Source organism: Thalia democratica, chromosome 1 (assembly GCF_965202585.1).
Source record: "Thalia democratica chromosome 1, ktThaDemo2.hap1.1, whole genome shotgun sequence".
Lineage (NCBI taxonomy): Eukaryota > Metazoa > Chordata > Thaliacea > Salpida > Salpidae > Thalia > Thalia democratica.
Genome location: NC_139165.1, coordinates 110,700,368 through 110,772,456, shown reverse-complemented (window position 1 = coordinate 110,772,456; position 72,089 = coordinate 110,700,368). Strand labels below are relative to the sequence as shown.

General features: G+C 22.8%; 1 protein-coding gene across 1 annotated transcript; it reads right to left on the bottom strand.

The window, feature by feature from the left end:
* Nucleotides 1–14,265: 14,265 nt before the first annotated feature.
* LOC145842289 (protein lin-9 homolog) lies at nt 14,266–41,691 on the bottom strand. The gene is made up of 11 exons (XM_082949715.1): nt 41,460–41,691; nt 37,748–37,938; nt 35,022–35,162; nt 29,033–29,189; nt 28,282–28,471; nt 27,798–27,975; nt 27,495–27,636; nt 27,008–27,167; nt 26,112–26,203; nt 19,852–20,012; nt 14,266–14,281 (listed from the first exon to the last, which is right to left on the bottom strand). The coding sequence occupies exons 1-11, from the start codon at nt 41,676–41,678 to the stop codon at nt 14,266–14,268; spliced, it is 1,647 nt and encodes a 548-aa protein (XP_082805841.1). The 5' UTR covers nt 41,679–41,691.
* Between the last annotated feature and the right edge of the window lie 30,398 nt (nt 41,692–72,089).

Here is a 72,089-nt window from a genome sequence, read left to right as displayed (position 1 = left end):
TTTCTATTTAGTTTAACCAAACATTAATAAAATACATTAAGCAGTTTTTTCCGTTTTTTATAATAGTTTTGTCATTAGTTCGAATAATTAATGTCTTGAGAAAGTTTGCAATTATTACAGACAAAATTGTTACAAATATGTTGTGGTTGATATGTTTGTTCAAAATTATTTTATTGAGCAATATTTTCTAATAAAACTTTTTAAATAATTTCAAAACATATTTTATTAGTGCAGTAAATACTTGTCTGGCAGATTGTGGTTATTATTATGTGAGGAAAATATACGATCTTTTATAGCTTAAAATAAATTTATAATTTCCTCACTTTATTGTGTTTAAATGAAGCTTTAAGGCAAACATGTTTTATTTTTATTATTAGCATTTTCAACATAATCTGCTATAAAACCTATAATTCAGTGACCGGAGATTGAACATCAATTCTAAGTAATTTCAGGAACTTTGTATAAAAATTAGTTCAATTAATTGAAAACTAAAACTTTTAATAACTTTTAAATATAAAAATTAACTTAAGTTTTATCTAAAAATTATACATTCAGATCGTAAAGATAACTATTGAGTTGAGTATCTTAAATTTTCTAAGAATACTTTTAATGCAATGAATCCCAAATAATTTCTTTTTAATAAACGAACGTAAATATAACTGCTGACGTTTTGTAGGCTAATAACAACTTATTTAGTAAGTTTCAACTTATATATTTTTAATACAAAATTACAATAGTCTAGCTTTTAGTTTTTTATATTTGTACAGCTATTTTAGTTAGCTGAGAAAAAATATACTACTTTAAGAAATTAAAGAAACATGTTTTACAAATATAATAAAAAAATATTAGGAATATAATGTTTTTGTCAAAATAGGTAGATTAATTTTAAATTAATAAAAGCTATAATATAACTAAATTCCTAGAAAAAAAGTTTAGGTTAAAACAAGTTAAAATGAAATGAATTTAAAATGAGATTACAAATCTTGATAAAGATTTATAATCTTTTCTTATTAGTTAATCCTTGTAATGTAGAAGTACACTTAGAAAATATCTAAAAAACGATTATACTTCTATGACTTAATTTTAATGGAATCAATAATAAAAAATCAAATTTCAAAAAAAAAGTTGAAATAGAGGCCTATACTATTTTAAATAATTTTGCCCTTATAAAAGAATTCTCTGAAACAAGTTTTTTAAGCAAAGAATGACCTTTTTTTGTGACGTCATTTTTTAAACGTTTTGAAAACAATCAGAAACTGATTTATAAGTTACAAAACTTAATTAAGATTCTTATATATTTTTTTAACAGTTAATCTTCATTATGACAAATACAATAAAGAAATTTTATGTAAATCGAGAATCAAAAGAAAAAGTTTCAAGAATATAAATTTTTAAGAAGATGCCCATACTATTTTAGATCTTCAATTTTGTATTTTTATAAGAGTGTTCTCAAAAAAAAAGTTTTTTAAAGTAAAAATGACATTTTTTGCGACGTCTTTTTTGAACAAGATATGTCAAAAATTGAAAATCAAAGACTGAATTGCAAAACTACTGACTTTGAGAAACACTCCCATACTTTTTTTTAAGACTTAATACGACTCTTTATGAGATAATTCTTCAAAACAAAGTTGTTTTAGGATATCAAATATAGAAAAAAGTACTACTATTATGACGTTATTCAAGGGAAGTAAAAATTAAATACTTAAAAACAAAAACTGTTTCTTGAATCTTCAGACCTTCTAGAACAAGAAGGTACTTTTTTTACTCACTTAACTTATATATAATAAATAATCTTTTGAAAAAACCTTCAAATACTTGGCAAATACTACACTAAATGCTGCAACTCAATTATTTATCCATAATATTTACAAATTAGTTCATAAACTATCAATTGTTAATTTCATCAGTTTTCAAATTAGTGCTTAATTCAAGTTTTGTTAATTAGTATAACTGTTCATATAGTTAAGTAAAGGAAACAGTACAGATGAACTATTAATTTTCACTTTATTATCACTGTAAAATAAATTAAACTTTTTTTCAGTGCATTTAATTTTTTTTTAATAGATCATCTGCACAAATAACTTCATACAAATATAATAAAAAACTAAAGCTAATTACTAAAATGAACAATTTAAATTCAGTTTTATCGTAACATTAAATTAAAAATGAATTAGTTATTAAATATCTTTATTGATACTACAAACCTACACTTTTTAATAAAATGTGTACTGTCAAATTCACAGCGAGATTGTTTACCACTCATGATGGCTTTAAATTACAGATGTCTAAAATTACTTAAAACTACTTTTGAAAAACTATTATAATAAGTTTAATTTTAATTTTTAATCTAAAATTTGTTGTAAATAGTTATGACGTCGGTAAAAACATTTACACTTTGTTATACGCTTTCGAACTAATAAATTATAAGTGTTAACATTTACATTGTAAACTAAATGTCATTGAAAAGCAAAGAAAAAAAAAAATTTCAAAGAGAAGTTTGTAAAGAGTGATGATGAAATAATTTTATACTTATATACAGGGTTGGCACTCTTTTTTCAAATTTCTTTTTAAGGTTTTCAAAACATCCTCCTGGTTTGTATACGTGCACATTTTAAGTATAAAGTTAAGTTTAAGATAAAAAACTGTGTTAAATAGTAAAAAAACACATTGCTAAGATACTTTAAAGCTACTTCAAATGTGTTTTTAAATAAAAAATATTGATAATGACAAAAGTTTATAATCTATATAGTAGATTTCTTGTGTCAAGTCAAAATGTTTCTGCTTAATATGAAAAAATTGTTTAAAAATCAAGGTTTTTCCAGGTTTTTTATTGCATTAGTTGTCAAGTTAAAGGTTTTTCCAGGTTTCTAGGTGAGAAGCAACCCTGTGTAAAATGTACTTTCACCTTCCTTTCACAAATGAAAACTTAAATTAAATATTATTCATAGAGTAGTAAAAATTTACCTACTAAAAAAGCATTATTAAGTAATAAAATATAAAATTTTCATTATAAACATTGAACTATTAAAACTGCAAAAACATTATACCAGTAAACTGTACCTAAGTAAATTTATATTTGATACATACAAAAGCATTATCAAGTAATAAAATATTAAATCTTCATTATAAACATTAAATTAATAAAACTGCAAAAACATTATACCAGTAAACTGTACCTAAGTAAATTTATACTTGATACATACAAATAAAAAGAAGTATAACTGCAGTAAGCTATAATTCAGTACACAAAACTGCTTTATAATTTTTAATATGTTTACTAATGAAGCACAAACTAGATTACAGTATCTTAATTGAGACTTTTCATTTGTGCTTATTTTTCCCAAACATTTTGCAAGTTTAGGATAACAGGTTAAATAACAGTATCAATTATGTATTAATTTAAAAGTCAACATTCGGAACCATTGGGCAAAAGTTAAATCAAATTCAAAAAATTGTTATTAATGTTTGACTAAACCTGATGTTTTGTACGAACTAAAATAAAATTTAAACATTAATCTAAAACGAAAATTTATAAATTATTAAACTAGTTTAGAGCAAGTAAAAATTTACAAAGTATTATCTTTCTCTGTTTAAAACTGTGGAAATAAATTTGTTTTGAATTGATAATTTTAAGCTTGTAGCTATTTGCTATGATAATATCAATAACTTATAAATATTACTGCTGCACTATATTTATTATAAGTTGTTAGCTGTTTGTCTTTTAAATGGTACAAGTTACTATTTTTGCAAAAATATTATATTAACCATGTTAAGTGGCTTTAATTTAGAGTGTCAGGACGTGAACATAACAAGTTTAACATAACAACATAACAAGTTTTGTTAAAAATTAAAAGGTAATAAAACATAAAAATCTCAAATATCCACTTCTCGTAACTACTACTATTAAAAAACTACTGACTGTGACAAAAATTGAACTGAGAAGTATTTCAGAACAAATACCTGAAATTTGTATTATGAGTAGACGAAAACAAACAAATAGCAATCATATAAGAAAATAAAATCTAAAATGTTAATACAACTAACACATAGTTAAACAATTTTACATTTTTCATAACAGCAGGTCGGTAGCATTTTATTAGCAACGTGTCAAATTTTCTATAAAAAGTCCTATGCAGACCAAAGTAATTTATCAAAGTCATAAAACATATCTTAAAATAATTGCTTGACAGCAAAAACAAAGAGTACTTAACTATGCACAAATAGGAAGTTTAACGTTAAATAGATTGTTAAAATAAGCATTTAAGTACAAAATAATTAGAGTTGTTATTCAAGGAGTTTTGGATTGAAAAGAATAAAATCAAATTAAGTATTTATAAGCGCATTCACAAATATACGTATCTCAGTTGAGTCAAAAGATGACTATTAACCAATTAACTTAGTTTTAAAATCAGGGTGAGAAGTTATTTTTTTAAATAATTTTCACATAATTTAACTAACGACTTTTGATTAATAGTAAATAAAAATGTGGTCTTAAAAGTTATAACTACAGATAATGTTTTGAAAATTGTAAAAAACTCAGATATCAAAAGAAATACTTGGACCGTTATCATGAGAGATATACAGTACTAACTATTAGTTGATTATATTAGATAATTTATAGTAACTTACTATCAATGCTCCACTTAATTTTTATAAGGTTTCATGATTAAGTATATTGTTTACATAACTAAGTATAAATAACATAAAAATTAGAAATTTAAATTTCATTTTATCATAAATAAAACACTACATTTTTTTTTTTTTTTGAAAATAAATGAATGGCGCAAAATAAAAGTATATTTTAAACATAATTTCAATTTTTACAATAAAGACATTACTGAGCTGAGACTATTTTAAAAATATCACTTAAAACATCGGCGAAAATCAGCAAAGCAGAAGCCGGACTTTCTTATTCCGTTAGACAAGTTTAATTTTACATATAGTTTGTGCATATATAAACCGTTTGTAGATTTAAGACTGCAAGTTTTTCGGTTCTGACTGACTAAAAAGTCCTAATCAGGACGAAACCGGTCTCAGTCAAGTAAGCAGAGTAAAAACCGTGAGATAAGTCTCAGTGTACCAAAAGCTTACTCTGATGATCGAATTGATATGACCAACCCTAATTTTTAATTATTTTAAAACTGTGCAAAATAATGAAAATGCACTATTTCAATCGATACTAATAACTTATATGGATAATAATTACACACTTTAAGTAAGAAGAGTTTTTTAAGCAATTTACTTTTAATTGACTATCTAAAATGGTTTATTTTTCTCAAAACATTTGAATTGACTATTAATTAAAAAGAAATATATAAAAACAGATGTAGTTTAACATTTGGTGTGAAAAGATTATGTCGTCAGTTGAGAATTTTAACGATAAAATAATATGTCACTAAACTTTAACTGTTTTTTTTTATTAATAAATCTTATTTAGGCAAACAAGTTAATGTACAATTGTTGTATTAGTTTATTGAACAATGTTAAACTGCTGTATAATTTAGAGCAGCTGTTCTTAACCGTTATTTCATTACTATTGAAAGACTATCACGAAATTTAATTTTTAGCAAATTAATCTTAATACTATTTAGTGTTAGGTTATACAAAATAGTCTTAAGCTTTGTAGAAAAAATCCTAGATTTTTTTAACTTTAACCTTATTGTATACAAAAAAAATAATAATTCAAAGAGTTTATATAACTTGAAGAATTGCAGTTAAATACTAACTTATAAGTTTTAATGACAATTGATAAATATTAATTCACATAACTTGTTATTTTGAAAATTTACCCTCTAAAACAAGGGAACTTAAACCCAGGGGTTAAGAATTGCTGATTTAGAGTAAAAATAGAGGACCGTATTAAGGATAATTTCTACAAAAAATTTACTAACAAAAAAAACTGAGTATGGTGTTTAACTAATCAAAAGCATTAATTTTTGGTACATTGAAGTTTGTTTAAAACTGCATATTGTTTTTATATTTGTGACAAACCAACTTGTATCTTTCAGTTCTTGATAAAAGTATAATTTACATTATCATTAATAAAAATATAGTACCAAATTAAGCATTTAAATTAGAAAAATTAGAAATTAGCAGTTTTTTTTTAACTTAAAAGCTCTCTCTCTAAATTTAGATTTATAATTTATGATTTCTTTAAACATATTCAGTCTAATTTATAAACTAAAAATACCCATTTTATATTTTTTATCCATCTCATACATTGAAATTAATTATTTTTATTTAACAAAATTAAACTTTTTATACTGTCCAGCAAATAAAAAATACTTTAACTCTTTATTTGTTAAAAAACAGCTCTTCTTCTTGAGACCGTGTTAGAAGTTAGCCTTCAATGATTTTCTTAAATGAATATTTTTTACGTAGTATATATTTAATTTGTTAATTACTGTGACGTATAACTTATAACAAAACAAATGTTATAATAAAGTTCTTGCAAATATATTTGTTATCTATTTATCAATATTATTAAAGTGGATATCAAATTTATACAGCTATTTTTTTAGCTGAATTAAACAAATATTTAAGCATATTGTAGTTGAATTTCAGTTTCACTTGATATTTCATTTAGTTGAATATTGAACAAAATCATTCAACCAAAACGTTGTCTGTTTTAATGTTAGTACGTTATTTATTATTTTTATTTTATTTATTTGTTTTATATTATTAGACATAGTTGGTATTGAACCGTGCTAGAAGTTAAGTTTGACATTCTTTACGAACTTCATGTATATTTATTCTTGTATGTTTTTTATCGAAGTTTTAAGACTTTGTTTAAGTAATATATGATTTGTTGTATGTCTTTTTAAATAGGATTTAATATTTCATAGTTCTAAAATTAGTAAAAGATTTCAAATTATTTCCTATTTAAACTTAATTTATTATTAAATTTATTTTATCTTAAAGTGGTTTATAAAAGTCAGTTGTGTTTTTCAGATCTAATACTTATAATGTTCTATAATGGTCGATTTTTGTAACAGATTAAATGCTATAACTTTGAAGTATGGTTAGCTTTAAGTAGCACACACCTTTTAAAAAATCAAGTTACAAGTTATAATTTAAAAAACTAGTATTAAGTTGTAAGTACGATAAATAACTTAAAAATACCAAAATTCTCAGATACAACATTAATATTATTAGTAATTTCTTTGAGTAGAAATTAAATATGTACCCTAAAAGCTTTTTATATAATTCAAAGTCCGACAATCTAATAAACAAGTTTAAAGATCCAAGCAAAAAATAACAAAACCATTTTAAATTTAATTGATTTACATAAACAAACCACTCGGAACTATTCTGACTAATTAAGATTTTAATGACTAATAAAGATCTTCACTGAGTAAAGATTCTTTACTTTTATAAAAGCATATAGATTTACATGTATTTTTGTTTTAAGTTACATTTTGTTTAATAGTTTTATATTTTTAGTTGTTTAATCTCAAAACACTTCTGAATACATTCTAAAGATGATATATTTAACAACTTATATATCTCTATCATTTATAATGTCAGGTTAATTCATCACAATCGTTTGAGCTGAGCTCTAATGAATTAATTACAATTTAGGTTTAGCGTTCGCGTCTGCGTTGTTAAAGTTTGTACAGCTACCGATTTAGCTGATTTATAATAATAAATATTTAAAGAAAAATCTTAATCATCGTAACGGAATATTAAATTAAAAACATATTAGGCACACAAGTTGTTTTTTTCTAAACTTAATAAACAATTTTCGTTTACAAATTAAGTTAAAATTACAAGAACAAAAAAAATACAACTTATTAACTGTTTATGATGTACTAAATTTTATAATGGTATAAATTAAAACTTTTTATTTAAATAAAAAACTTTGTGAGTTATGATTAACTACACAAAAAACCTATATACGGTATTAATAACATAAACTAAATATTTCATTACTTTATTAATTCTTTAAAGAATCGATCATTAACTTACTGATAACTTTTGTTTATATTTTGAATGATAAATAACTTTTTTTTTTACATTATTGGCAAAGTTATAAAATGGAGAAATGTATCTAAAAAACATTTGTAGAGTTAATTTATATTTTTGTAAGTCACCTTTTTGTAAAAGCGTTAAGTAATAAAAGAATTGTTTATGAATTTTATCAAAATTAGAATGTCAGTGGTTTTTACTATGTTACGCTAACTAATTACTTGATATAATTTTAATGTCATATTTGTAATTAAAGCATGGTTGTTAACTACTAATTGTTTAAAATGTACTCATGTATAAACCGATAATTTTAAAAGCATTTTGTTTATAGCCGAGTATAAAGACTAAATAAGTTTTAATTTTAACTTAACCTAAGTTTTTTAATAATTCGTTTTAGCAAATATAGAAATCAGATCTGCATTTATTTTTAAAGACAAATCTGGAATTAAAAAGAGAAGTTAAAACTTTACTTGTTTTATCAGTATACGAAGATAAATACTCTAACAATTGAATTTTAATTTAGTTACAAAATGTATTAACATTATGATTTAACTATTAGCTAACTAAAATAGCTATACAAAATCATCCGACAAATTTTCAGAAACGAAGAAAAAGTATTAAAGCTATATGAAAAAATATTTTCTATTACGTAATGTAATATTTATCAATACGTCAGGTATATATATATATTTACATTTTATTTCGTAAGAAAAAAATATTTAGATATACTAATTTAAATCTTATAGTTAATTTACAATTATGTTTTTATTTTTTATATATTAGAAAGACATATTAAAATTTGTTGTTTGTTCTAACCTTAACAAATTTCGAAGAAAAAAATAACTAATCTTCTATAAAAACTTCTAAGAAATATCAAAAGCCAAGTTGTATAACTTTATATTTATTGATGGTATCCAATATCTTCAGCACTTGTTTAAAATACCACAGTACTGTTTTTAAACTATTTAATACAAATTTTATATGATAAATAATTTATCTTCAATTCTTCCTTTTTACTTTGTGCAGCTATTCTATTTAGCTGCTGAATAGTCTATGCAAAAATTGTGCACTTATAAGGTTTTCTTTTATTTTAAATGGCTTTATATTATACTTATTTAAAATGTATTGTAATCATATTGAGATAAACACTGTACTCAACTTTAAACTAACCTAGCTTATAATTTTAAAGGTTTTTAATTACTTTTGTTTTATTATATTTTCTTAAAATAGTTCTAAGCCTAAAGTTATAAAGTAACCGAAGTGGAATTATAAATTTTTTAATAGACAAATTAAATATATATTTACTAAAACTTTTTTATTAGTACGACGATATATATTACATCCCACAAACTTTAAATTGAAATATTTTTATATATTTCATTTTATTAGAATTAAATGGCGTAGTACACAAATTCAGTTTTTACAGCTCTTCAGTTTAGCTTATAACAAGAAATTTAAACCAATAATTTTTTATAAACAATTTTTATCTTAAATTAAAAAATAGTTAAAGTTTTAAAGTTTCATAAAATAGTTAGATTAATATTATCATTTTTGTCATTAAAAAAACAAAACTAAAAATTTGCGAAAAAATGTAGCTCATTTTTACTAATTACAAACTTAGTATGTATGCATTCTTATTTTTTAAACTTTTGAAATGTAAGTATATACCAAACATCAAGGAACATTATTAATACATAAACAAATACAAACTTAAAGCTTAAATTGTATTATATAAAGTATAAAAACGAAATAAAGATGTTCAATTTATGCTTATCAAATGACTTTTCAGTTAGTTTAGCATACTAGTTAAATAAAAAATATTTAGAACAATTTTAAAAGTCTAACCTTATCGTATATGATTTTTAAAGATATATTACTACAAAAAAACAATTATTAATAAACATAGGAGCAACAATCGAATGAAAAACATTTTAGTTATTGTTACGTTTCATATTTTATTACGACTTTCCTAAAAAGATCAAGACAAAAGTCTTTGAAAATATTTGAATAAAAAATACTCTACATGAATACTTAGCTACAAATTTATTTATTAAACTTAAGTTTGTACTGTACCAATTAACAAAATGAAGTTTGTTAGTATCCCGTATTATACATCATTTTGCAAATTTTTCTTCATTGTTTAGATAATATTTGTAAAATTATGCAATAAAACTATAACAATATTTAAGTTTATTTAAAGATTATTGTAAAAATATTAATTATTCACTTAGGTAGATTAACAAACTAAGCTGAACTTTATATATTTAAATTAATCAAATGAAACTAATCAAGCTAACATATGAAATGTCAACAAGGATGTTTGTGGTAATTTGAAATATATGAAAAAAAAAATAAAATTAGAAGCTTTATAACTTTTACTACTTTTTCTAATAATGTTTTGTGCCAAAGTATTCAAGTTAACATAAGTATCTGAAAGCAAATATTTGAATTCAGTATAGTATTACCAGCTAACTAGCATAGCAGTTCAAGCTTCAGGAATTTTTACAACATAGAACAATAGTTTTGTTTTTATTTATATTCGTCGTTCATATTAGCGATTATGGGTGCACAAAGTTAGCTCAATAGCAGTCTATAAATGCCTATTATTGACGTTTATTTTGCAATTGATAACAATTTTAAAAATTATTAAACAGCTTTATAATAACATTAATTAATACCTTATAAATTTCAAAACGAGTTTTTCACAATAGTTCGGTATGGTAAAACAGAACATAAGCTACACAGAATATTTTTCTTGTTAAGACAAATTTTAATTTCTTGTTAATTTATTTTTTAAGTGTCTTAGTGTACCTCTTTGTAGAAATGAAGACGAACGTTCGGTAACAATGAATGAATAAATACACATCTTTTTTTGTTTAAGTATTAGTATTTGAAATTTTTTGCTATGAGCTTACAAATTGTTTAAAACTTTAGTGTACATTAATATTTAATTTAATATGACACTTTAGCGTTTAAGTTTAATAAAAATTTATCATTTAAAATATAAAAAAAAAGATGGCATTTAACAACTGTTTTATTTTTAGATTATAATAAGGTTTCCTTTGTAAACATAAGACATAAAATAATAAATCACACCGTAAATCTAAATGCTTACAACCAAGACTATTATATTTTAGCTACTTTATTAAAATGTTATTCGTCATAATAATAATTACGTGTTAACACTAGCTGTTGAAATTAGTTAAATTAACTATATGAGTATATATTGTAGCTTTACAGTACACATTCTCGCTGTACAGCTAAAAATTACATTTAATAAAAATTTAAATAATTTCAAATTTCATTTTAAACACATGTGACTGTACTTACGGACTAATTGTTGTCTTTAGATAAATTTTTTGACTTACTTTTTTACGAAAATTTACATCACAAAACTAAAACTAAATGTTATATGAAATTATATTTATAATAATGTTTTTCTAATAAATAACCTAATTAATTTATATACAAAAGTAGATTACTATTTTAAAAAATTTGTTGATGATGTGACATTAAATTTTCAATAAATATTATTGTTAAATTTCAAATTAAAAATGAGATAAATTTATACCAATTGTTGGATAATTGATCTTCAGTTTTTGTAGCTAAAATTTAGCTGATAGTTGAACTTGTTTAACATAATTTTGTAGATTTATAACAATTTAAAACCGATATAAGTACTTATTTTAATTAGTTATTATAATCCCTAACTAAAAATTTTTTTAATCATAGTTTTAGTTTTTTATATACACTTAAGTTTTATAAATTCATAAAAACATAATTTAATTTGTGGTTTTAGTTTAATTTAAAAGTGGTATACTAAACATATTACAAATTTAAAAAAATAACTTCTATTTTTTTTTAGATATTGAATGTTTTAAATTATTAAAACCTAAGTAAAGGATTTATTAATGCTAGTTTATTTTAAGAAAAGGTATTATTTTAACATTTTTGTTAATACTGAAAGAGAAAAAAAAAGTTAATTGAGTCTTATAAGTCCTAAAGAACTAAGTTTTTTAAAAAGAGCTTAGTGAGGATGCCATTTATATAAAGCCTTAACCACTATCATAAATTGAAAAATTAAATTATGAAATGCATATGCAAACGTTTTATTTAAACAAAACTAAATTTGAAAAACTAATAAGTACTTACTTAAAATCGTCCGTTAGTTCCTCACATTGTAGTTAAATATTTTTTTTACGTTTTTCTTATTCTAGTATTCTTTTGTTAAACTAACTTTTACTTATTTCTTAAGTATGTTTATTTATTCTTAAGCTTGAACTTTACTTGAGTTTAAAATCTTAATTTAAAGTTGTTGAAATTTCTGAAAACTCAGATGATCAAGAATTGTAACTTAATTAAAGTTGTAAAATTATTAACTTAATTCAGTGCGAAATTCAGTAATAAAAAAATAAAGATGTTAATACTATAGAAAAAACGTTAATTAACCAAAATAACTTTACTTTTATTATATGAGTAACTATTCATATAACTATTTTATTTTTGTTATACAAGTTTAAATGAAAGTTTGAATTTGTTGATTGAATATTGAATACATTTGACTCTATTATGCTGATATTTTATACTATTATTATGTTTGAGCTTCTTATTTTTGAGCCTTAGTAAAAAGAAATTATAGATTAAAGCAAAATTAAGCATATTTAAAAAATAAAGTGATGTAATGTTATTGTGTTAATGAAATATGATAAATCTATTTTTAACTTTTTTATTCAAGTTTTCTAATATAAAATACACTATGTAGTTGTTAAAATTTGTAGCCTGAAAAACTGAATTTTAAGATATTTTAAATATAAATTGTTCTAAGATCTAGTTTTACAATTATAAAAGGATATAATACATACATTTAATATAGTTATTTATGAAAAAAATTTAAATTTTAGTAGGACTAACAAGTTTTACTAACGTAAAGAATTAAAATGTTCTATTAACAATTTTTTTTTCAGTATTTTAGTATTATATTTTTCTGTTTTGACTACTTGATAGTATTATGTATAATGTTATTAAACATTAGATAATAAATTGCTAAAAACAATTGATAAGTATTGATGAAGTCCATTTTTATTTTTATTTTATTGTATGCATCTAAATGAATTTGTAACAAGTAATATAAAAGACTTTTTTTCAAACTGAAATTGTGTGTCTTAATAGGCATATAAAAAACTTTAAGTACATGTAATTTACTAGAAAATTAAAGAATCAATAAACGTCTATTCCAGCAAAAGTTATGTTAATTTATCAGATAAATTAGACATCTGTACAAATTTAGGTAGCAATGTGTAAGTTTATATCATAATATTTATTAATCACAATATTAGTGGTTCTTTTAACCATATGTTACTAGTTTCGTGATTACATTTTGCTGAACTTAAAACGTCCAGTTTAAACTGAAAAAAATTTAATTTAACTTTATGAGCTATTGGCCGTCGTTGCTTTTGAATGACTTTCACAGAGCGGACTTTTTTTTTTGTATGTTGGTGTTTATTTTATGTTGTTAGTTTTGTTAAAACCAACTAAATTCTTTTGACACAATGCTTTATGGTTTAATTAAGTTTTTTTATAGTCTAAATTTAATCATTATTAACATTCTATACTTTTTTATTACTTCTAATTTATAAGCTTAAAGCTATTAAAAACCTATAAAATAATAAAAAAGTAGCGTTTTTCTGTACTTTAGTTCAAATTTCATAATTAGATTTCTAATAATCAAAGTATATTACATTTCTTGTATAAACTTAAAATTTACAGTAGTTTTACTTTTTTTAAATAAAACACATACTAAACTACTTTATCCTTATTTTTGTCTTGCAGTATACATTTCTTATACAAAACTCTGTGGAAATGTATTAACCCATTTTACACACAGAAAACTATAACCTATATTTTTAATTGTTGGTCTGTAGTTTTATTATATATATATATATTTATTTTAACTCAATTTTTATTTCATGCAAAAATAACGAGCTAAGTATCTTTATGTATAAAGAAATTAAAAATATTCTTTTTTAAAAACTAGCTTAGACTATATACTCTGGACTTTATGATGAAAAGAAAAAAAAGTCTAAGGTTTTTTTAATAGTAATTTATAAACTTACATCCATTATCGATTTTATGATAAAGCGCAAAAAAAAGAAAAGTAGTTTTTATAGTAATTTTGTTGAAGTTTTACAATTTCTATTAAGATCTTTTGAAAATAAGTTTTTAAAACCCTGCTGTTAACAAACAACTTAAGATAACAAAGATTAATAATTAAAAAAAAAATAATTAAAAAAAAAAAAATTAAAGCACTGCAGTCCTATAAATATTGTATTGTTATAACAGAAACATAGTATACAAAAGTAGTCTATATACTTTTAAATTATAGTATATAGGTATAACATAATATTATTGTAAATTTTTAGGCATAAGTAATTTTATCTTTTAAATATTAATACTGATCTCTAAGTTTGTAGTTAAGGTCCTACCAAAAAATAAAAAAAAACTCATGATAATGGTTTTACTAAAACTTATTAGCTGAACTATTAGTTCAACGTAGTCCTGAACAAGACGTTGCAAGATATCCAAAAATTTTTTTTTTTTATACCAAACTTTGTTAGCTTTTTATTTTTCATAAGTAAAAGCTTCAAAAGCATGAGGTGTACGACTCGATAACCGAAAGGTTTTTTTGTACACCAGGTCATTTGACCAAACTTTTAAGCTTTCAACGCTTTTTTCTGTCTTCAAATAAACTATACTTATACTTAATAAATTTAAACTAATTATTTTTATTTTTTTTATTTTAGAACTGTTTTCAACTTATCAACTAAATACTTTCGGGTTGGTATATATATAGTTACTTAAAATGTAAACCTTTAGGAATATTAACTATCTCTTAGTTTATAGACATAAATATTTTATATTTTGACAAGTAAAATTTAAAGTTCAAATAAACTAATTTAGAATATCTTTATTAAATTAACCACAAACACTGCTTACGAACATTGCAATATAATTTAAATCATATAAAATTTTCACTGTGGTCCACCCTTTCTCTTGTATAGCTTCCTAGTTAGCTGATTATATGTTTATGATAATGATTTTTGTACTATAAACAGTTATTTTAAAAGGCATTTTTTGATGTTATATAGAATCTTTTATTTTATTTGAAACATAATGTACTTAAATAAATATTTTTTTAAAGAATCAGCAATAAATATTTTTTTTGTTTATAACTTTATAAAACTTTGTGAAAAAATTACTAATTTTAAAATCTTTTTTCATCAAAATAGTTATATTTATGTATTTGATTAAAATAATAGTACGTAATTAATTTAGTTCTAAGTGTGTGTTTTGTAAACAAGTTGAAATAATATTACTGAAACTAGTGACCTTACGAGTTCTAAAGTTCGGATTAAGATCCAGCCGAATTTTAATTTCAAAATCAGATTCGGATCCGAATCCGGATCCGACTAAATCCTTTTTTATTGCTCTTTTTGGTATATCATCAAAGCTTCTTTAAAAGTTTTAAATTGTTAGTTAAAAATTAAATGAAATGCAATACAGTTAGAAGAATATTGAACTAAAATTAATTAGGATATAGAAGGTACAAAGGTTTTAAAAAGGGCTACTATCATTTATGTTGTAGATAATGATTTATTTAGAATACATATGAAAAACCATGCATAATACATTCCTTTTATTAATAAGTTTTATAGCGGTCAGATATCTTTAAGTTTTTCGTTAAGTTTTCCTCTTTTTATTTTAAGAGAAAATAGTACTCGTTTTTAATATAACTGCAGTTGTCTTATAAGCTTATAACAAATTGTTTTGTTACATTCAAACATTAGAATTTTGCAAAATATAGTTTAATGTCTGGATTAAGTAATTCAGCATACAAAACAATACATTTATATGTCGAGTATTTTTTAAAAATACGTTTTATAACTTAATGTTGGAAAGGCCATTAAATAAAATAATTATTAAACTATACATTTAATGCATTTTTAAGAAGTAAACTAAAATCTTATTTAGGGTTGAAATATAAATACTTAAATTGTTGTTTAACTGTGAACAACTATTGAGCTATTTAACTTTTAAAAACATAAATTTAAAAAAAAAAATCTAAGTTTTACTTTACTTTAGTAATAAAGCTATTTCAAATATGTAACATATACAACTATAAAAACCAATAAAGTTTAATTGTCGTTTTTGCTGATGTTTTATAAGCTCATCACAAACTGTTTTATTTAATTATTGCTTAAATTGTTAAAATTTATTTTAAAAGTCTCATTGATGCATTTTTATTTTTTTTTATATATTCGCTTAAAAATGTTGATAAATTGTTAAAGTAAAAAATATTAAAAAAATAATAAAAAATTACTAGAAATATCAGCTAATCTGAATAGCTGGACAAACTCTATTGTAATGCAAATCATCAGAATAATTGTTTCTTTGTTGTTTATATATCTAAATATATAACATAAGTTTATGTGGTTATCAATACTACGCCACTTTTGTTTAAAATATAATCTATAAAACATTAATGTTAAAAATTTATTATTTATATCTTTTCATAATATTAAAAAAAACTTTATTTAATTTTTCACTATTATATGATAATAAAAACTTAAAATAAAGGTGGTATTGATCTTTTTGACTTTGACTTAGTTTTATTTTGTTATTCTAGTTCACAAGTTTACAAGTAAACTAGTTACTAGTTTACAAGTAAAACTTGTTAAACATAAAGTTTTATAAGTAAGAACACATAGTTTTAAATTTACTAATGAAAATTGGTTAGAAAAAAATATAAGCCTCATGAAAGCAACAATTTAAACATTTAGTAAGACTTGTGAAACTATTATGATTATACAGTGTAAAGCGTTTTGATTCAAATCGCTTTCAATTTGAAACCATTAAAATACATTAAATAATATCATAGAAAAAATATTTTCTATTTTTTTAATTTAGTGCATTTTAAATTGTTTGTACATTTTTGTATTCAGAGAGTATTTTGTATAAACTTCTTTTACACTCTCCTGAAACTGTGCAATATTATATGAATGTTTTTTTCTTTATTTAATTAGCATTTATTTTGATAATTAAAAAATTTTTATCTATTACCAAATAAGTTGGTACTTTCTAAAGTTAACCAAAAAGTCAATCAATTGACCACATTACGTGGTTTTAAACTAAGAGTAATTCTAGGAGTGCTAATGAACAATTATCTTGTAATGATTTAACCAAAAGCTTGTCAGTCAAAGAATTGTTTAAAAAGTTATGACGTCAGTAATAGATTTAAATGACATAAATTTAACATGATTATAAATTTAAAAAAAAGTTTGTGCACGGAAAAACTATTATGAACACTAAAAGCAGGCAAATTGTAAGAAATACTTAAAATGAACTATACTTTAATGTTTAAATCATTAGTTATGTAATAAGATATAATAAAAGTTGCTAATCATTTAAAATGAAAAACTCGTCAAGAACTCATTTAAATAACAAGTACTAAGTGCTACAAAACAATTAACTTCACCAAGAAATATATTACCAAAGAATAATAAATATTTTATAAAGTAGACCGGAAAATCGGAAACCGTAACTAAATAGAATAATAAACATTTTGTTGCTCAAAGGAAGTTTGATTTTGTACTCAGTACAAGTTATTAATTATTGTTCAGCTATTTTTATGCACCTAGTAGAACTTATTGTATTACAGAGATACACATTGTCTAAACAGCAGCTGGTAATTGTAGTTTTATTTTTATTTGTTTCATTATTGTTTTTCAAGGACTTTAGCAGCTTATAAAAGATTTCATTGATTGTAGATAACTTAGGTAAGGTAATTATAAGGTACAAAATGATATCATGTAATGGAATACTATTAAAACATCGTTTTTACTTAACTTTACAATTAACGACCTAAAACTAACCAAGCTGCTTGAATTGTGCATTAAATTTTTTTTTTATAATAAATACAAACTAGCTCATCAAATATTAATAAAAAACTTCATCAGTTTCCCGACTAATATTTAACTCGTGTCTGTTCAATGTTTTCTTAACCAATAATAATAAGTTTGATAATTTTAAATTTTTGAATTTTACAACTACCAACTACAACTTTTAATACCACATATTATTATATATAAATGTGGAATTTTGTACTTTCTGGAAAAATTTATGACGTCAGTAAAGTTTTTTAATAGTATTTTGTTATGTCTAAATACAACACAAATTAAGTGTTAACGCAAATACTATATATTGTAAATCATTTTAAAGCTTATCAATTACCAATCAAAGTACTTAAATATATAAAAATTATCGAAATTTTTTAACCAAAACTTTTTAAAGTAATAATGAAATATTCTGATAAAAATAAATATTGATTTTTTCCTTTTTGAATCACAAATAAATACTAAATTATTGTAAACGTTGTCTAATATTATTTACATAAAATGCTTTAACAAACAATAAAACATTTGAATTTTAGGATTGAAATGAACTTCAAATTAATAACAATGAAACTATTTTTACACGAGTAGTTTTTTTTTATACAATAATACTTATGCAAAAAAAAAAACAAAGTTTATTTTAACAACTTTAAAGTAAAAAAGTTTTTTAAGCTTTAAAACTTTATATTTATAAAATATAAACTGAATAAGTGTGTATTTATTAAAACTTTGTGTTCGAGCTTTTTTTCGCTGAAAGTTTGTCAGTTTTTATATATAACATATAATATCTTATCTAGCATATGAAAATTTTGTGCTTTACTTTTAAGTAAATTTAATACCATAAGTTAAAAGTTTATTTAATGCAGCATTATGACGATTGGTAAATTTAGAAAAAAACATTTATTCAAACATTTACATAGATTAAAACAGTATAACATAAATATTTATTTTAAAACATTAGACATATAAAATTCCGTGTAAATAAAGACAAATAAGTAAATTTTCAACAAATGTTAATTTATTTAAAACTGTGCAAAATTTTTTCATATAAATTTTGACAATTTGAAACTTTTAGCTATTTCCACTTTATTACGTACAATTTACTATTTTCAAATATAGTTTTTCCATATTAGATGATTTTAAAAAAGCATGTTGAGTTGAAAATTTCATGGCCACTATCTGAAAGTTATTTAAACAAACTAATAAAAGTTTAAAATGTGTTGAAATAACTATGACGTCAGTAGAAACTTTAAAATTAACAATGAAAAAATTTCAAGCTTAACCATTAAAAAATAACTTCAACATCAAATTACTAAAAGTATTTTACACTGTAAACTACCTAAATACTATATTCAACGTATAAACAATTCAAAGGTAATAAATTCAAAGACAAAATCTCAAATATCAATGTGTAACTACTGTAATCAAAAACTCTGGCAAAAAAAACTTGAAAGTATTAAAGAAAAAACACCTAAAATGTGTATTATTCGTAGATCAAACTAATTAAATATAAATCATATAACAAAACATATCAAAAATATTAATACAGTTAACACATAGGTTCTTTTTTTTTTTTCATAACAGCGGGTCGGAAGCCTTTTATTAGCAACGGGTCAAATTTTATAAAAAAAAGTTCTTTGCAGACAAAAGTAACTTATCAAAGTCATATTTTTTTTAAAAGACTTTTTTTAGCAAAAACAAAGAGTTCTTTACTATGCATATAAAAAACGTTTATCATTATACGGATTATTAAAAATCATTTAACAGAAACCATTAACACACAATACACTATAAGTTATTTTGCTGCATGAAAAACTTAACTTCACTCTTATAACTTAACTTCAATTTTTAAAAAATAAAACATTGTTTAAAACTATTGATATTAATAAAGCAGTGGCTTCGCGTGGTATTTTTCTTAGGTGGAGCAGAAAAAAACGGTCCGAGTTGCTTTTGCTCGAGTTGCTTCTGCTTGAATCGCCTCTGCTTGTGTTGCTTCTGCTCGAGTTGCTTTTGCTCAAATCGCCTCTGCTTGTGTTGCTTCTGCTTAAATTGCCTGTTCTCGAGTTGCTTCTGCTGAGTCGCCCCTGCTCTGCTTAGCTGTATTTTCATTGTTTGTTTACGATAGCTTTTGGAATGATAATTAAGCTTGTTCTGTTTTAGGAAATTTTGAACTTAGCTAATTAACCGCAAGATATTGATTTTGCAGTAATTCTTGAAGAAATTTTGCTTTTTTGAGTGGTCGTAAACTAAGAGTTTGTGGCAGTGTAGTGAGTAAAATGGTCGTTTTCAAAATTAAAGTTTTAAAAGAGAATTTTTTCTAAAAAATAACTAAAGCGTTATAGATACTTGATTATTTTCTGACAAAATTTTAAGGGGGTGCAATTGCGGCATTGCAACACCTCACGCGACGCATTTACAATAAAGTAAACTTTTTTACTTGATACTTTGCCAGTATGTTGAGATAATTAAATATTTTCATTAACTTAATTATTAAATGATAAGGAACGTGAAATGTTTTAATCTTTTTTTAAAGTTTAAACTTCGAAAAGACAAATAATGGATAAATTAATAAGAAAAAAGATAAATATATATAAAAATATAAAATTTAATACTTGCTGTAAAAAATAATGACGTCAGTAGAAAATTTAGACGACAATTCTTTAATATGAGTTTTAAATAAAATGTATAAGTTTTGTGAACAAACAAACTAAACATTATATTCGATTTTATTTAAGTTTGAAACATATGAAAATACGTTAAACTTAAATAACATAAGATTTTATTAAAAATTTAAAGCGCAACTTGTAGAGAGTAGTAACACAATCAGAGAAATATGTAAAATATTTTGATTTTTTGTTTAATCCAAATTAAGCTTTTCAAATTCTTCAACTAATATTGAGAATTATTTGTTTATCAAATACTTGTAAAAACAATTAACTTTATTACAATAGATAATAAACTATCAGTACCACTAAGTTATGGGTCTACTAGCATATTAAAAGTATAGATTAGACTTCAAGGATATTTAACACAAAATGATTACAAACAAAAAAGTTTAAAATGAAGTTGAACTAATTAAAAGCTTTAAGTTGGCTACACTATGCTTTGTTTAGTTTCTATTTATAACTGTGGCAAAAAAACTTGTACCCATTAGATTTTTAAAAAGTATAATTTAGATTATCTTTAACAAAAATGTAGCCCCAAATTAACCATTGAAATCTGGAAAACGGAATTAACTAGTTTTTTATACAAAAGCTCGTAACTTTTTGATAAAAGTGGTGCGAAGAATCCTGTACATTACTACTACGATCGCACTTATAAACTATTTTATTAGAAATTAACTGTTTATTAGAAACCATTGGTGTGGTTTAAAATTAGTAGGAATAACGATTTCAGTATTATTTTAATAACTTGTTTGATTAACACTATGATTGTTACAATTATTAGTTTATTTTATTATTACTCAATCAAACTCCCTTTAATAAAAATTCAAATACGTTTAAAGAATAATTTATAACTATTAATATAATATTTGATCAAACAAAAAAAAGTATGTTTCTTAAAATTACTAATTATTAGGTTAATTATAGATCAACTAGTTAAGTATTAAAATATCATCTACAAAACTCAACTTAATACTCAAATCATGTAAGTTGTATTAACTGATAATATAAGTTTATAACCGTTTAAAAATAGAACAACGTCTACACATTACTATTGTTAAATATTAATCATTAATATAGTACTTGATAAAAAAATTGTTTTAATACTTTTACTATATTAACAAAACATTGAACTGTTAACTAAAACAAAAAATTAGTACACGGGAAAACCAAATCAAAACTTATATAATTTTAAAACATGAAAAATTTGCGCTATATTATTTTAGTTTGCAAGTGAAAATTACATTTTACTTTATAACTATTTCATATTTTTGTTACAAACTATTTTGATATTAATAAAGCATTTTATATGTGCAACAACTATCATTTTTATTAGTATTTCTGTGTATTTACAAATACTATTTCTAAGCTTGAACTACTTTCTATGATTAAAAGAGATTTCAATGTTAATAATTAATATAAATACTGTAGAGTAAATTCTGTACATGGTATCTTTAGTTAATACTTTATTTTAATGAATCATTACACTGTCGTTTGTTCAAAACTGCATAAGCAATGAATTTAAAATAAACTACTTCAACTAGATTTTTCTTTTTTTCTAGTATTTAAAACTAGTAACTGAACAACTAACTTTGAATCGTTATTGCAAATAAATTTTATCTTAAATTTTTCCGAATTGGTAAAATTAACTTTACAACAGTAAAAATTTTTTTCTCTAATATTCCACTATATTAAAAAATTTTATCAATTCAATACTATAAAAATTTAAACAAAAACAGATGTGTAGAACAACACTATGAAATATTATGTAAGTACAAAATTTACATAGACAACACTGGTTTGGTTAAAAACATTATATTCAAGGATTAGATTTAAGGATATAAATCATTAATGGATTATAACTATTTAATTATAGTTTATTTTTTAATGACAAAATTGTATCGACAACTACTTTAAAACCTAGAACTAACTAAAATTATACTTGTGCAGAAGTTTTTAAGAATATAATTTATGTTTTTTTATACTAACCATGTGACATATTTTTAAATTTATATGCTTAACAAGTATGTAAAATATATGTCAAATTTGTAATATTTTATTCAAAAATAAGTACCTTATTAAAGTTTATAAAAAGTTAGGACTTCATTAAGTATTTAAAATTCTAATAAAGTAAGCAATTTTTTTAAGTGTTAAAAAAGTTAGTCTACAGTTGACTGAATACGAAACTAACATAGAGCAACTAAAAGTTTGTTGTTTTCAAATTGAGAAAAATAATTAGAATTTTATTTATTTAAAAAAGTATAAAACAAAAATAAGAGTTGTAATTGTTTATCCTACTTCAGGAGCATTTATATATTTTTTTGACAAAGCTGACCAGACTTCTTCAGCGAAACAAATCATAGTTGATCTAATGAGTAAATTAATAAAAAAAAACTTTAGTATACGGTTGCAATAATATAACTATACAGACTTAATCTAGTACGTTATGTTAAACTAAATAAAAATTCAAGGTTCCTTTAATTGCTATTTATAGAATTTAAAAACCATTTCTAGAGTTCTATTACAACATCATCTGCTATAAAAATAAACTAATATCAAAATACTAAAGTTTTTTAGTTAAGTAAATTTTGATCAAAGTGTATCTTCGAGCAGAAAGTTTAGTTTCATTTTACAAAAACAAAAATAGTAACATTTCTTAATATTATTTATCAATTGTCACATAACAACTTCAATTTAATAAAAATTGTTAAAAACCAGCAAATGCATATTTTAATTTAAAAAAAAGTATGTATTTTGATCAACAGAATGAGCAATAATAAATTGTGTTAAAATTAAGTATTAAAGCCAGCAAGATAGAGTTACACTAACAGTTAACTAATCAAATAAGTATTAAGCCTGAAAACTTCTATTGATTTTTGATATTTTAATGTATAAAGAATAGTCAAACGAAAACTTTTTCTATCAACTTAGATTAGTAGTCAATATAGATAAATCAAAATTATTTTACGAGCTAGAAACTTATGAAATAATTAAGCCTCTATTTTATAGTCAAGATAAAAATTTAGCTTTATGATAATAAGCTTGAAAAACTAACTGCAATTAATGGCACAAAATACTATATATTCGAAAAAAAGATCAATTGTACTGAACTAAGTTACAATTCAGAATACTAACACTTTAATTAATATATACATACTTAGATATTTCTATGTTTTACTGACACTTTTTTTATCCGTTTGAAAATTAGAATTATTTACTAAAAATAAATTTAAGGTGACTATTACTGGAAAGCTTATGTTAATTTACATATAGTTAGATGATATAATAATTTTTTAGTTAGTGGAAAAACTTCATTGGTAAGTTTGGCTTGATTTTAAAATTATTACCACATACAGTGGTTAAAATTGAAACGCATACAAAGGTGCCTTGGTAACTAGAACTGTTAGCAGTTAATAAACATAAACTATAACTATTTTGCTGTAGAAAAATTTATGACGTCAGTATAGAGTTAAAATTGCAAGAAAAGTTTCAAGTTGAGTTTTAGTAATTGATGTAATTCAAATTTTGGTTAAGTTGGTTTTAAAAAGTCAAAATTTCATTGCTTAGCCTTTAGAAACCAAAAACATTGATTTTTACTTAATTAAAAAATTTAAAGTGTGTCTGAACTATGTTCAAACTAAAGTTTGACTTATACAATTAGTAGAAAACTATATAACTAAAATAAATAAAATCTTAATTGTATAACTAGTGAGACTATAAGATTGAATTGTTAACGCAAAACATGCTTAAGTAAAGTAATTATCTTTGTAACTAAAATAAACTTCTGATAGAATATTATTTTAGTAAAGCACTAACACATTTATGCTGAAGGAAAATTTTATTTTTTATTATATACTAAGAGTAATTAGTTTGACTTAATTAAACCTTAAGATGACATTTTATTTACAATACATAGAGATTATATTGATATCCATAATAAGTATAAAAAATCAACTTGAGTACAGTGAAAATAAATTTATTCTGAAAAAAATCAAACAACACAAATAATAATTTAAAGTTGTTGCATATAACAAAAAAAAATAAAATTTAGGATAAAATACTAAACACAAAGAAATTATTTTAAATGGTTTTTTGTTAACTTATGTAACAAAAAAACTAACAAAAAAATACTAAAAAGTATGACAAGAAAACATTAATGAAAGAAGTATGTACAAAAAGAGGTAATCAGAAAATATGATGCTTTATTAATATAATTTAGTTTATTTGTTTTTAAAAGGCCACATGAAACGTTTGTTTGTAATAATTTAAGTTAACAACAGTATTATCTTTGAAATTAACATTTAGTAATTGTAAACTTATTTACTATGATATTTACTTATCTTGTTGAAAATACATGATCATTTTAGTTTTATAGCTGCCACTACTCGGTTTTTAAAGTAAAATTATTAAATAGTTAGATTGAGACGTAATAAACTATTCACAAAATAGTATATAAGTTTCAATTTATTTTTAATGTAATTATGAAAAATATAGTTTTTTCTTTAATTTTGAATTTAAAATAAGTAAAATTTTGAACTGTAAAGCAATAATTTTTTTAATGGTAAAATAGTAGAACCTATATTGTTATAAATTTATATTGTACGAAATTTGAAAATATTTAATCAAGTAACAAATAAAAACAATGTAAGTATTTTAATTGAAATAAACAAAATGTTTGAAGTGTATAAACGAATCAAAACTATTTCCTTACTTGAACAACTTCATTGTGATTTCAAACTTAATAAAATTTTTAAAAGTCTGAAACCATATTTTAGGAGTAAATAAATAAAACTAGCCATCACTTAAATCTAAAGTGTCTGTCTTATAGTTTAGTTTATTTTTATACATTAGTAAAAATATTAATAAATATGGAGTAAACATTTAAACTACAAATCATAATTTAAATTTAAACGTAAATAAAAAAACAATTTTTATATAAAACAGTCGAAACCTTACATTTAATATAAACACTCAACTATTATATACAAAACTTTTAAAACAAAAAGTATTAATAAACTTACATAATTTCAATTTGATAAATTACAACATAATCGCTTGCCATATAACACAAATAAAATTAAATTGTATAATGTAACTATTATTTCAAAGCTAACATTATGTAAAAATAAGATCCAAAATAAGTATTAATAAATTAACTTTTATATTGCATATACATTCTCTTTAAAATTAAATTTATAGTTTATAGGAAAATTCAAAAGAATTCAACGGTAAAAGTTATTAACTGACAAATAAGTTTTACACAAATAAATAATAAAAACATTTTAGTTTATTGTTTTCAAAATAGAAACAACTTGAATCACCGAAAGTGATAAACTTTAAACAATTGTCGAAAAATCGATGTAAAACTAATTTTACAAAACATTTTAATTATAGTAAATTATTATTTTTTAATTCAAATATGAAAATATTTTTTGTTATATTAAAAAATGCAAAGAGTATATAAAAACTACAAAAATATTAGACAACAATTAGATACTAGTAAATAAAGCTTTCATTTGGTATTCATACTAACATACGAATCTTGCTCTAAAGTACTTTTAACATGAGCTAAGTGAACTTCTACATTCGATTGAAAACATTTCTGGTTTTCTTCGCTAACACAACCTGTAAAAGTGTGAGGAATTACATTAACAATTAAATTAACTTAACGAAACCATATAATATAATAAAGTTTAATACAATTAAGTGTATAAAAACACTATTGTGTTTATAATTGAAAATTAGTTTTTAAAATAACTCCATTTTTATTTTTACTCATTCTATAAGTAGAACATGTTAAAAAAGATTATTACTCAACCAAGAATAAAAATAAGTATAAATATTATGTTTTTAAATATTAAATCTGTCAAAATTTATAACATTTACTAGATGATTAGTTAAGTTTGAAACAATAATAATTTTGTTGTTCCAACTAGAATAACATTTTTTAAGTAAAAAATAAATAGGTTGTTTAAAAAATAGTTGTAGGAAAGACATTTTTATAAATTAATGATTGAGTTTTTCATTTATATCGCTTTTTATCTAGAAACTACCTCATACTTTACATATAAAAAATAGATGTTATGATAATAAATAATACTATGTGATATATTATGTGACCGGGTTATATCTCAAAAATTATTTGAGTTTAAAAAATCTGTAAAAACAACTTGTAGCTTAGTTACAACTCAACAAAATTGTGAAAAAGGTGATTTAGCCCCCCCCACCATCTAATGCTTTCATATTATAAAGATTCTTACTTAAAATAACTAAACATAAATCAATTTTTTAATGAACTTTTCCACTTTTCAACGTCATCATTTAAACATCAAGAGATTTCATAACATAATGATTGTTATTAACATTTGATTAATTAAACATATTTCTCTAAAAATATATTAATTTAATCATTATTAATTTGATATTAACCTTTTAACTCTTTAATTTTATCATCTAACGCCTTCATATGATAATGATTCTTATCTCTAACAAGATCTACATGTAACATAACACTACACAATCCTTGTATTAATTCGTGCAATTGTGATTTGGTTTCTTTACGTTTGCTATCCACTATTTCCTTTGCGGCCTGTGATAAGTATAAATGTCTTACATTATAGTACTATATACAGATACTCATCTAAATAGTTATTAGTTTAGTAATTTAAAAAGTATTGATAAGCATAGAAAATATTGTTTTAATTTATTAATAGTATAAACAAATGTTTGCCCAGATAGCTATTAGTTTTATCATATAACAAAATATATATATAACTTTTAAGAGTGTTATTAAAATTAACTAAATTAACTTATTTTTCAAATTATCAGTTTGATCCATGGACAAAACGTGTCATTAATTAAAAAAAACTTTAAATATATTCTTTTATTGTAATAAAAGTTGGTATGTAATTCTTACTTGATCACACTCTTTCTTAATATTGTTAGTTTGATCCATTGGTAAAACTTGTTGTTCTGGATACAACTCATTGCAATAACCTTGAACACCTAGTAGTAGTTCGTTCAAGTATTTGTTAATTGCAGAAAGATCCATTATCAATCTTTAATAATATTTAAGTTTTTAAAAATACATAAAACATATTTGTGGAGGACTATTTATGTAAATGGTATATAAACTATTTTTCTGATAAGTTAAATCTTAGTCAATCTATTTAATAACTTGTTGATAGCAGTAACATCTATAAGTAAATTAATTACTAACTTTGCATAATCTCTCTGAAACTTCAAACTATACGGAACTTGTGAATATGTGCTTATCTTTTCAGCTTCACTATTCATTTCACCTAACAATTTTATTTTCTCCCTTTTCAATGTCAGCACATTTGAGAGTCCGACCGTTTTGCGTAGGAAGTCAACTGGAAATCCGCCCCAATTTCCTCCTGTGTAAAAAAAATAAAATATCAAGCTGGAAATATTTTAGGTAATAACACATTTTTATCTATGTTATAAAAAGGTTAAAGTAAGTTTTATTTGTAACAAAAAATCGACAAATGCTAAAGTTTACATTCAAAAATTTATAATTTAAAACCTTTATGTTAATGAGTCTATTTGTCAATCAAAAACAAGAAACTTTATAAATTTACAAACCAAAGTTTGCTAAAGTTTACGTTTAAAACTTAAGACTTTAAAACACTTGTGTTAATATCAATTTATCAATTCCTATGTAAGTTTACAAATTAACAAACCAGTTTCTTGTTTAATCCTATTCCTCAACGGAGACAACATCTGATCCTGGTTCTTGTTAACGTGATGCAGCTGACTGACTGGAAATTCGAACTGGGTCTGACTTGTTTGCAGGCTGTTGTGCTGCTCCATGATGGAGGGTATGTTCATCATCTCAGGAGTTTCGAAACTACGTACTTCTGTGTCTGGTATCTGTGATATTATGACGTCATAGTTAAATAAGTTATATTATTTTTTCAATACCATGTTAGCAATATCTAATTACATTATACTATTTATTATGTTCATCATTTCTGGTGTTCCGAAACTGCGGACTTCTGTATCTGGGATCTGTTATGACGTCATAGTTATAAAATAAGATGTATAATCATTTTCATCTTTTATGACCATTATCTAATTATAATATACTTTTACATTCCAGGTGTTACAAAAGTATGTACTTCCGTTGAATCTATCTACTTGAATCTGCTAATATCATCAATTCAATTATATTATGACCGTAGACATATACATATGGTTTTAGCATCACAACAGTGACACAAAAAAACTGTTTGCCAAAAATAAAACATTTTTATTCATGTAAATAAGGTGTTGATCATTTTGTCTTCTCCTGAAGATAGTCATATATGTTATTATGATTTTCAGTTATATAGGATATGTTTAACCTTATACTATATAAAGTAGACCTTTGCTTATGTTACTGTCGCATTTTTTTAACTTTTTAATGTTTATCATACACAAACAGTTACAAACCTGTAGTGTACCAACTCCGGGCCTGTCGAAAGTGATTCTGTATGTAAACTTTTTATTGTCAATAGCTTCAACTTGACCAGTATACAATCCATCATTGATTCCATCGTGAAGCCAGGCAGTAACATGTGTTCCTACTACTAAAGGGAGTGGTATCTCTCTGTGACCAAAAAAAAATCAATTAGTGTTATTAATGATATTAAAATACTTTAAACATCAATGTTAATATACATATGAAAATCGATATATTTTTAAATAAATACTCTTGTACAATTAAGCTGGTTAAGTGATTTAAAACAACTAAAAGGAATATAATTTCTATAAACTACTATTATTATTTTATAAATAATGAGATATGTTAAACTACAAGAAACTGAAATTGTTTATCTTATTTCAAAAGTATTTTGGGTTTCTATGTAGAAAACAGTAAATTGTAGTAAATAAATAAAACTGTAAATTTAATAGTTTATTCAAGTATTTACTGAGATGTATACAATGATGTATACATGGATAAAAAATCATCCTTAAAAGATCATAAAAACATCAGAACAAAACTTTGAATCGTAAAATGTTATTTTAAAACAAAAGTTGTATGGCCAATATTTAGCTGATCGAAAATATTAACTTTCTTTCTTGTGCAACATTGTATGAATGCTTAATATTTTAATGGTAAAATTTTTAATTTGTAAGCATATTAAGTGGTATAATTCATTTTAACTGAAAATTGAATTGTAATAAACCATATTACATGGTTTTAAAACAAGTTTGCTCTATTTTGCTTACAAGTTTGTGTTGTCTTATAACAATTTATTCAAAAGCTTGTAAGTTAAAAATTAGTTTAAACATAAGTTACGTGGACAATATTTAACTAGTTAAAAATATTAACAAGCTTTTAGACATTCTTTTTCCTTGCTTCAAACTGTGCAAGATTTCATGAACGCTTCTTATTTTAATGATAAAAATTGTATTTATTAATTACCTACATACTGATTACCTTAATTGGTATACTATTTCTTAACCATGAAGTTTTTAACCACGTTAAAATTATAGAATCATGTAAGTGCATACTAAGTTTTTTTTTCTTGTAACATCTAAAACTAAAGCTTGTAAATTAAAAATGTATCGAAAAAGAATACTTTTAATGTTAAAAAGTTGTATCTATTCGCACAGTAACTGGTATTTTTTACCTTGGCCTATGAGAATATTATATTAACCACATAACATGGTTTCAAATTCAAAGTTGTATGAAAAACAATCTATTTAATTATTGTCTTGTAACGAGTTAAGCAAAACCTTGTAAGTTAAAAAACTGTTTAAAAAGTTATGACGTCAGTAATATATTTAAATGACATAAACTTAGCAGGTTTGGAAATTTAAATAAAACAAAAAAGTTTGTGCATGGAAAAATTATTATGAACACTAAAGAAAGGCAAATTGAAAGAAATACTTAAACTAAAATGAACTATACTTGTATATCTAAAACATTAGTTTTGTATTAATGTTTTAAGTAGCTGAGCAATAACTAGCTGAACAATAAACAAAAATTAGTAGTAGTAGTGTTTTTCTCTACTTCAAAGTATAATTTTGATGCTGTAGTAATTTGAGCGCTTATAAAAGATTTCATTGATTACAGATAACTTAGGTAAGGTAATTATAAGATACAAAACGATACGATATAATGAAACACCAATTAAACCGTCGTCTTTTCCTAAAAATATAAGTAACAACCTAAAATGAGAGACTTATGTTTAATTTTTTTAGTTCAAACCAGTACCAAATCTAAACTAATTATTTATACTTTTTTGTTAGTTGTATGCTAACTATTCTAACAGTTCTAGTGTTAGATTAAAATAAAAGTTCGATTAATTCTTGGTGCATTATGTGGTTTGCTACATTCGCAAATATTTTATATGAATATGAAATAACAAAGCATTTTGTAATAAAAAAAACTGTCTAGATTACAGTATTTTTAATATGCAAATTGATAAATTAAAGTTGTTGTAATTAAAAGTGATATTTTATTAAGTTTGTTGTTTATTTTGTGACATGTTTCATTTCAATTTTTGTGTTGTTTAGTGTAAATTTTAATGTAGTACATGTATATGAAAAAAAAAACTATATTTTAACTATATAACAAAGCTAATTTAAATATATAACAATTTTTCGTTTATAATATTTACTAGTTCGTAAAATATTAATGTTTAACTTGCATCAGTTTTCCGACTATAATTTTTGAAGTTTAGTTAGATTAATATAGTTTTTAAAAGGAGACCGTACAAATAAAATATTAATTTTCACAACTGTATCACTATAAAATAAATCAAAAGTGTATTCAGTGTATAAGATTTTTTTTACAATAGATCATTTGCGCAAATAACTTCATACAATTTGATAAAAAACTATAGCTAGTTATTAAGTCGAACTGTTTAAATTTAATTTATCGTAATAGTAATAAAAAATATACAAAATATTAAGATTTTTTTATTAATACTTACAAACCTGCATCTTATGAGACTATATATAGTATCAAGTTCACAGTGAGTTTATTTACCATTCATGATGGTTTAAAATGAGATTGGCTAAAACTGTACAATAAGACTTTTAAAAATCAAGTAAAATTAATAAATGTGTGATTTAATATTTGCTGTAAAAAGTTTTGACGTCATTAAAAGCTTTTAATGCTTTTTTGTTTTAAGTTTCATAACTAATAAAAAAAGTGTTAACATATAAAGTATAAATTGTATACAAAATTAATTATTTGATATTTTTATTTTTAAAACTTAGTTTCACCCTTTAAGGGATCTTCAGTTACAATTTAGTTCTGAAAAATAAGATAAACAAAACATGGAAGATATTATAAAACAAAACAAGTAAGTTTATAGTATCTTCTATAGCTTGTTTATCTTTTCTGTTTATCTGTTTTTTTTTCAGAACTAAATTGTAACTAAAGATTCCTTAAATGGTGAAACTTAGTTTTGCAAATAAATAAATAAAGTATATTATTCAGTATAAATTTTATTCTAATAAATATGTATAACTTAGATAGGCATAGATTGTGTAGCTTAAAATAATAAACTGAATAGAAGTAAAACTTTCTTTAGTATGACTAAAACTGCGGCCCGCGAAGATTTTGGAAATTAAAATTTGGCCTGCGAGCACCAACTGCCTGCCGATTCTACTTAACATGTAAAAATTCTTGAAAATTCCAAGTTTTTAAGTTATTTTGTTCAAAATTCAAGAATTTTTTTCCTAAGCTGTCCAATTCGAAATTTTTCCAGGTTTCCATGTAAATAGAGCTATCATTTCAGGTCTAATGTTAAATTTTATAAAAAAAGTGTTGAATATTCCTATGCCATTAATCAAGTGATTTTAAAACTTCGGTTGATATTTTTAATTATTAAATAAAGAATAAAAAAACATTTACAATAGCTTTTTTTATCAATTCGGAAAGTCGTACTTATTTAAGATAAATTAAAACTATTTTTATGAGCTTAAAGGTCATGAAAAATTAAGTCGCTGTTTTACAACCAAAACTGCTTGAAAACCAAATAAAATGCTTGAACAAGTGAATGCAATAATTGGCGCAAAACAAAAGCAAATAATTATATCAAACAATTACAATAACTGTGCAGAACAATATAAAAATAATGATATATACTAACACTTTAATTACTACACACGTAGTTCGATATTTTTATGTGTTACTAACATATTTTTTAAACGTTTGGAAATTTAAATGATTTTAAAAAATATCAATTTAAATAAAATACATTTCTTACTAGTTGGCTTGTGAGATTTTGAGTATAATTCAATTATAGTGTAATTTTAAGAAATCTAGAACGACTGTTCATGGTAAGTTTGGCCCGCCAATTGAACATTACGCATCTATCTTAGTTGGCTTTATTTTCGTAATTATTACCACTTGTAGTGGTTAAAAGTGTCATAAATGTTTATACTCCATTCTATCCTTAACTGTTTGTTATTTATAAAAATAAGTTATAATTATTTTGCTGAAAAAACATTATGACGTCAGTTAATTTTAATTGCACAATTTTTTTTTGATACAAAACTTGGTCGCTTAGTTTTAATTATAAGTTTAAGACACAATAAAAAATAATAACATGTTTATAAACTTTTATCACTAGTATTTATTGAAACTTAAAAAAAACCTCTACAAAATAAAACATAACTTTAAACCTTTATATGTTCAGTATATGTTTAAAATCTTATAAAATGGTATTTTATAAAATAGATAAGTACTACACTAAACATTGTCAAAATAAAAAATTATTTTTATTTAGAAATTCGTATTAAACTATTTATTTAGTATGCAAACACGTCAGAATATTTTAACAAAACTTTTAAGATATTTTAAAAGACATAGAAAACAAATAGTCCACCTGTGAATATCTGTTTATAATTTATTAATATTTTTTTAATATCAATTTTTTAGTTCTAATTTTTAATTAATTATGTTTCTTAATTAAATACAACAATAAAACATTCTAATAATTTCTTAACAAACAAACAAACTTATCTCAGTTCATTAGAAACAAAAAAGTTTGAAAAGTGTATATAGGTATAAAATTACCATAACATATGACATAAACTATCATAAAACTGAAACTAAGATTTTGAGCCATATACAGTGGCATTAAAATTGTAATGAATAAAACAGTTTGAATATTGTTTTGATAATGACTGATTCATATCCAAAACTGTGTTGGCTAACGTTAGCTGTAAAGTATTCGTGTTTGTTTTAATTTAATGTTTGTGAAGTAAATAATTTACACCATCGTTGGATTTCAATTTAAAGAAATAAATATTTAGACTTAAATCATAAAAAATTCGAAAATAACATTTAAAAAAATTTCACATTTTGAATGTACCTGTACGCTATTAAAATTTTAACTAAAAAACACAAAAAAAAAGGAATGAACAAAATAAACGAAAAAATTAACATAACACTACTTACCAATAAAACAACTAAGTTTAATCGATTTGTGACTTAAAGTTGCGGTAATCTCGACATCCTTTTTATAATAACATACTAAATTATAACATAAACACAGAAATTTTCTTGCGAATGTAGCATATAATTAAAATAACAATTAATAAAATAGTTATTTAAACACACAACTGGTACTATTAAATTATTTAGTTTACAACTACCAAAAAAGTATAAATAATTAATAAACTAATAACACAAACTTTGCATAGTAAACAACTACATAAAAAAAATCTTTTTTTTCATAAAATGAATCAAAACAAGAACAACATAAGTAAGGTATGACATAAACAGTAACTATGTAAACATTATTATAGTTATTATAATTTGACTTAAACTACCGTCGATTTTTTCATGTAAAATACAAGTAATATCTTGTGTACATATATTTAGTGCAGTAATTAACCGAAACCAGCACATTATGAAGTTAGTTAGAAACTATTAGTTTCTAAACACAAATCACTTTTATCTTAATTTAATACTTTGCTATAAAAAAACTATAAATACACTAAACTAATATTTATATTTTAAAAACTATAATTGTAGAACATCTTATTAGATGTTTTTTGTACTTTCCAGTACAGAATAAATTCAATGGGAACTGTGCAAAAGTGATACTCAAAGTAAGCAAAAAAAGCTAAAAAATGCTTTAAATATTTATGGATTGTTGGTTAAAAATTATGTACCTGTTTACACAAAAATATCAATTGATTACATCAGCAAGGTTCATTAGAAAAAAAATTAATTATAAATACAAACCTCGGTCAACTCCAACTATCATGATCCTTAATAGGTATTTTTTCAAGTTTAATATTTAAAAAAGAAAAATATTTAATTACCTCTGCAAACTTCATGTATCATGATGTTCACTTGAATCTTGTTAAATAAATTAAAAATAAATACTCATTTACTTCGGCAAACTCTATGTATTATGGTCTTTACTAGGTATCTTGTTAAATAAATAAAAAAATTATAATTAATTACCTTGGCAAACTCCAAGTATCATGGTCCTCATTAGGTATCTTGTTCTGCTGAAAAGCTCTTATTTTGTTCCTCTTGTTGGCAATCGCTTGTCTCTCCTCTGCGAAGAAGGCCTCACTACAACGACGTGGTTTGCCCATCATTCTGAAAGTATTGTGACGTCATATCATATGTTTATATACATGTATACGCAAACTTAACTATTAACATACAGGATTATTAACTATACATTAACACAAGATAATTTTTGGGAAACAAAACCAAAAGGAGTTTTGAGCTCAGGGTGCACAGACTTTTTCCAGTTTTGTGTGCACAGATTTCAACTACAGTAAAGACCAATGGCTAGGTAGAGGTAGTATAAGAACTGATAGTTGTGAAATTATAATTCTGTATTTGCCAAATCCGGCAAAGGGTAAATGCATATAAATCTGACTGTTTAGAAACTTACACCAGATATTCCTGAGCCTGTAATGAAACAAAAAAAGAAAGCAAGTTGTAAGTAAAACTAAAACTGAATGAGGCCCAAAAATATTTTTATTTTGATATTTTGCCCATTAACACTAAATTGCTGCCAACCCTTGGTCTAACTCAGGGTTTCTAAAGGTGGGTCATATGGTCCCTTAGAGGGTCATAAGCTGCAGATGGGCCAAAAGGCTATTACTTTAAACTTCTGAAGTTGATGGCAAAACCCAAAAAAAAAAAGAAAGGTTTTAGGCATTTTTAAGGGTAGTTTTGTTAAAGTGGACCACTTAGGGAAGTAACGAGGGCATAAGCTGCAAGTGGGGCAATAATACTATGTACAAAACTTACAATATTCTGGAGGTGATGATGGAGAACAAAAAAATATGTCTTGTTTAGATTCGATTTTTTTTTTAATTATAATTGGAAGGGTCGTAGCTATTAAAATTATAAAGGGGCTTATGAAAAAAAGTTTGGGGATCCCTGGTCTAAATCTTAGTTTTGTACTATCAAAATAGCCATTTAATCTGCAAAAAACAAAAATGCTACTTAGTCAAGTTATTTTGATCAATCTTATAAAACTTTCAACTTTATATAAAGCTGCTATATTTATACTGAACTTGGTTAAATTTTATTTAAAATTCATCCATTTGCATATTAATTTAGCTATATAAATTTATAAAACTTGCACGAAATAATAAAATACAATTTAATATAAAAAAAATTTAAATATGTTATAGACTCTATACATTAACATTTATAATATAGAGCGATACAAATTTAGTATATCAAAAATCTCCTAACTTATTAAACAGGAAATTATTATGTCATGACTTCCTTTTTTTATTGTTTTAATATGTATATAAAGAGAAATTCAAAGACAAAAATGCAATAAATATCTTCAATTTCATTCTATTTTTTACGCTTGTAAGAAAAAAAGTAACAATAATTGTAATCTACAGATATTTTTTATACTTAAAAATATTAAAACATAATAATTAAAAATATACAAATATTTTATATGTTTTACTTTGTACATGGTTAAAAATTTTTAGTTATTTAACTGCAAACTTGTCAACTAACTTTAAAATTTGTGAAAAAGTATGAAGATTTTAAGCAGAAACTAATTATTTTTTTAAATTTTAATAATAAAAAAAAACAAAGCACAAATTTGTCAAATTTTGCACATTATAGGCTTTCTGAAATGCTCTCTACTAAATTTTAAATTACACATTTATAGTATAAAATTTTAAATAATTAATTAATAATAAATAATAAATAAAATATATATATAAATATATAAATAAAAAAATATAAATAAATAAAATAATAATAAAAAAAAAAGTATATATTAAAATTATTGCTTAGTTCTTCAGTTAATTAAGTAATTATTTGTGTTAATAATTTTATACTTCCAGATTTTGTATACTACATTATTAAATAATTCAGATTATTTGTAAAGCTTTATTATAAGGTGTATTTGAAACTAAATTTATTTTCAACTTTGTTTCTATGTAAGATATTTCATTTTGTATAGTAAATATTACAATTATATAATTTTATACACACTTAATATATATTTTTTAAAAATTAAATAACAAACTAATAGAATCTTTTAATATAAATTGTTACACAAGTACTCATCTTAAACACAACAGTAAAAACATTAACAAATATGAAATTTAAAAGTATATTGAAAACTTGTAAAATATTTGAGTTATTAAAACAAATAAAAGAATAATTTACAAACTTTAAAATAACAATAGCTGTAAGAGTTCATTAATAAATGATTTTAAAAACCATTTAAAAGATGAATACTATTTTCAGTAATTTACTACAAACATAACTTGCCTTTAATCTCTAAAATTACTTTACTTACAAAGTAATTTTACTTGAAAAAACAAAAAGTAATTATTTATATTTATCCAATATACTTATTTCTTTAAGTAAATAACTAAAAAGTTATGTTAAACAAAAAATTATACAACTAAATTAAATACTTTTGGTCATTTAAATTTTGAATCATAATTCTAAATTCATAATACAAATTAATTTATAAACAAGTTAATTTTTATTATTAACACATTATACAGAATAACAACGAATAATTATTATTAATAATAGTTATTTAAATGGACTATATATAAAAATTTTGTTTAAAATAAGATAAACAAATAAAAAAGCAGACACACAGAAATAACAACATTATAACAACATAATAGTATGATGTCACAAATTATACGTATTTTAATAAACGCAAACTAACAAACCTTCTTATTTTGCTCCAATGGGTTCTTGTCAGATTTGAAAGCTTCAAGTTGGGAAAAGAGTCTTTCAAGCACAAGCAAAAATCTGAGTTGCCATTGAAGAGCACATCGTCAATATCCGAATAAAACCACTCGTACACACACAACTTGTGCGCCTTGGGTAATTTCAAAAAGTTTTTCAGTCTCCAGCCGACCTGTGAAAATAAATTATTTTATTCAACTTAAAACAAAAAAATATTCCTGTGAGAGTTAATACTTAATTTGTATCAAAACAAAAAAAAAAACATATTTCTTAAAATTGAAGAAAAGATCGTGTTTTATAGATTTTCATTTTAGCTAGCAGGTATTTCAGAGCTTTTAGCTGTTTTAACACTTGAGATTATTTTAAGTCATATTGATTAAGATGTATGATTAAAATTTGATCTTTAGCCATTTATTGTTAACCATCTTAATCAATCTTTTTATGATAACTTTAGAACATTATTCAAACAAATTTTTTTTTTTAGAACTTTAGACTTAAATAAATTGTGAAACAATTTGATTATCATTTTCAATGAACAACCAATAAACTAAAAAATGTCAATATGTTTATAATAAAGATGGTAGTATCTAAATGTATTACTTTTAATTTTCTTTTTATCCATTTATTGAGAAAAGTGATAAGTTTAATACAATATTTCAATAGCCAATTAAAGAACAGTTAATTTATTTTTATTCAACTAATAATTATTTTATTTTACAGAATTTCTTATTCAAGTCAAAAGATCAGCTCATAACAATCAAGAGTATTCACCAAGTTTTTTTACTAGTCAAGGTCATACTAGAGTGAAAATTTTTTTTGCAAAAGCCTACATAAAAAAAGTAGTGTTTTTGAAAGTTTTCTTAGTGAACGCATTATAGGTTTATTATATATTAATATTATATAAATTAAATGTAAGGATTATTAGTTTTTTACATTTTATTTTTTTTGTAAAATTTATAACTTCAAAAATATTATTTAATTTAATTCTTTATAAGTTATGGACATTAACTTTTCAAAATCAATTTTTGAATTGTTTGAACTTTAATTGATGGTTAGTGTTGGAATTTAGTTTAAAACTAAAAATTAAAGTTTTGGATCTTTTTTTTCAAAAGAAAAACTTATTTTAACTCTCAACTTTTAATTTAATATAGATTCTCACAAATAATTTAAAAATCAGAAAAGACCTTACTGTAAATTTTTAAGTAAGGTTAGCTAATTGTTTAAAATGATCTATTAATATTAAAAAATACTTCATTTATTTTACCGGTTGGGAAATAATAGAGTTAAAATTAGCTTAGATGGGAAAAAATGGGTTGGATTGATTTGAATGGGAATTAATTTGGATGGCAATTGATTTGGGTTGGATTGATTTAAATAGGAATTGATTTGGATGGGAATTGATTTGGATGGGAATTGATTTGGCTGGATTGGTTTGGAACTGATTTGGGTTGGAATTGATTTGAATGGGAATTGTTTTAAATTGGATTTGATTTAAATAGGAATTGATTTGGGTGGGAATTGATTTGTGAGGGAATTGATTTAAATATAAATTGAATTGGATAGGAATTGATTTGAATAGGAACTGATTTAGATGGGAATAGATTTAAATGGGTATCAATTTGGGTAGGAACTGATTTGGATTGGAATTGATTTAGGTGGGAATTGATTAGGGTGGGAATTTATAGATATGGGAATTTATTTGAGTGGGAATAAATTTGAATAGTAAGTGATTTGAGTGGGAATTGATTTGGATGGGAATTGATTTGGCTGGATTGGTTTGGAACTGATTTGGGTTGGAATTGATTTGAATGGGAATTGTTTTAAATTGGATTTGATTTAAATAGGAATTGATTTGGGTGGGAATTGATTTGGGTGGGAATTGATTTGTGAGGGAATTGATTTAAATAGAAATTGAATTGGATAGGAATTGATTTGAATAGGAACTGATTTAGATGGGAATTGATTTAAATGGGTATCAATTTGGGTAGGAACTGATTTGGATTGGAATTGATTTAGGTGGGAATTGATTAGGGTTGGAATTTATAGATATGGGAATTTATTTGAGTGGGAATAAATTTGAATAGGAAGTGATTTGAGTGGGAATTGATTTGGATGGGAATTGATTTGGCTGGATTGGTTTGGAACTGATTTGGGTTGGAACTGATTTGAATGGGAATTGTTTTAAATAAGATTTGATTTAAATAGGAATTGATTTGGGTGGGAATCGATTTGAATGGAAATTGTTAGTATACCAAATTTCAAACCCATGCTTTTTATTGACATTTTGTATTGTTGTTATTTAATCCCAAGTAGTTAACATCACTAAATACTGATAATTAAATTTTTATAGATATTAATTAATCCTAGGTTTTATTAATAATTGAACAAAAAAGGCAAAACCTTCAAAAGTTAAAAATATAAATTTCTAGCATTAAAAGAACTAAATAAATTAAAGTAACTTTCTAAATATTTATAAAATTAGGCTAAATACTTGTATTTAATTATTCATAAAACTAGCAAAATTAGCCCTATAACAGTAAATCTTTTTATTAGCTGATAAGATTATAAAAACAAAATTTAAAAAAATATATATTATCATTATATCAACACCATAATTTAAAACTTTTAATTTAATTGTAATATCTTTTTTAAAACTGCAGATTTATTCATACACCAATTATATATATTAATTGTTTTAGCTACCACACTACTTTAGATTAAGGCCATAGGGGGGTGAACCATATTTTTACAAGTTGATCTCATTTTATAGAGTTTTTTCTAAGCTTCAAGATGCTTTTAATAGTTTTAAAAAGTTTGAATTATTTTTTGAGATATGACCAGTCAAAGTCGGGCCGCATAATAGTTTCCAATTAGAGAAAACTAAAACAGCGAAAAAAGACTATTACATTTAAAATCTATCTTCTCCTACATTTTTCTAGCAATCTTCTTCAAACTTTCACAGTCTAATTTTTATCCAGTAAAAAAAAACGTTAATTTGGAATTTAAAAAAAAATTGTGAAAATATTTAAAAAAAAAACACTTTTTTTTTTAAATTTTTGTAATAAAATTTAAATTTTTTTAAATTACTAAAACTCTAAAGTAATGATTTTTCCTTTTATTACAAGGAACGTTTCCTGAAAATTTGAAGAAGATTGCTTGAAAAATGAAGGAGGAGACAGATTTTTAGTGAATTTTTAAATTTTTAAGAAAAATGGCTTCAAAAAATTTGTGGTCCATACGCTTATATCCAAAAAACTTACAATAAATTAGATATCTCAAAAGTTAAATGATATTTTTGAATGCTATAAAAACTGGCTTGAAGTTTGTACTTTAAGCTTTCATAAAAAGCTAAAGTTAATTTTTGTAAAAAAAATGTTGGACCCCCCCCCCTATGGCCTAGATAAAAATATCTATCAAAATCCAACCGCATTCAAAATCCACCTTATTTTTTTCTTATTAAATTATTTTATATATTTGTTTTTATTTTTATTTTATTTTGTTTATACTATCACTGTTACCCCTAACCCTTGCTAGGTAAGCGATTCTAAACTTGACTGGGTAGATTTTGATCAGGTGGATTTTGAACCCAGTAGGATTTTGATCACTGTGGATTTTGAACATGCCCCAAAAATTCAAACATCAAACTTTTGTATATATTGCATACTTTTTTCAAAATGCTAATAAAATGTCAACCTTTTTAGCAGCTAGTCTCTCCATTTGCTGTGGATTGGACTGCTTCCTATTATCAACATGTTGCTGCTGATATTGTTGCTGATAATCAATACTATTATGTTGTACAGTTTGCTGTTGTGCAAAGTACTGTTGATCAATTATCTCCTCCTTAACTTCAGCTTCGTATTGCTGGTATTGCTGGTACAGGTGCTGTGACTCGTTTTGCATTGAGTATTCCATTTTGTGTATGCTTATAATTACTAGAAAGAATGAGAGAAAAGAGTAAAATATATTCATTTGTACATCGACTTAAAAATTGTAAACTAAAAACTAAGGTTTTAATAATTTTATTTTTTTATAAAACTTATAAGAATAAAATAAATGAGAGAAAGTTACAGGCTACAAGGTTTAAATAAAGCCAATACATGGATGTTAGTAAATTTTATACTATCCCATGTTAATTGCTGACACTCTTTAAAGGTTTTTTTTTTCAAATAACTAAAATATTTGCTATTTTCAAGATTCAAATTGTAAAAAATAAAGTGAAATAAAGTAAGTTATACTTAAGATTTAAATTTAATATATATATTTTAATTTTAACAATTAAAACATTTTTTTAAATAGCATTGAAAACATCAAGACAACTTTTTTTAGATATACATTTAAACCATTGTTCTCTAATATTGACTTAGGAACTATTAAAAATTTATATGTAAAAACTATATTAAGTTTATAACTTAAAAAGTAGTTTACAAACTACAACATATTTAAACATTAAATATTTACAATAACTTTTTACACATGCATATTTACTTCGTGAAAAGATACAATATAGTTTTTTTGTTATTGATTGGAAAAAAACTTAAAAACAAAAACATTTGCAAACATTTTTTGAATGTATGTAAACAAAAAACCTTTTGCTAAGCTGAAGTTTACATTGAATTAAACTTAAAACTATTAAAAAAAAAGGTACTTTAAATTAAGGACAAAAAAATTTAACCTACTGTGTGTCTTTCAAACAATGCAACAATTCTTATGGCTTAAATTTGAAAAATTTAGTTTTTGAATAAAACACAAACAAATTATTTAACATTCTATAAGACATTCAAAATAACAGTCAGAAAAATATAAACACTTTTAGTACCTTGAAAATCAATAAACTGAATATCATGTACATCTGATAACAAACAAGCTAATAATTTCAGTTGAACATAATCTGAGATACTAGAAATTTTTCAAAAAATGCTAAACTGTTCTGTAAGTAATTACTGGAACTTAATAAACAAACTTAGTTAAAGTCTATCTTCTTAAAATATCAAAAAACAACCATTCATTTTTACTCTATAATAATTCTGTACTATGTGATACTTTAAAGCTACAAAAAAAGTTTTGGTAACTATTCAACAGTTTAGAAACTAATGAAAAGTAATTTATAACTGCGCTAATTACTCTTAATGAGCATTTTTTTTTCAAGGCTTTGCTGCAAATATGACCTTCCTATGCAAACTGATTTAGCATAGTTTTTTAAGTGCAACTATTATACAAACAATCTATACTCTAAAACCTCAACCACAATAACTCTCTCTACTTATCAATGCATTACAACCAAATGACTTATTGGATGCTTGTACAATTTAGTAATATCATTGTACTCTTTATTACAAGTTAAACACTTGAACATCTTGTACTTTACAACTCTACCCTTCTGCAGATGCTTGATAAACAACTTTTTACCAGTCACATTGTAAACCCTGTTTTCCTCATGTGTCTGCAGGTGAGCTTTCAGCCTGCTGGCCCTGCTAAACACTTTGCCACACTCCTCACATGTGTGGGTTTTTCCCAAAGTTGAAACGTACTTCTCACACTGCAAAAGATGCTGTTTGAGCTCATCAGGGGTGTCAAAGGTTTTGTCATCACAGAAGTTGCATACAAACTTAACATCTTTTATGTGCAGCTCAAAATGTTTCTTCAAATTAAACTTTGTTGTGAGCTGTTTATCACAAATGCTGCATGGGAACATTGGTCTGTTTTCACTGTGTGTCAGCATGTGTTTATGCAATCCCCTCTTTGAACTCAATGTAGATCCGCATATCAGACAGTCATATTTTCTTTCTTCATCATGAGTCTCCATGTGGGCTTTTAATGTCTTCAAACCAACTAGTTCCAAGTTGCATATTTCACAATTGAATTTTTCTTCTGCATGTTCATCCATGTGGTTTCTGTACTCACTCTTGTTAGCAAGCACCTTGTGGCAAACTTCACACTCTACTGGTTGATCCACTTTCATTTTGTGCACAGTGTGTTCTACATTCTTGTGGTGAATCAACTGGTTCAGATACCTGAATTTTTCACCGCATATATCACATTTGTGAGGGTGAGGCATGGCGTGCAGTTTCAAATGGGCAGCCAGGCCTGAATTCAACCTGAAATCCTTGCCACATATCTTGCACTGGTGAGGCTTCTCACCTGTGTGTACTGAGAGGTGACATTTCAGTTTTGAGATGTACTTGAACTTTCTGTCGCATATTTTGCATTTGTAGCCGTTCTGAGTTGTGATCATTGTATTTTCCAAAGTTATGCTTTCATCTTTTGATTCAGAGTTTTCATCATTTTCATCATTAGCTGACGTAGAATTTGCTTTAAATTCCATTGCGTCCAATATTGAGCTGTCTTCTTTTATAATTACTTCATTGTCTGCAACCGATTCTGTTTCTGTCTCAATGTCTGTCTCTACAAAGTTGTATTCTTCTATGACTGGATTGCAAACAGAGTTGTCCACAAAATCTGATCTTATTTGAGTGTCACAGTAGCTGTATCCTTCAACTGTATTTAGGGAAGTGTTTGCTTCTTCATTACTTATAAACTCCGTTGATAAACTGTTTTCTAAATTATTTTCACAGTAGCTGTAGTCATTTACTGTTTTCATTGAAGTATTACTGATCTGGTTGCTAACAAAATCTGTAGTTAAAACTGGCAGTTCTTTTGCATCATTATTTAAACTATTTTGAACAATTGTATTGTTCATTGAAGCATTATTAAGTTTATTTTTTACAGAATCAGATCTCTTTACATCAAAATTACTTGCTGCAGCATTTTGAAAACTGCCACCTTCAGTTACAGGGTTTGATGAGTTTTCAGTGACTTCTTTTTTTATACCATGTGTTTTTAAAGTTGAAAAACTGGTGGCTGCTGAATTGTAACTTTTATTTACTGATTTGGACAAGCTTGTTGATTCTTTTTCAGTTTGAGGGTGCTCATCCACTACAGCAGATAAATTTGTACAAGTATGGTTTGAAAAACCATCGACTGTTGTATTATTTTCTGAGCTTTGACCTGGTTTATTATCAAGAACAGGTTGAACATTTGGCTTTAGGATGTTAGCATTACCATACTGATTTTGATAAGTTGGATTGTTAGAATTTATATGATGCTGTTCAGAACAATAACTTTTAACATCATTGTTAGCAGTTGTATTTCTATCTATAAAGTAGTGATTGCTAATTGTTTGTTCTTCATTTTCATTGTCAGGGCTTGAGTTGTCATATGATACATGTGCACCATTTATATCTTCATAGTACTCGCTTAATTCTTGGTAGTTCAGAAAATTACTACCAATGTGGTTCAAGTTGTTCAAGGCATCATTGGTTAAGGGGTTTAGAGGCTGTGCAACATACATGTTGTCATCATAAGAAAAGTTACTGTTTTGAACTGTTTGCATTTGACTAAAGTTGCTTGTATCTGCTTGATAGTAACCATCATATAAAACTTCACTCTCAACTTGTAAACTTGATTTTACACCTTCCAAACTGGTGAAAGTTTGCTCAGTCATTTTTCTTAGTTTTTGTGTTTTGTTTTTATGTTTTTTACTTGTGTTACTTAGCTACAAAAAATATGTTATAACTAGTTCTAATAAACATAACTTAAACAAACTAAATTTAAACTATTGTCAGCTAACAAAATTACACTTATATAAACTCTAATTAAACAGACTAACAACATTAAAAATAAATATAACTACACAAAATAATATATAAAAATACCTTGTTTTATAACCAAGTTTAAAAACAGCTGATTAAAAAAATTACTCAAAACCAATTTACTGTCTTATCTTTTTTTGGATCATTAAGAAACTTTACTCTTCAGCTGTATTAAAATGGTCTTATTTGTTATACTATTTTTATTAGAAACAATGTTAGCTTCTTTTTTTCAACAAGGTTAAACAATGAAAACTAACTTAAGTAACTGTAAACTGATCAAAAAGCACAATAATTAAATTAAAAAGCAATCAAATTATATTCTAAAAATTATGATTTCAGCTAAAGGGCAAAGAGGGAAAATGGATTCACTTTAAAAATTATTACCTTTTGGACATTAAACTTAAGTTTTGAGATACAAGCTAGCAATAAAAATTGAAGAGTTCAATTGGTTCCTTAAGTAAGGTATACATACTAAAAAAAGAATATTTACTTTCTTCAACACTCTATTAGCAATTGATTTTAACTATATCAGTCTAATCTTTATAAAGAATCTTTTTCTTTTGAATTTAAAACTTTATAACTTGAATTAATATTTTGAACCCCTCTTATCCTTAAAACTTATGACAGGATTTACCAAAAAAATACATATTCATACTATTTAACTTTTTATTTTTTGGTTTTTAAATACTTTAAGATACAGAAATTTCAATATTTGTAGAAAATAAATAAAAAATTGTTTAGCTAAAATTGCTTATTGTTTAAAAATTTAAAATGTGTATGAAGCTTATGAACAGGTTGAAATTATGCCTTGAACAGGTGTGTACACTTGTGCATTTTACAGTTTTGCAACAAAATTGTTAATCCTTCTAAAATGAATTTAAGATTTTCAGCTTTTCAAGAAAAGAAAGGTGGTTGTTTAACTTTTGTCCAAAAATAACTCTCACTGTTTCTTCATTTATATAAATAAAACTCTTAAATATTTTCAAGTTTAAACAAAAACTTTGTTTTTGAACAAAAATTTAGTTAATAGGCCAGTAAAAAAATAGAAAAACATTTTATCATATTTAAGGACATGGGAGGGGTAAATCAATTTTTCAAAATACTATCTTATTTTATAGAGTTTTAAGTAACATACAAGATGCTTTTAACAGATTTTAAAAATTCAAAAGTGTTTTTGAGATATAGCAGGTCAAAGTTGGAGTTGGTTCCTCATGGGAGGCCTAAACTAAAACAGTGAAAAAAGACTACTTCACTAATAATCTATCTCCTCCACTTTTTAAGATAACTACTTCAAACTTTCAGGAAATGTTTCTTGGAATATTTAGAAAATTCTGTTGAAAAGAATTTCTAAAAAACTATAAAACTAAAATTTTATAAAAAACATAAACAAAATAGCATATTTTTTTGTCATTAAGATTTTATTTTTTGTTTTATTTATTTATTTCTGACAAAATTTTCTAAATATTCCAAGAGCATTTCCAAAAAGTTTGAGGTAGTTTAAATAACATAAAAGAAAATATATTTTTAGCAATTTTTAGCAATTTCTAGTCATTTGCCTTTTTAGTTTGCATCTCCCATAAGGAATTTATTGTAGTCTCCAAACTTTGACCAGCTATTTCTCAAAAATTAATATGAGTTTTTAAAATTTGTAAAAAGCAACTTGAAGCCGAGTTAAAGTTTTATAATATAAGACTAAATAGTGAAAAAAGTGAAATACCCTTATGCTTTTAAGTATTATAAAATATTGTTTTATATTTTTTTAACTGGCCTATAGGTAAATAATTTAAGGCAAATCAGTTAAAATAGAAAAATCTAAAGTAAATAGAACTCAGTTATTAAAGTGTATAATTAAAACTTTAGAGGGAGTTTATAAGCAATAAATTAAACTTGGATAAAATTTAGAGAACAGAATTTAACATAGAAAGCTTTATTTTTAACTACCATAAATTGCCAGAATAAAATAACTGACTTTAGGTCATGATACAAATACTTAAACTATTTTTTTTTAATTCATGACTAAATAAACTGAGTAGTACAAATATAACTATAAATAGCAAACTCTAATTACAACTTTATGAGTTATAAAAAAATTCAATAAACTTTCAAAATATTATTGGTTCAAAATAATAACTTTGTGTTTGAAAATTTAAAAAATTAAAATAAAAATCTGATATTTTTTAGCCTACAGAAAAGTTATTTAGATTACAAACTATTATAAAAAATGAGATAAAATAAAAATACTGTTAACATTTAATTATTATTTTTAGTAGTAAACTTTATTAAATAAATTCTATAAAATTATTTAAAGAAGTTTTGGTCCCCTACTTGGTTCCAAAAAAATTTGAAAGGTCAGTTTGGGTTGAATTTAATTTCATTATAATATATATAAATTTACTGCAGCATTATTACAAAACAATTTAAATAGCTACACATAGCTGCCTATTTGGAGCAAGCGCCTAAAGAAGACAATAACAGACCAAAGTGGCTCTGAAGCAGGGAGAAAAACATTATTATTTTTTCAATAAGATATAGAAATAAATATAGTTAACAATATAACTTGAAGAATTTAAAATATTTTCTAATTTATTTTTTTACTATAAGAAACTCACTAATGACATTTTATTAAGGAATAAAAACAACTATATTGAAACTATTTTTGAGAACTTAGTATAAAAAAGTGTTCCATAGGTTAATGCATTACATAAATTATCAACTATCTGATTTAAACAATGGTTTGTTAGGATGTTAAAGTTTAATAATTTTTCAAGTGTTTTTTTTTCAAACTAGCTTCATAAGAACTTTTGTTTTTCTTTTTCTTTGATAGAAAACTCTTTGTCATTGTTGTTTAATGATTAAAACTTAAAATAAACGTAATGAAGAATACACTTATCTACTTATTAAAAAACAATAAGATACTGGGTAAATTTTGAACTATTAATTTTTAATGTTAATTCAAAGTAAGTATTTATTACAGCAATCACAGTTTTCAATTTTTTGGCGACAATAAAAGACTACGCGTTTTGCCAGAAATGTAATTGCACTGAATTTAGCTGTTTAAATAAAAAATATCGTTTAAAATTGACTCTCAAACGTTACCCTTTGCAACCTTAAACGTTTTCTGGGAAAAACAAGTATATTACACACCATGCGTAATTTTACTTGCCCTATAATTATATAATTTTTATTTAACAAATAAACAAAAACAAAACCATATTAACAAACAAATAGATAAGAAATAAACAATAATTTTAAAATTTCTATTAGTCTAATAACAGTAACATGTCAAGAAATTTACAAAGAATTGCTGCGTAAATCTGTTTTACGATACAAGTAGTTTTGAAATTACTTTTATTTTTTATACACAGTATACTCATTACTGACAAGTGACAATATTAGATTAAATTCTAGTTGATCTAGTAAGTGCATAATTAAATTAGATATGAGTTAATAAAATATATAAGTATAGTAAATTATTTTATTTATTTAATTTTATTGCTAATTTTAAAAATAAATAAAGCAAAAAAGTAAATATAACATAAATCGCACTTAGGGTTGTTAAAAATAATAAGACAGTTAACAATATAACTAAAAAATAATATTTTTGACAAAAACATTGACACCTAAAACTATAAAGCGAACTTAATGTTTTAATATACCTGTTTTGTAGTTTTTGTTAAATTTTTTTCAATGCAATGTTTTTACAAAACACTTCAGATTTAAATCAAGTATCATTTGTTGTATTTTTATATCGTCAGTTTTTTAAACTGCAACAGTTAAAGTTTTTTTATTTATTTTAAGGTATTATTTTTCAATTGATTTAAAAACACCTACTATGTTAATGTTAAATACAGTGTGAAACAAAATTATTACTACAAATAGCTGTTTTAGCGACGTAAACTACTACAAAAACTATAAATGATATTTTATTTTTCAAATTTTACAGTAAAAATTTAATAAAACAAATTTATTGTATACTTAGCTTTAATGTTTTCAATTTAATACTAATAGGTTTAATAAAAATTAAAACTTTTTTCATAACACATAACAAAATCTTAAAAATGTAACTTTTATTTATATACTTTAAATACTACTCACAAACAATATTTAAAACACTTATGAGTTAACAATAGTTTAATGAGATTCATATTTTTAATATATAATTTTGTTCGTAGATTTGTTTACTTAAAAAAAACGTGTAAAAAAGTACTAGATATTAGTTCATCAATAGAGATTTTTTACAAAAAATGGACATATTTGCCTTTTTTTGTTGGCAACTTAAAAAGCTATAAACCTTTAAACTAATTAACTTAACATCGTTGTTATTATTTGTAATTTTTAAAATAGTTTAATATGTTAAACAAGCTTATACTTTACTAGATAATAAAGTTATTTAAAGTTAAAGTAAGTATGTAAGATTATTAGTATAAATACACAATTATTAATTATAATACTTTGTTTTTAAATAAGTTTTAATAGTATTTTGATATAGGATGTTAAAAATTTGATAAGTATAGTGAAGTTACAGGATACTATGCAGTTTTTAAACAACTATTTTAAAGTAAAAACTTATAAAACTGTTACTGTATATAAACTCTAATGTTTTAATCTACAAATAAGTGTGCTAATTGAATAAAAATGAAAAGATTATACATCTTAGCTTAAAAAAGATTAATTTTGGTAGATAAAGTTAGTTAAAAAATGATTATTAAGTATTGGTAGTTTAAAATTTTTATTTATTTAATCAGTATACTGGTTGTTTTAGGCTTTTTTTAATTTTAAACAAGGAAAAACATTGCTCATAATCTTGAGTATATTAAATACCCTTTTTAGTGTTTTTACATACTATAAAGTATAGAAATATATTGTATTTATGATGATTAATTATAAATAGATATTAGAAATATTTAAATGTAAAAAAAGTAAAAGTATATTAAGTAAATAAAGTTGGTTCAAAAAATAGTTTAACCAAATTTTATTAGATTTCTCTTTATCGTCTATTTAGGTTGAACTTTACTAATTTAAATATTTTAGTCTTTTAAAAAGTGTATAATTTTTATTAACTCCATTTAACTTTAATTTAATACTTACTAGACAATATCTTATTTAAAAACATTTTAATGCTTATATTTTAAAATTATAGTACAAATACTTTTCTTGTGATTAAATCTACTATGGTTTAGTTATAAAATAGCTTTCACTCCTTTTTTTTTATATTGTGTAAAGTGTATTTGTACTCAATAAAGTGGCAGATAACCCCTTGAACCAAATATTTTTTTGTTGTTAAATAAACTAATAATTATAATAAAAACAACAAAAAAATTGTAGAAGCAAGTGTCGTAGTTATCAAATATTTTACTCTGCTTTAAACTTATTTAAAATCTTCTTTTTTAAGAAGCACAATTACATTGTTTCACTGCAAAGCAGATTTTAAAATAGTAATTTTTTAAAAATGTAATAATGTAAAAAAATTACTTAGAAGTTAAGGTAAGGATAAAATTTTTGTAAATAGTCTACTTTTTGCTGTTTATTCCTTCCTTAATGAACCTGATGTACTCTCAATGTTCGATTAGCCTTAGTTTTAACTGTTAAAAGAAATTCGGTTGAAACTTTAAAAAACTTTTTGAGTATAAAAAGGTCTCACACCCTTCCTATAGCCTTAACATTATTTGTTTTTTTATCCTTAGAAAACTATAAACTTTAGCTTTAGCAATAAACAAGTTGAAACTATTATAAAAAATTTCTAATATAAACAGACAAAACAAAGCTTTTGTAGTAGTATTTTCAAAGTTTTGAATATTTTACACATACTTAACTTTTTCTAAATTCTAAAAGATTCTTTTTATTACTATTACTCTGCAATGAATAATAAAGTAAAAAAACATTTAAATTTAATTATGTTTTTACTAAAATACATAAAATATCGACAAGTTTTAATCTTGCATTTAATTTTTTTTTATTTTTAATCGAATACTAAGCAAATAAATAAATAACTTAAAAGCAGTTGGATATTGATAAATTTTATTTATGATTTATAATATGCTTTGTAGCATATAAATAGCTATATTTATTCACCATTTATAGTATATTTGTTAATCTCCCAACAGTTTTAGTGCAATTTCAAATAAAATTTTTGTTCTTTTATCATAACTTTTTTTTAGATGTTTTAGATAAGCATTTATTAGTTATTTTAAAAATTATTTCCCCTAATTTAATTTTAATTAAGCTTTTGTTTATAATAACTAGTTTAGTGTTAGTTTATGTTAGTAAGTTTATAACTAGGCAAATACAAAACTTTTCATGGATCTTGAATCTAAAAAAAAAAAAAACTTTAGTAGTTTAGTAAAAAAGGCAACATATGCACAAAGATTTTTGATATATTTTTTTAACTATGTTTATTTTCTTATGATGGTTTCAAAATGTATTAAAACTAATATGCTAAAGTTACTTTTGGTTTAAAATTTCGCCTAACTCTTTATATTGGATAAATGTCAAATTTCAACGAGTAGACAAAACTGCACGAGGGGACTAAATTACACGAAGGTATTAAATTGAACGAAATTTTTTTACACGAAGACGCTTTTACACAAGCAGACAATTTTGCACGGGTTGTATTTATTATATTTTTATTTTTTTATTGATTTTAATTTGTTTTTCTTTTAAATTTCTTTTAGTTTACTACCACTCTTCCCCCTAACCCTTACCCTCGGTCGGTAACTTACTTTTTATTTATTTTTATTAATGTTTTTTTTTTTATTGTTATTAATCTTTTTACTATTACTGTTACCAAAAACCCTTACCCTCGGTCTTAAGCTCTTTTTTATTTTAGTTTTTTAATTGATATATATTATAGTTGATTTTTTTCATGTTTGCTATACTTTTTTTTCCTGTTTGTTTTTACTCTCGTGCAAAAATGACTTTCCGTGCATAATAGTCTTCGTGCAATTTTTTCCCTCGTGCAAGTTTGTCTTTGAGCAAAAGTATCTTCGTGCGAAATTGACCCTTCGTGCAACTTTGTCTCCTTGGAATTTTGACCGGTTACCCTTAAGATTTTAATTAATCAAAATGCTACTAAATAATAATATTCTAAAACAACATAGATTATATTAGTTAATTATATTAATTATACATTTTGTCTTTGATTGAAAAAGAGCTGTTCTAACAACTATGTGTTTAACAGTTTATTATAGAAAATACACATAATAACAGTTTCTTTTTGTTTGGAAAGATTTAGATACTATAAGATGTTTGACAATTTAGCAAATTTGTTTATACAACACAAAATAAAATTTGACTTAACAGTTATAACTTTCTAATGCTTTACTGAATTAAACAAATTAACTGGGTGTTTTCTCTCGAAATACGTTTCTTTTCTTGAATTATGACGTCATAAACAAACGTTCGCTTCAAAACCATATATATATTAAAAAACAAAACTAGTTTTGCAAACTCATCGTCTAACATACACGTCTCGTCGTGTAAATTTTAAAGCCGTTTGCAAAAACGGTATGCAGTAAATTGAATAAGATTGTGCTAAATAAACCTTTTGTTCATAAATAAACTACATAAAAGTCTCAATTAGCAGTTTTTTTTATATCTTTCAACAAAAAATTTTCGTGTCATTATACTTTTTTTTAACAAATTTTTTTAAATGACTTTAAAATTATATTTTAAAATAAAACAAAGCACATTTATTTCAAAAATAGTTTTAAGGGTTTCGATTAATTAAATGATGTAAGCCAGAATTTCCTAAAGTGGTTTTGTAGAAGTTTAGGGGGCAATAAGGTCATAATTTTAAACTTACACTAGATATTCGGTAGTTGATGATTAGGAGCAAAAGAAATGAAAGTCTGAAGTTTTTTTATGGTTGTTTTTTTTTTTAATCTTGTCGGAGGAGACCATAGTTTTTTTATATTCTTTAAAGGGGGCTTTTTGAAAAAAGTTTAGGAAACCCTGATTTAAACTGTTTTAAAAATTCAATTATACCAACAGAGCGACCATTTAAATAAAAAATAACAAAGACAAATAAGTAAGTACTATTTTAAGTATTATACCAAAAACATTTTTATCTTATTACCAGTCACTAGAATTTCCATTAAACTAAAAATAAACTCAAGATTTTTTTTTCTTAAAACTTCACACTTCTAAAATATGATTTATAAAATGAAAAAATGCAATTTAGCTTAAACTTTATATACTATTCAATAACCTTTTTTCAGGGCTTATTTTTTGTCATTTAAAGTATATGTTCTTAATTTAAAAAAAGGTTATAACAGAAAAAAAAGAACGTTTTTATGTTATACGTTACACCGCTAGCATAAGCTAAACTATTTTTATTACTATTTCACTTTTTGTCCTTTTCGTTTATAAGTATATTTTATTTTTTTAGGTAAGTATACTTATTTGTAGAACAAAGTAACTTTAGTGTATTCAAATGTTTCGTTAATAGTAGTAATACATTAACTTATTTGTAAATGGGCGTAGTATTTTTCAAAGCAGCAGGGTTAAGCAGTTTATAAATAAAATACACTTTTTTTATTTAATTTGTATACAGAATCTGTTGTTATAGTAGTGCTATTTTGAATTAAATTTCTTTTATGTGTAAGGTTTATACTTCTTTGTTCCTGCTTAAATGTTGTTTTTCTTTACCGTTAAAAAAAACACTGTGCTTATAATCTGTATGTCAAGTTAATCCACATGACTTTGAATAGTCAATAATATATAACTAGTTGTTATAATTTTCATAATTAATTGTACCAACTTCTAAAACTTAAATTTCTTCTGACTTTTTTATTCAAAATATGTAGGTAACTATGCATTTTATATTATACAAAGTTAAAAGTAAAAGATCATACAACTGCAACTAATAGTGTGATATTTTAACAAATTAAGAACTGTTCATAATTCAAAAATTAACAATTATAACCCTTTTAAAATTATAAAACATTTTAATTCTTGTGATAGTTTATTATTACGCATTATATTATTAATTAAAAAATATCAACCCTGTTTAAAAAATTAAGTACAGTAGACTACCGCCTAAGTACGCAAATTGAACCCGACCAAAAAGTGCGTACTTAGCACGAGTAGTGCGTACTTTTTGACGACATAGTATAATATGAAATTAAGTTGTTTGTTTTCTCTCTTACAACTAGCCACCAAATAATTAAGCCAAATAAACAAGTCTTTTTATTTTAAATAACACTTGATACATAATTCTAATCTGCAAAATTCTTTTAATAGATTTTAAAATGATTTATTTTTTCTGCAAAAAGTTTCTACATAATGCTAGTAAAGCTAAGTTTAGTTTAGTTAATACATTTATTATAGTTTTCCAGTAGCTAAAAAGTGTTTGATTTTTTTTATTTGAAAGAAAAACGTTTCAGGTCTGTTTTTCTAAGAAAGTTTATATCAGTAGAAACATTTATAGTATAAGTGGACAATGATAAGATGCTCATTAATTTTTTTTAACTTAAGTTTTTTGTTGTTTTTGTTCTTTTTATATGTTTATTTTGACTTTATAAAAATTCTAACTAGTTTTTGTGGTTAACTAGTTTTGTATTATATCACATTAAAATTAGCCTTTCTTTTGCAGATATTCTGAAAGTTTTTGAATAAGAAAAATATAGAAACTTAGAAAAAAAACTTGAAGAAATTTAGAAAAATGGATGAATAGCGCCAAAAAATGACTCTATGGAACAGTCTTTAGAAAAAATCTAAGTCTAAGAAAATTTTGAATTTTTTTGTCTTTCTAGGTAAGTGCGTACCTAAGGCGAGGTGCGTACCAAAAATAGTGCGTACTTAAGCGGTAGTCTACTGTATATCATGATAAAGGATTAAGAGTTATTGTTAATATATTAAAGTAGTTCTTTTTAGTGTTGTCAAGTTTTTAATTTAAACATTCCATTTTTTGTTAATTACTTGTCTTGGTTATTGCTTTAACATTTTAGATTAATTTTAACTCATTTAAGGTGTTCGACAAGGCGATATATAGATTCCGAAAGCTTCCTCAAATTGTAACAAAATTAATCTTGAAAAAACTGTTTTGTTTTGCAATAAAATACAAGACAAAAAAGTTTCAAGTTTATTATAGTGTTTCAATGCTATAAGAACTTAAACTTTTTCCTTAATATTTTTCAAATAGAATCTTTAGTTTTACTAAAAAATAAACTTAATATATGTTACTTGCTATTTTATCAAAATTATTATTTTGTCGGAAATTTCTCAACAGTTTTTCTCGGAAAATATTTTCGAGTTAAGAGGAGTAACTTATTTAGTATAACATATAGTTTAAATGTAAACAATACTTTTGTTTAAAGTACACCAAATACAACATTAATTTTATTAATTTCTTTGCAACATGTGTGGTTTACTCAGCTAAAAAGTAGAATCCACACATTGTCTGTTTTATTTAGTATTATAGATGGTTTTGGTTCATTTACTCTTTGAATTGTAGTTAAAAGTAATTAACTTAATGATTAGTAGTATAAATAAGTTAAAAGCTTTAATACATTTAATTAAAGATATAAACTTCGTACGTTGATATAACTAAAGAAATGTTTTTTTATATTCGTTAAATCATACAGTATGTACTAAAAATTATCGATCACTTATATTCGAAAATACTGGTTTTTTCTGGAAAATACTGGAAAGATTGTAATATTATTACTGAGAAAAAAATTAAATTTAGATTTGTAAAATGTTTAACTACTTCGTTAAGCTTTATTGAGCAACAGCTTGTTTTTTTCTTAGCTACTTCACATTCTCTCGAAAATATAAAATCAATCTCTCGTTTTAAACTCTAACATTTGTTACAAAAAAACACTTATATCCACGTCTTGTCTATTTAAAAATTTAAAATCATTGTCTTAAAATTACTTCCTGGCCGAGGTAAAAGTAAATTTCTCAAATTTTAAAACTGTTTCATTAAACAGTAATGTTATCTAGCACAACTCACTCATAAACTAAGTTTGTTGTCGGGATTGCGATTAAATTAGTTGCATTTTACTTTAATGTTAATTTATAACTAGTTTAAAAAAAAATTGTTTAAGCATCACTTTTTGGCCAAGGATAATGTAAAATTGAAAAACATTTATACTGTTTCATTTAGAGTAACATTATTTATCACAACTTATAAATCAAGTTTTTTTTCAGGTTTACTATACATTTAATTGCATTTTTTTTACTTTGAAGTTAGTTTATAACTAGTTTACAAAAAGTTATTTCAAAAGGTGGTTAAAAAAACTATTTTTCACTTAAAATGAGAGATTACACTTTATATTATTCAAATTCATAAACAATCTTAAATGTTTTTTACATTTGTTTTATTTTTGTTTACAAAGACACTTAATGATTTTAAACTTTTTTGTTCCTTAAATTAAACATAGTAATCGTATTAAGTATAAAATATTTTTTAAATATTTAAAATTGAATTTTATTTAAAGTAAACACTATTCTTTTAACCTTTAAAATAGCGTTAAAAGTAACTAATAAATAAAAAAGATAAACAAAACTTTTAATGTTTTAATTGGTTACAATACTTAGAAAAGTTTGTTTACAAAAGATTTGTTTTTATAAACAACAGACCATAATTTTTTTTATAAACATTTTTATGTAGATATTGAATCTATACATTTAAATTGTTAATGTTTTAACAAAAAAGTCTTTAAGCCTTTTTTAAAAACTTAGAAATGTTTACACATTGATCATAATTTTAAGCTATTTTAATAAATATTGAAAACTATTATTATAATTTAGAATATTTAGGAATAAAGTATTAATGATAGATTTGTTTAAAAAAAATTTCATACAATAACATCATTTTAGACATAGAATTAAACTACAATATGTATATTAAAAAGTATGTTCTTTAATATTAGATACTTAACAATGATAAGTTATAATAAAAAATTGCATTTTATAAAGCACTTAATTGTGCTTTCAAAAATAACTCTATAAAATTAAAACAGCCTAAATTTTTATACTCTTTAGTAAGAATGATTAAAACATCAAAATTTTTACATAAATACTGTGAAAATATATAACAGAATACATTTCATTTTCTTTAAGTTTATTTAAGTACTTTCAAAGTAGGACTCATCAGAAATAGTTTCCTACTGAATTGGAATGAATACAAATTGAAAAAAATATACTGCAGTTTAAAGTTTTAAGATATAAAATGATGTAATAATCAAATGTTAAAAATTAAATAAGTGCTAATGCTAAACAAATTTGGTATACTAATAAAACTCGGTAGAATTAAATATGAATATAGAATTAATTCTACCGAGTTTTATTAGTACACCAAATTTGTTTAGCATTAAGACTTATTTAATTTTTAACATTTGATAATAATATTACGTCATTTCATATCTTAAAACTTTAAACTTCAGTATAATTTTTTTCAATTTGTATTCATTCCTATTCAGTAGGAAACTATTTCTGATGAGTCCTACTTTGAAAGTACTTAAATAAACTTAAAGAAAATGAAATGTATTCTGTTATATATTTTTAGTAATTTATGCACCGGAAAAAAACTGTTTAACTATAAATATTTAAAAACTACTTTACTAAAAAATACTTGAAATAGTTTGTAAGGCTGATACTTATAAAATCGTAAAAAGAAAGTTTTAAAATTTAAATTTAATGATTAAATTAAGCTTATACATGAACTATAAAATAACAATGTTTTACCAACTAGTTTATATTTTAGAGATATTTTTTGCACTAAACATTTAAATTTTTATATTTTTGTTAATAAATAATTTTTATATACTATTTAAACAACTAACCTAAATTATGACTGAGTTTTTTCTTTAAGCCTGAAATTTTGTTTGTTAGTTTATATTTATTTTTTTAAATAACTTTGACTGTGACTAAAAGTAAAACTTCGTATCATTTAACTGATAGATAAGTTTTGTTTTAATGAAATAATTTGCATATTAAAAACTTTAGTTATTTGTTTTTATAAGCTGCTATTTTATAAAAGTATTAAAATTATTTTTAAAATAGACTATGTACTTCTTGTAAAATGTATTTAATATTTTTAGAATGTATATTGGTATAGTTATACTTTTGTATGATTAAAACTAAAACTCAAATGCAGTTTATAAATTTTATCATATGGAGAATAATATATACAAGCGCTAAAATCAAATTTAAATTGTCAGTTTTTAAGGTCTACTAAATTAAGTAGAATTCAACAACTTACGTTACACTTTTTAATTGTATTAAACTAATTTTAATATACAAAACATATTAAAAACTTTTTTTTACTTAAAATTAGTTTTTTAATAAAAGTCAACTAAATCGCTGAAAAGTTTACACAACTTTTATTATTTTCTATTAAAATCAATAAAATAGTTGATTACTTGGTAAACAAAACCTATTAAAACAGTTTTAAGTATGATAAAAAAGTAATGCACTAATATGTAAATGTATTTTAGTAAAGATTATTTATTTATAAATTATTCTTAATAGCCAAAAAAACAATTTTAAACAGATAAACAAATTTTAATTTGTAGTTACAAGTCTAGGGTAACTATTATCATTTTTTTAATTAGTTAAGTTGAGCAACCAAAACTTAAAAGAGATTAAGTTGTACTTAACTTAGATAAAAAAATAGTATAATGTTTGAAATGATAACAACTACTTCATACAGAATAGTAAGCTATTAGTTTTAAATAACAATAATAAAAAATATAGATAAAAACAATATTTAACTTTAAATTTTTAAAATTTGTAAACTAATTTAAAACTAAGTTTTTAAATATTTAACATTAGCTGATACGCTTCAACAGTCATGAGCTAATAATTTTCCTCTTTGCTCTATTGACATTTAATTAAAAATAATTAAGTATAAAGCTGGATTTGATTTGGAAAAGGATTAGTTATTTAACTGTTTATTATTAGAGTTTAGTGGCAATTTACATTACTAAAAGACTTTAAAAGTAAAATTTGTATGTTAATAAATATGACAAGACAAAATAATAATATTCAAAACAAGCTCTATAATCTAAAAAAATAATTATAAAATTTATTATATTCAGAGTTTATTTAATTAAAATAAGAAGCAAATGTTTTTAATGAAACTACAAAAAGTAAATTGAAAATCGGTATACAATTTATAGGATTAAAAAATTGTCACTAAGTTAAAAGTTTGTAAAAAATTCAACGCTTTTTTGTCATGATATTGAATCAAGCTTAAGATTTGTTTCTTTTTTTTATCTTTTTTCATTACGTCATACTCCTTAATAGTTGTTAATGACGCGTTCAAACACAAACGCTTGCTTGGTTGTTATATAATAATAAAAAATTAAAACAATTGTTATAAGTGGTTCATCTATGTTGCTCATATTGTTTGAGTTCAATAAATTTTGAAACCGTTTAAATAAACGGTAAACATCATTCATGGAAATTAGTTGAGAATTATTTTTATTGATTTGTAAGTTGCTTCAAATTTTTGGTAGCCTTATCAAAAGTGTATGTTTAAAAATTATATTTTACATAATAAAATTCAATCGTACTTTGTAATCTCACTTTTATTTCTTAAAGCTTTAACTTAATTTTTTTTACTCTATAGTTATTAAATAACCTAAAATATTTCAAATTTTGTTTTTACTCTTTAAATGCAAACTACTGACTAAAATTATAACATTACTTCATATCACGAGCATTCATACAGGATGCGTTTATTACAATTTTGCAATAATACAAATATTTAAAGTATAACAATAATAGTTTACAACTTATTAATTTCTTTTAATACAATTGGTAATTGCTTATTTAGTTTAAAAATTGTTTCAGTAACAGTTTTTAAATTTCAAACAAGTTTGATATTATTAGCTTAAGGCCTTAGTGAAACTTAGACAGTATTTTAAACGATCGCTGTTCAGATTAAAATTTAAGAATAGTTATTAAAATATAATTTATTACTTATAAACTAACTTATTAGAAAAAATATCAAAAGTATATTAAAAATTAGTAGATATTTTTATAGCTTTTTTATACCATTTGTTTATTGTTGAAGAATTGTTAATCATAATTAAATTCTTTTTTTAATTGCTTACACCTTTAAAACCAAATAGACTGCTTAGAGCTTATAAAAGATATTATAAAATTAATCAAAGTTAAATAAAACAATAGAAACAGCTTAAATGCTTATATTGTATGATTTTACAAATGCCATTGCATCTTTTTAATTTCAACAGCTAGTTAAAGTTTTTATGGTGGTGTTATTTAAACAAAAATTTTAGTTTTACTTGATGACTTTGCTTCAAAATATAAATAAAACTCGACATTAAGACCAGATTAGAAATACTTAAGTATTTAGTCACCAAGTTTATGTTGTATATATCAAAAAATTAATACGATGATGAATTAAAATTATTAAATGAAACAGATCTTAAGAAAATAATTATGTTACGGTTAGTTGTAATATATAAGTAAATCTGTCTACAAAAACGAAATTAATTATAATCTTATGATTCTGATTTTTTTAAAACTGTTTTTTATTCATATATAATTTCATCATTAGTTTTATAACAATTTACTATAAATTAAAAACTTAAACTGATACAACAACAAACAAATTTGATTTTTTTTTGATTTTAGTATATGTTTATCAGTTACTGAATAATTTATGTTGTTAGTGATCAATTTTAAAACAAAGTAATTAATTTAACTTATCAAAACTAATACTCTACTGAGAATTAAATAATTATTTTAAATTAATTTTCTACTTACGTAATTGTGTTTAATGACGTCACACACAAACTATCAAAAGTTTATCTATATATATTCAAAGATATGCGAATAATATGCCTGCGGGCTTTCCAAAATTTCTCTTTTAAAAATTTTAAAACCGTATATAAACGGTACAAATGAACTTATAAACTAACGAGTAAAAACGAAACTTTCTTTGCTTTTAGAAACGCTTAGAAACCTTTGTTGGTCAAACTAAATTTATCTCTAACTATATCTAACTAAAACTATGTATATAAATCAATTGCAAGAGGCTTAAAACAAATAATGATTGTTTAATTAAAACCTGTAATGAGCAATAAATGTAAAAGGCTAGATAAACTTTTAAACATTTAAATCTTAAATAATTTTAAGCAGTTAATAAAAATTTGAATATTAGCTTTATATTCAAACAATACCTACAGTAAACAATTAAAATAAAGTTAAAATAAGAATTCTTTCTGGAAGTCTTTCACAAAGCTGCACTCAAACAAACTGACTAATTGCTCACATAAAAAATGTATTTTCATGTTTTAATGAATTTAACTCAAATAAATTTAAGCAGTTAATATACAATTTAAACATTAGCTTTATATTGAAACAATACCCCTACAGTAAACATATACGATAAGTTTAAGATAAGACTTCTTTCTGGAAGTTTTTCACAAAGCTGCACACAAACAAACTGACTAAATGCTCACATGAAACTGTATTGTCATATTTTAATGAATCATTGCATCATGAGCCTTGATTCTCATTGGTTCGTTTGGATGCGAGTTAGCTTCGATATTTGGTCATTGTTGTCTAGCTGCATGCAACCGTATGAAGCTCTAAATACTCTCCTGAGCTTAACGTTCAAATAATGACAATGCACGGAATTTGCAGCAGCCTATACTATAACAATAAAAGTTGCTCTGTAATTAACACTTTTGAGTTAATTGAAATAATGCAATATTTTTAATAGTCACTTTTGAGAATTTACAAGGGTTTATTTATATAATGAATTATTTTAATTTTTGATAAACTGTTTTTTTATCATTTTTATTATTATTATTATTATTATTATTATTATTATTATTATTATTATTATTATTATTATTATTATTATTATTATTATTATTATTGTTATTATTATTATTATTATTATTATTATTATTATTATTATTATTATTATTATTATTATTATTATTATTATTTTTATTTTTATTATTATTATTATTATTATTATTATTATTATTATTATTATTATTATTATTATTATTATTATTATTATTATTATTATTATTATTATTATTATTATTATTATTATTATTATTATTATTATTATTATTATTATTATTATTATTGTTATTATTATTATTATTATTATAATTATTATTATTATTATTATTATTAATATTATTATTATTATTATTATTATTATTATTATTATTATTTTTATTGTTATTGTTATTGTTATTGTTATTATTATTGTTATTATATTTGTTATTATTATTGTTATTATTATTATTATTATTGTTATTATTATTATTATTATTATTATTATTATTATTATTATTATTATTATTATTATTATTATTATTATTATTATTATTATTATTATTATTATTATTATTATTATTATTATTATTATTATTATTATTATTATTATTATTATTATTATTATTATTATTATTATTATTATTATTATTATTATTATTATTATTATTATTATTATTATTCTTATTGTTATTATTATTATTATTATTATTATTATTATTATTATTATTATTATTATTATTATTATTATTATTATTATTATTATTATTATTATTATTATTATTATTATTATTATTATTATTATTATTATTATTATTATTATTATTATTATTATTATTATTATTATTATTATTATTATTATTATTATTATTATTATTATTATTATTATTATTATTATTATTATTATTATTATTATTATTATTATTATTATTATTATTATTATTATTATTATTATTATTATTATTATTATTATTATTATTATTGTTATTATTATTATCATTATCATTATCATTATCATTATCATTATCATTATCATTATCATTATTATATTATTATTATTATTATTATTATTATTATTATTATTATTATTATTATTATTATTATTATTATTATTATTATTATTATTATTATTATTATTATTATTATTATTATTATTATTATTATTATTATTATTATTATTATTATTATTATTATTATTATTATTATTATTATTATTATTATTATTATTATTATTATTATTATTATTATTATTATTATTATTATTATTATTATTATTATTATTATTATTATTATTATTATTATTATTATTATTATTATTATTATTATTATTATTATTATTATTATTATTATTATTATTATTATTATTATTATTATTATTATTATTATTATTATTATTATTATTATTATTATTATTATTATTATTATTATTATTATTATTATTATTATTATTATTATTATTATTATTATTATTATTATTATTATTATTATTATTATTATTATTATTATTATTATTATTATTATTATTATTATTATTATTATTATTATTATTATTATTATTATTATTATTATTATTATTATTATTATTATTATTATTATTATTACAGTCAACAACTAAAAATACATGTTGAATTAGCAAAACACCTGTTCACTTAATCTTATTACTTAAGTGTCTACTAGATTATTATTATGTTACTTATGCTTCTACGCTTATAAAACTTACAATAATTTCCCAAACATGTTTAAAGCGTCTAATATTGCTATATTTACTTAGCATAAACTGATATAAAGCAGATATGTTATAGCATAAAACTTTTTATTTTTAAGCTCTAAATTTAAGACTTAGTTATGACTTAATTGTTTAAATTTCTTTGTAACCTCAAAAAATAAACTGTAAGGGTCTAAAAAGAATTAAATCTACTGTTAAAAGCTTTTAATTTAGACTAAGCTTTCTAAACAGCTTAAATTCCAATAACTAAATCAATCGATTATGTTTTCCGGTAAATTTATTGTCCAATTCTTATCTCAGTTATACTAAGCATACAAAACATAAAAAAATAAAAAGTGTGGTACAAACCTTATACTAAAGTATTCTAACTCATTTTCTTAAAGCCAACTTAGCATAAACTATGAAAACAAACTCCACATTTATTAGATATCATTTTTAAGTATTTGCTTCTTTAGTTATCCATTGTTTACTTTGCCCAAGAGGACGATATTGATAAATTTCGTGTACCCTTCCTTACACTTATTATCCGGATTATTTTATTTCCGAATAGTTAAGTATATCACCGATTATTAAATCAGTTTTCTATAACATATAACTCTTTAAACTATAACAAATTACTACTACAAACAGTTGTTAAAGCACCTATATACTTAAAAAACTACAAATCTATTTAATGGTAAAAATTATTTTTTTCGTTTCAAAAACTACGATAAAACTAACTTGACGCTTAGCTTTAGTCTCTCCGATTCTAATAAAAATAAACCTTTTTTAAACGATTAATAGAGACTAAATAAACAGATTGATAACGTTTACTTCAGCTATTAGAATAATAATTATAAATAATATTTTTAACACTTTTACCTGGTTAATTATTTATAAATTTGCCATATGTAAGTTAGTTTTAAGGTTATAGACACACTTAACAATGAAAAAAAAAATGTTTATCTTAGATAGACATACTGTTTTAAAAAAGTACAGTTTTGCTTCGTTTTCACAGCAACTTATTAAGTTAGCTTCTAAGTTAAGTTACTTGAAATTTTTGTAAACATTTGAATATTTTACTAGTTAGTGTGAATAAAATTATTTAGTTATTTATAAAATAGTTTAAACTTGAAATAACTTTGTAAAACTATTAGCATAAGTGTTTATTTTTAATAACAATAGGAAATTTACAAGTTAATCACAAAAGCACTTTATTTAAGTTCGTTTTGAAGTTATATGATAATATTAAGATAAAATTGTAGGAAAAGAAAAAGCCTTTTAGTAACTTCTATTAAAGTATTTTTTTTAATTTGTTACTACACATAGGTGCTTATAATTGTAATCATAAAATAAACTTGTTCAGTTGTACGTAGTATTTGTTTTTGTTGTTATAACTATTTTAGTAAATGTAATTTAAAACGAAAAGGATCTATAATATTTAATTACAAGGAAAACATGCATCCTATGTAGTATTAAACACATATTATTTAGTAAGTATTAAGTTAAAAATAAAATGGGCAATAAAAATTGATCTACATAGTTTTAAAAATACTTAAAATTAAACTCATCAAGTACAACAAATTAAAAAAATATTAAGCTATTTAAAATTACCTGTTATAATTTTCCAACAAACTATATAAATTTAGTTCATTGTAACGTTGTTGAATTAAAATAAAACATTTAAAATACTTAGCCTTTATTCTAAAAATTTTTACTGCTCAATTTAGTTAAACTTGAAACAAGGGGAATAACTATTTGAAAATTTTACAAAAACTTGTAAAAACTACGAATATTTGTATTAAAGAAATAGTTGATACTTAAGTTTACCCTTTTTTCCACTTAATATATTATTTGTGATACCTAGACTTCTTATAAACAATAAATAAACTATAAATGATATAATTTGAGCCTCATAAATTTAGAGTGGAACTACAAAGGTCAAAAACTTTAAACTTATAAGGTAATCATTTACTTTATAAATATTAATAAAAAAAATGAAACTTGTTTTAAGCTACTACAAGAGCTTCAATTGTATAGTATGTCAACAAAAAAACGACTTCGAAACGTATGTATTCAACATCATTGTACACTAAAAACTATAAAATTTATTGAGTAATAAATAAAACTTAATAAGATTTTCTATTGTCAATTATAAAAAATTAAATAGTTCCCGTAAATATTAAACAAACAAAAAGCTATCAATTGTTAAAAAACTTATGTTTAGAAACTTCGCATTATATTAACTATAGTAATATCGTTTATTATTAGAAAATAGTTTTTTAAGCACTGCTGTTTTTTTTTTTAAATAACAGTAAATACTCAATAAGTTAAAAATCACTAAAACTAAAAGATCTAAAACTGGGGCACATGGAAGTTACTTCTTTTCTTTTATAAAGTCTCTCCCCTTCGGTAGTTCGACTGTTCTTTTTAGATTACAAAAGGAGCAATTGACTACCTTTCTGGGTAGGTAATGAGCAGTTGATTTTATGTAGTATTTGCCAAGTATTTTCGGACGATTTGATATAAATTTGTATACTGAATTTAGCTAGAACTGTTGCTTGTGATTTTTTGAGACTTGTGTTGTTGCCATCTTGTTTTAAAAGAAACTCTTGTTGAACCAATGTATCTTTAAGTCTGATAGTTAGTCTCTGACTGTAGCTTTGTACGCACCCTTTAAAGAGCATATAGTTTAAATCGGTTCAGTTATTTTATTTTCAGTAGATATTTGGTTATAATTTTTTGATTATGTTCATTTAGTGTGTGTTGTTTACACAAGTGTTGCTAATGTAATGTAACTGTTTAAAAGTAAACTAGTAATTATTTTGATAAAGCATGTGATTTTTAGTGCATTTAACCAATAATTTAACCTTTTATTAAGGTCTTTTTTATTCTTTTTGAAAAGTTTCATAGGTAAGCTTGTTTAAACTAATTAGTTTAAATTTGTCTTAGCTATTTTAATTTTTCTGCCCAGTCGAGCTAAAAATAGATATTCAAATGTTTAAAAAAAAGACTTTTATATTAGTCATATATAAGCTTTAAAACTTAAACTGTACTTTGTAGATAGGTTTTACCTCGTATGAATATATATATTCACAAAAAAAACTAGATTTTGCAGTATTTATATACAGCTAAATATGAAAGTATGTACAAAATACTTTAATTTTTTAATTTGTTTATCTTTATTAAAACTTAATCACAATATTTAAATTACATATTTGTTACTGATTATCTGTTTGCAAAATATATTTACCAATAAAATTGAATAAATAGATAAGTTGCGTTTTAATTAGATAATATTTAAAATTTATTTTAAAATATATAACTTATAATAACGATTTCTTCTTACAGTTCACAAGTAGTTTATTTAAAAACTTGTGGTTAGACGCAATTAAAAGTACTACAAAAATTATATAGTCTAGTAATCCATTAAGTTTTGGCTAAACATCTGAAAAATTTCAATATTTCATTTTCATTTTTTGTTCTCTCGATTAAATTATGACATATTGTCTCATTCAATTGTCTCATTACATACTCGAGTACGCACTAGTAGACAAACTCTTGCATGTACGTTTTGTATATAATAAAAAATCAAAAGCTTTAATTATACTCATTGTTTTTTATGAGTGAAGTTAGTTCAAATTTTAAAGCCGTTTCAAGAACCGGTATGCTTATTTGTCACAATGTATAAAACAGTATTGTTTTAAGGTTTACCAGTCTTTTATTTTCAAACTTGTATTCAAATCACAGATAAACTGTGTTTTTTCACCCACTACGCCTATTAAATTGGCTACAGGGTTATACTTAACACAGTACCACCTTGCTGTTTTATATTTTACATTTTAACTTTTATTTAAACATAAATTTGTAATTTATTACATTAGTTAGTGACTTTAGCTGACTACAAAACATGTGTGTAGTTTATATTGAACACAACTCTTAATAGCATTAAATTTATTGTTAATTGGTACTAATAAAAATAGAATACTTTAACATAAATTGAAAAAACTTATTAAAAATTATCTTGATAAGTTTACAATATTTAAACATTAAAAACTTTAGAAATTGGTTTACAAAATTATTAATCAGATTAAGAGTTAAATATACAGTTTAAATTACAGAGCTTAAAATCTTATTGTATGATATTTGAGAACATGTTTCATTTTGTTTATCTTTAGATAAAAATTGAGTATTTATAGTTATTTTTATATTTGTTTTGTAGTTGTAGGATTTTTTGCTGTTTCTGTTTAACAAAAAGATAATAAAAAATAAAGAAAGACTTGAAATAAAGTTTTAGTAAAATATTAAACCAAGTTAAAAGGTGATGCTTTTGTTATGAATTAATTATGTTATAAGTGAATAAAACAACTTAAACTTCTATGCGCTCTCAGCTAAAACTGTTTGCTAATAAATCTTGAAAAGTTACTACTTAATGTTTTAAAATGTTTTTTTATGTTTAAATTATTATAAAAAAAAAAAGATATTTGAATTATTCTGTGGGCAGCATATTTTTATATAAATCAAATAATTTAGTCTTCGGTAAGTTACAAATACATTAAAATTGAGATATAAACCACCTGGTTGATATTTATTAAAAAAATTATAATACATTTTCTATACAATTTAAATTATTTAAACAACTAATATAATAAACTTATTTTCAGAAATTGATAACTCCAAACAGGTACGACTTAAAAGCTAACGTTTTTACAATCATTATCTTTATTTTTATTTACTTATAAATTAAACAATTAAATTAATATATTTTGAAACTTTTGTTTAAACTTTTGTTTATAGGTTAGAGGACCTAAGCTACTTTAACTTGAATAATATTAAAAAGTAAAAAATAGTTTCTAAGTTTACTTATTTAGTTTTTACCTTATTTAATATTTTAATATTATAGATTTATTTAAAAAATAGTTATCTAGTTAATATTTTGTAAATAAAAGTAAAAAACTTTAATATGTAAAGTATTACTATTGAAGCAAATTGTGTTGAAAACATTTTTCTTTCCTTTATTATAAAAGTAAACAGCAGAAAACATTAATTAACATTCTTTTTACTATGTATACAAATGTTACTCTTAAGCAAAATACTCTCAAATCGTATAAATCTAAAAGTAATTTCAAAAATCACAAGCTAGTTTAATTTAAGCAGATATGTAACGTCCTTTTTAGATTTTTGTTATGTAAAAAGAAACAATTTTAACAGCTTTGTTTAGTTCTTAAGCTATTATAATAACAGTAAACAATAGTTTAGGTTTTACGTTGTTGATTTGCATTTAATTAAGACTAAAACCTCACGAAAATTTTAAAACCATAAAAAAAATAAAAAAAACTACTCATTCTATGCTGCAAACATTAATTAAACATCAACCTATTCTATTTAAACTTTAAATAAAACATACATTACTTAAATATCTAGGGTATGGGTTATTGTATTATATTAAATATTCTAGTTCAAAAACATTTATTATACTTATATTTTGTGCTTTTTTATTTAGAAAAAGTAAGTTGCTTGTTTTATTAGCAAATTGTTTTAGTTTTAATTTTACTAAATTTATTTAACAAAATTTGAACTGATACAACAAAAAAAAAAGAAGTTAGGTAAAAACAAATGTTCTAAAATTTCATTATATTATCATTAAATAATTATTGTTTTTATTAAATCACTAAAATTTAAAACAAAAATAAAATTTAAAAAAAAAAACAAAAATATTTTAAAATCTTTAATAAATAACTCTTAAAAACTGACTGACGTCATTAATATTAACACAATAACTCGTATCTAATTAACATATACAATTTAATTAATTCTAATTGACACATTCTGGTAGAAGTTTTCCAAAATTTCACATTTTTTCGACCATTTATATAATGGTATAAAAAACTATAAAGTAAAAACTAAATTGAACTAAGTTAATAATACTCACTTAAAATACATATTAGACCTAAAATTTTAATGAATCTGTGTTAACCTTTGAATTTAGTTTATTGTTCTAAATTACATTTATAATTTCGTCATACCTTAAGTTTATTTAATATATTTAAGTAATGATTAGTGAAAATCATTTAGCAGTTTATGCAAAGTATAACATAAAAATTAAATTTTTTGTTGCGTATTTTAATTAATTTTTTTTTATAATTTATTACGTTTTATAAAATTCAATGACTAAAGTAGTTATAAAATAATTATGACGGCTTCTAAATAAACCAGCAACCAAAATGTCGGTGCGGCTAAATAGTAATTTTGGTTCACATGGTTAAAGTATCGCTAAAAAACTGTTTGCAATTTTAAAATGACAAACATAATTTAATCTTATAACAATATTTTTTATTTAAAGTAGTCGAAGGTGATGTAATCAACTATACTTTGGCTGAAAAAAGTGAGTTCTTTATTGAGAAAAATAGTCAATATTAACATCTTTTTAATTTAGTATAGAAAATATTTTAGTTCATTTCGTTATAAACAGTATAAAGTTAGATTTTTAAACTGAAATTTGTTAAACCTAGCAAACTTAGATGACGTAAAATAAAATAACTAGTAAAAATAGGCTCAGGTATAACAGATTGGATCTTGGCTGCTAGGACTGCTAGTTGAGTTGTGTTTGTTAGGACGACACGAATAAATTTATTTTTAAAGTTAGCATGTACTTTGAAGTTTTTAAATACTTTCCTAGATCTTAAAACTATTTCTATAAAAAAAATAAACAGAATTTTTTTTTGGCTTTTAGTCGAAAAAATCCTGTATAATTAAACCATTTAGTGATCACCATCTAATAATTAAAAAGACAAAACTTAGAATTTCACACCATAATGTTTTAGCTATCATGTTTTCAAAAGACTTTTAATTCTTAGGTAGGTAAAAAACCTTAAGATAAGCAACTTATGACAGTTAATTCAAAAAGTTTGACTTATGTATTAACTTGTTGGTTATGCTTATTCGTTAGAAACTTAAGCTCGTATATTTACACATAAAAATACTAAATTGTTAAATATTTTTCTGAATTGAAACTTGCAGTGTCATACTTTTATTTTTTGTCAATTAAAGTAATAGTTTGAAGCTTACTACTAAAATTGTCATGTTAGTATATGACTATAGCAACCACAATAAGTGTCAAACCATACAGTTGTTAAAAGTAAGTTAGTATTTTTGGTCCTTTGAGTAGTAGTTTTGGTTATTTTAGGTGTAGTTTCAGTCTTTTGAGTTGCAATTTAATCATTTGTATTGTAGTGATAGTCGTAGTTGCAGTTTTAATTCTAGCCCACAGTTATAACTGTGTTAACTTCTTACCAAAACTAGAACTACACCATGACTTTAAAGATAAGTTTAACTATACAAATACATTATTCTATAAAAAATTTCTCATGTTTTAAAAAGGAAACAAATAAAGTAAAACTATGATAAAAAGCCTTATAAACGAAAATAAAAATTATTTTTGTGTTTAAAAGTTTTAGAATTATGTAATTATGAATTGAATAAGTAACTTTAGTTTAAAAAAACGTATATTATTAGTTTTCTGTTAATTTAACGTATGAAAACAAAAACTGGCCTGTTATATTTATAAGTTATTTCAAGCTTAATGTTAAACTAATTACCTAAAAAACTAAGACAAAAAACCCAAGCTTTAAAAAAATGTAAAATAAGTTAAGAGGTTCTAAATTTTACTCGAAATATATTGTTAATTAAAAAAGAAAATAACAATTAGTTGTAAACAGTTCAATAGTTTAAGTTTAATCAACATGTTGACTCAATGAAAGTTTATAATTTTTTTTTCTACATATAAAACAAAATTAATATTTTTCTTCTTATGTGTTTTTCTTCTTAAAGTTTAAACCAGATAAGAAAAAAACATTAGTAATTTTAAACTTATCATAAAATATTTCAAGCAAAAAAATCTAAACTATAAAAGTAGCTAAACCAGTTAAGTAAATTTAAAACAAACTTTACATGTTTAATCAATTTTTTTTAAGTTTATTAGTGTATCATTGTATTTTATAAATTATTTTAAAAAAATGATAAATAAAAAAGTTTATTTAAACCATAACGATCATAAAAATTTAATTTAAAGTGTATGTTGACCAATTCAAAAATAGTATTTTTTGTTAGTGTGCTCTTTTAAAGTTTAGTTGTTGTTTATTTTTAAACTGCCTTTAAACAAAATATTTGAAACAATTAATTAAAAAAATTTTT

Coding starts and splice junctions, on each gene's coding strand:
- LOC145842289 (XM_082949715.1), bottom strand. CDS start 41,678: ATGGAATACTCAATGCAAAACGAGTCACAGCACCTGTACCAGCAATAC. Junction 27,637..27,797: donor TTTCAGAGAGATTATGCAAA/GTTAGTAATTAA, acceptor ATATTATTAAAG/ATTGATAATGGATCTTTCTG. Junction 26,204..27,007: donor TAAAATTAAAGAGTTAAAAG/GTTAATATCAAA, acceptor ACACTTTTACAG/GTTGTGTTAGCGAAGAAAAC.